The following is a 72,089-nucleotide window of genomic DNA, read 5'->3' on the forward strand; positions in this document are numbered from 1 at the left end:
TTTCATTTCCTTAGTGAAAGTTGAAATATCACAAATTTTACCAAATAGTGAAGACACATTATTGCAAGAGGTGTCTAGTGAGCTTAGAATAGTAGATAATTCTACATAATGGATAGCAATTAGCTAAGCAATATGTTCCAAAACTTTATTCTCAAATTTCTTCTCAGCTCTCTGCAACAATTGGTCTTGACCATTCATATCTTTATTAAAATTTTGAACTACCTCTACTAGCTGAATCAAAATTGGTTCAGAAGTGTCAACCTCTATATTTAGAGCCTCGACAAGGATATTCTTTGCATCTTCTATTATTTAAAATTCCTTGTTTCTCTCTTCTTTAAGCCTCTATTGCTTTGCTTTCTTCTAAAGAATTTCTCCAAAAGTATGCATTCGATCAAGATTGATATTTGAGATGTCCCAATTAGGAATAACAATCTCCTCATCAAGATCAATATCTTCTTCCATTTCTTTTCCTTTGCCCAATAATTTTGTGCTTAGTTGAGGATTGGTCTCAACTATCCTTGCACTTATTAATTTCTTTCCAGGAATAGAAATAGTTGTGGAAATAGCAAGATTTTCTGAAAATGTAGATATTGTACTCATTACCAAAATACCAATAGTAGAAATTCCTAGAGTTTCCAAAACTGATGTAGAGGGAAGTGTTTTCTACTCAATAGATAAAGTTCTTATCACTTTAGTCAATGAAGTATTAAGCTGGAAAGGTGCAAAGATTGATTGAGCACTTGTGCTAATTGTATTTGTCATAATCAATCCTACTAAAGCTTTCTTTGGACTTGATGTTGTCACTACTTGGCTCAAAGAATGAGGAAGTGAGGCTATGACCACTATAGCAATTTTCTCTGGTTTGGTCACCTTAGTATCATGAACATCTAAAAATTCCTCCTCAATAGCTTCCTATCCATGTTCTTCCTCTTCATCATCTACATTGTCAAAATGAGTAATTTTGTCATCATCAATTTCCTCATTTTTTTCTTGTTCTTCATCCTCCTTACCACTAACATGAACTAAAACATCACTCAACTTGTGAAGAAAATCAATGTTCTTCCAAGTGTTTGTAGTATTCTTTACTATAAGTTTAATGGCATTCAACAACACAAGACAAGTTTCGAATCTCAGAGTAAGATTTTCTTCATTTTCCTTCAGAGATTCCTTTACCTCCTTGTCATTCAAACTCAGCATGAGTTGCCTTAGGGTTTCCTCATAGATGTCTTTTGTAGTCTTCATGGCATTCCTCTATCTTGGCTTAATTTTCTCCATTAAAACATTAGGAATTTGATGAGCAAGCTGATCTTGGGAATATTTTCATTTTCCCATTTTAGATATCACCAAGTCTTCTATTTTCTTCTACTCCTCTTCAGTCCTAGTTTCATACTTCAGTGCCTTGAAGTTTGTTATCCCAGCTCCTAATTCTTATTGTTTGATACTTTCATTGAAGGTGGGTGGAGGCCTCTAAAATATTATAGCTCCTCCTTTATCTTCCTTCTTCCTAGATGATCATCTTGTAAGTACAGTAGTGGATGTCTTGGAAGGCTTGATAATAATTACCTTGCCTTTCTTCTTCAATGGCTCTTTATCCTCTAATTTCTCTTCACCTTCATCTATATCTTCACCTTTACCTTCCATCAATAGAATAGTAGAACTAGTTTTTAGCTTGGTAATTCTCTTCTTTCCTTCGTTGACTACCTAAGGGAGTTTGATTTTGAGTTCAATTCTAGCCTTTGCCTCATTATAAGTACCAAAATATGTAGCTTTAGGGTCTACACACTCATTATCAATGCATCAATTATATCCTTGATTTCATCTATGTTTAGCTCATAACCAAGAGGTTTTACCCATCTTATCCTCAATCTAACTACTTAAATATACACTTTGTCACTATCAACCATAAAACAAACATCATCTTTCTAATCATCAACTAATTTTTTGGGAATCTTGAATCTATTATTCATCATTTCTTTGAATGCATCAAAGTAGTTTTCCATAATGCTTGCATACTTCTCTCCCATTTTAGCCATATAGTCATTAACTTGATAAAGAATAGGTACATCCTTTTTCCATACTACTATACCCTAAAATGGGAAAAACTTTGTACATAGAAAAATAGACAAGTCAAAAGTGAACTAAACTTAAATGGATTATTCATGGAAGTTCTTATACTCTCCATGTTCTTTTTGAATTGATTCAATATTAACTTAGTAAGGTCAAGTGACATATTATTCTTGACAATTTATATACTAAATCTACTACTTCAGATGACATGTTGTTTAGTCTACTCAAGCTGTAAATCTTGTGAGCGACAACATGTATCCAAAACTTAAGTTCCATATCTATGACATAGCTAATCTTCATTCATCTTCCATCCTACTTAGTAAGGGTTTTCTTCTCCAATTTGACCCAACTTAGGGTTTTGGTCATTTTTTCTTTTGCCAACATAAGAAGATTAGTGATCATGTGGATCTTCTTCTTGGTTATCAAAATAGGTTGATCCAACTACAGTTGACCATTGTGCACTTGACTAAGGATATGTATTATCCATTTTATTTGAAATTCCTATGGGATGTACAAAATGTGAGTTAAACCTTTTGTTTCAAGATGTTGATTTTCTGGTTTTAACACACCATTTACACATAACTTTTCAAGGGTTTCATCCATTTCTAATGTCTGATATCTTGAGTAGTACACTTAAAATGTGAATGGATATCATTGATTAATAGTACCTTTGGTGGAATTTGTGACTAAGCTCCACTCAAATCTAGGGTTTCAGCAATGGCAAGACACAACTTAAAATTTGTTTCCTTCCACTCCATGCCTCAAACTAACATGTTTGAACCTTTCTTTGATTTGTTGTTGGTGGATGCCATCTTCACTTAGTAAGGTTTTCAATGACACAAAAACCTTCAATAATTCGGTCAAATTTTTGGGATGCTCTAAATATTGTCTTGCATAGATATCTCTCAAAAATTCATAGTGAGAAATGACTTTGTTTTCATCTTTGTTATCAAAATTTTCCATAAATACTCTAGTACAATTGTTCTCTCAAATGATTAATTTGCATCCACTTTTCTTGCATTGAATGCTTAGTAGAGTAATTCATGACTTGAAAACCATGTAGAGCTTAGTTTCTTCCAACCTTTCGATTGGGTCTTACAAGTTGACCTCACTCGGTAAGGCCTATAGCATACTCAGTAATGGTGATCCCTTTGCATCTTGAATGTTGATTTGGATCTTCCATTCTACTAACTAGAACTAATGTGAGATATCATCAGAATCCTAGTTCTAGTTCTTGTATGAGAGATCAAGTGGAAAAGGTGGAGTCACCGAATTCTTGAGTGACTTGTTCATCATTTCTCATACTTGCATTCTCAAAAGATTTTGGACCATTGTTGTCTCATTTTTTTCCTAATGTTATCAGCCTTTTCCTTCTTTTCATCTTCAATTCTTATAGTATTCATACAATTCTTGGCAAGATGACCAAGTTCTATACAAATGAAACATCTTCTGGTAGTGTCTCCTGTCCTCATGTGATGTTTCACACAACTTATTCCAATGTGTCCAAATTCTCCATAGTAATGACATCTATACCAAGTGTTATAGTCCTAGCCAAATATAGATTTTACAACCTATTTTACTGGGTTCAATATCTTAATTTTTCATTATGAGGATTTGTACCCATGCTTCTTACATTTGTGACATTTTCCTTCAGCCTTAGATTTTTCTTTGCATTCATTAGCCTTATGACCATTCTAGCTGCAATTGAATCACTTTCCATTAAAAAAAATTTCCCATTGCTGCAATAGTTTTTTGATGTATGACCTATCTTGCCACAATGACTTCAAGTAGGTCTTTAATTCTTTTGAGCTCCTTGGTTGGATGATTCACCTTATTTTGTACGTCCAATTCCTATTTTACCCTTATTTCTAAAGTAATTTTTCTCATTCAATTGGTTCATGTCTGCTTGATATTTCATCATCCTTTCATTGGTTTGCCTTTTAGTGTTTAGATCATTTTAAAAACTTTCATTTTGTGATCTTAGATTCATGATCTCTCCATTTGTATTTGTGAGTTGATTAATGTAGTCAGCTTGCTAAAGGTATAAATGTTGAATCTTAGTATTCTTTCCTTATATTCCTTCTCTTATCTTGTTTTTCTCTTCCATAACTTCACACAGTCTTACTGAATGAATTTCTTGCTCTCTTCTTATTTTTCTTCCTTCTTCTTGAAGTGAACCATTCTTTTCTAATAATTATTTGAATTCTTCACTAGATTCATTTGGACTACTTGTTGAATGTATGTCTTCAATTATTTCTTCAATGTAGAGATGGTTATTCATTTGGATTGCAAGATCATTTCTTCTTTCAAGGATTGAGAGAGTTGTTACTTTGCTTTCTTAAGTTGTGCAATAACCATTTCCAAATATAGCTTCTCATTATCAATAGCCCTATAAAGTCTAAATATTTCCATAACCTTTGATCTTTTCTCAAGTTGTTAAAATTTTCTTTGAGAACCACTAAATCTCTAATACCAATTGTTGGAAATATTATGATAGGCTAAGTTAGTAAGAGGAGAGGGGTGAATTAGTAACTCACAAAATTTAATCCTTAATTATCAATCTATATTCTAGCCTAATTTCATGTATGAGAAATTGAAAACATTAAAGCACACATAACATTTTTGACACATAATTTGGTGACCCAAAATAATTCCAAATAGAAAGTAAAACTAGGTTGGGGATGATACTCACAAGATTTAGTATTGCAATATAAATTTGGCCTGTTAAGGCTTATAATGATCACTTTTGATGATCTGCCCTATTCAGAGCAATAAGGACTACTCGGTCTACCTTGCTAAAGGATTTACAAACATACAATGAAGTAAGCACTTGGTAGAGAGATTTACATAAGACTATGAGGTCTACCATGTTAAAGGATTTGACTAATCGACATGTTAGGATGAAATAGTAGTTGATCTTTGATCTACAACTTGGTTTTCTCAATGAGATACCTTTGAGTGTAAAATCACCTTGTTGTGATAGATAAACGTTTGTTGCTCCTTATACTGCTTGTGGCCTTGTACTTCACTTTTATGCTCTTCTCCACTTTTTATCTCACTTTTATTCATTCTTAATTTTTTTAATTCATTCATTCTAACTTTTTTTGGATGTGATACAATGCATAAAATATATACCAATCCAATTAACAATTACAAAGTTGGCCACAATAATAGTCTACAAAAAATGCACAAAGTTGACCCATGCTGCAAGAACTCAGATTATGAAGATTGGCTTAGTGAGGTTCTAATACTGGACATCCACTATCAATGCTTGGCATCATCATGCACTTAGTAGACATAGAGGCTTGGTTCATACTGATCACTTCCAAGTAGTCTTGAACTCGGTCTACATTGGTGACTCAATGAATATTATGAAACTTGACATATAAACTGAATCACTTAATTAGCACTGAGTGACTCAGTCAACATTGGATTCTCACTATTGTAACAGGGAACTTGGTAAGTATTTCATGACTCAATTTATATTGACAAACTTGGCATACATTGAGATGCTCAGTTTATATTGCTAATCATTACCATAGTAGTAATTGCTCGGTGCAGACTAAAAACTATCCCTTGGACCTAGTAGCAACTATAGAGCTCAATAAATGTTGAAATGCTTGGTTAACACTTTTAACTATATAATATGCTCGATAGATGCTTACATTATGAATAAGTGTATGTCACTAATAAAAAACATGACTTTAATGTCAATAGTTGGAAAATGATTGAATAAATCATCAAGGTAATGTCTAGTTTGTGGTGGTCCTAAGTTTGAAATTTATATGTTGATATATTCTTTTATTTGGTAATGATGTAAATCATGCTCTTGAATATCGTCAAGGCATAAGGCATCAATGACCAACTTCTTAGAGGAATACAAATTTATCCTAGTTAATTTAGTAGGTTACCATACTACAAGGATATTCCAATTGTCTATTTATTTGATTTTATGCCTATTAGAAAGAATTTAATAGACATACTATAGAAAATATTGGATGGAAGGCACGATAGAGAAAAAGTTGCCAATGTTTTTCATGACATTCATGAATCCAATCATGCGCTGAAATATTTCATTGAATTAAATAGCAATGGAGACCACATTAATACGACTACCTTTCCTTGGTTATTAATTGAAGCAACAAAGTAATGTATTAAAAGAAGTCATAAAAAAAAATTCCATAGGAATTATTGCAAATATAAGTAGTTTTGTATCAAAGAAAGGTGATTTCAGGCCAAGGTTGAAAACACATGATTGACATACCTTTGTTAAGGTAATTCATATTCTCTATTTATAATATATTTTTAAAATTGCATGTACTACCTATTGTATTATTTCATAATATATTGAAAAGATTATTTTTTTATGATTGCAGTCCATCCTACCTCTATCGCTCCCATACCAGTTTGAAAAAAGTATTAATAAAGTTATATGTGATCTTGGAAAATGCATGAGGTTAAAAGTGGTATTTTTTAGATTTTTTGTACATATATTATATGTATGACTTGTGTGTTGAATCTCTTTTAGGTGGTTATCATCTAAAGAAATTGATTAAAAAGATATAAAAATTAGAAGAGAAAAATTTCACAGCTTGTGTGTGAAATGTAAAAGTATTTACCTTCATATTTTTTCAATGTTTAATAACACTACCTCATACATCAAGTTGAGGAGATTGAATTGTGTACATCTATACAAATTAGGTCAATGTGGATGGTTTAGAGGCTTAAAATTTATCAAGGGCTTCGTTCAATAAAGAGCACACCCTATATGGTATACTAGACCATGGTGTACATTAATGAATATCTTTCCAAGTTTTTATCAAAGATCCATGTAAATCACATTTGGGATCCCAAATCCATTAATAGTTTTGAACGGGGGTACATGATGGGGAAAGGTAGATTGAGGAAAGTGCGAGGTAATTAAAAGATGTTATTGTAGTTAATTAATTTTTATCCGTCATCAATATAAATTATTTCTAATTTGTCTAGTTTTTTTCTTTATAGTTGATCATGAGTGGGATGAACTACATATATATATATTGTAAATAATCTTGATTGGATGACGGTATGGATTCAAGACATTCAAGAAAATGGTCACTCATTAAGATGTGATGGTGTTGCATCATTTGTTAAAGAATCTCATTGTAATGGAGATCTTAATGTTATGCCAATAGCACTTGATCTAGCATATGGCTTAAAAGATAGAAAGGTACATAGAACATTACTAATCATAATCCATAAGTTTAATATCAACTCATAGGTTAATGAAAATAATCTTGACATGTTTGAATAATTGCAGGGAAAACACTACAAAGCTATGTACTACCATGGCCATCAATTTTTCATTAAAAAAATTAGATAAAGTGAAGAAAACTTGTGATTCTGGGATAAGTGCAGTCTTTGAGGTCACCAATATTTCATCTAGAAATGACATACATCTTCAATAGTCTGAAGATTGATACTATGTCATTTTGGATGATATTGATACTATGTCATTTTGGATGATATACTTGAGAGAAACTTTAATTCTTTCAAATTAGTTCTATTTTTCATCTAATGGTACAAGCTATGGATGAATTGAAATAATCCTGATAGGACTTGTATTGAACATGATATTGAAATTACAATGATCAATACAAGGTCATTTGAGCTAGTTGGAGATAAGCCACATGTTCTTTCAACCCAATTTGAAAAAGTGTTTTACTTTGGTGTTCCACATAAACTGGGTTGGTCATTTGTTGTTAGACATGATCCAAGAGGAAGGTCAATAAAGTATAATGCAATGGAAGAAGAGAATACTAAAGAATAAGAAGATGAAGTAGATGGTGATCACAAATGAATGTTACACAATGATGATGAAGAAGAAAAAGATGATGATTCTAGTGATGTTGGTGATGATGTTGATGATGATGGTTATGATGATGGTGATGAAGATCATGATCATGATCATGCTGATGAAGACAGTAATAATCAAGATGATGATGGTCATGATAATGGTAATGAAGATAATGATGATGGTGATGAAAATGGTGGTGGTGATGACGATGATCAAAGTGACAAGTATGATGATGGTGATGATGATTATGACATGGATGAAGATAATGATCAATGACATGAACAATAAAATATGTGTCAATGTATGATCAATGTCAAGTACGATGGGGTCATGATTTATTTATATAAATTTATTTAAGTTATATGTTTTTATAATTAAGTTATTATTTGTTGAACTCTACTATCATGGAGTATACACGATTATATTGCATAGCTACCATACATAAAGTAGAGGTAAGGAATTAAAAAATATACAATGATTTTGATGAATAAATCATGTAATTTTTATCTTCTACATAATTTGTTAGTATATCAAGCATTGTAAGCAGACAACTTTTCATTGATTATAATATGGGTGAATTTGAGCGAGGTGACCAAATCTTTCTTTCAAAATCATATGTGCATCTATATAAACATTAAGTACAACATGTCCAATATTTTAAAGATATACACATTAATTAGAATAAATTTTTGGCTAACTTAAGATAAATGATTTACATATGCAAGATATTCAATGCCTTTGACCATGATCTTCCATAGTTACATGAATCAACATGTATAAGACAATAGACACTGTAGATTCAATTTTTTTTCGTATATCTTCTTTTTACCATCAACATTAATATAATGTCCCATTTGAGGACATTTTCTTATTTGTATTTAATTTGTATCCATTTCATAATATATTTATCTCATATTCTTTTCATTATTTTGTAGCCTATATTTATATGCATATCTCCAAGAGTCATTCCCTATCATTAATATTAATTATATTTATAAGATAATTATATTATATATTATTATATTAAATATGATTATATTATTATATTTAACCATATTCCTTGTTATTAATAATACTATTTTAATAAGTAATTAAGATGTAATTGTCAATAGTTGATATATGTGTATATATATTAATTGATATAATATTTTAATATCTAATATATATAAGTATATATATATTGTATAAATATATAGTTATATGATATATCTATATATATATATATATAAATTTATATAAATTATTAAACATTTTAATATTATATAATACTTATATTATACTTACCTATTATTAAATTATATATGTCAAAATGGAGATATCATAGTCCTCCCCTCTTGAATTTTCTTGTACAAAAGCAAAATCATTCATATACAAGCTCCTCAAGATATAAAATATTTTTGCATACAAAAGGTCCAAAAAATTTATGAGATATACATATTTAATGAACAAAAAAAAAAACTAGACACAATGTAGTCACATGAATGCATGAAAGCATGAATCATACATGATGTAGAAAGATGAAAACATGAAGCAAACATGATGTAGATAGATGAAGAGATGATGCAGACATATGAAGACACAAAGAAAACATGATGTAGACATATGAAGACACACATTATGTACATCCTTGATTGTGAACTTGCAACAACAAAAATTCATTAGTACACATTTATATATAAATTTCCCCTTTTAGGATTTCCTTATTTCAATCCCCTAACAAGGTACTCATAGTCTCAATTTAGAAAAATTTGATCTTACAATGACTTGTCAATCAAAAGTATAGTTCATTAATTCATCGTTTCCTGAGTATGGAAGGAGAAACTATAATAGGGTATCCTATTACCCAATCATGGGCCTCACCATTCTCCCTCATTATTGTTATCTCTCTCTAATCATCATCTCCAAGATAGTACCTTTGTATGATGTAACCTAGGGTATTTTCTCCACTATAGGCCTTACCTAGTACCCTTGGATGATGCAGCCCAATGCCCATCTCACTGCAGGCCCTACCTAGTACCTTTAAATTTTGTCACCCAACCCATTCCACTGCAAGCCTTATCATATCTTGGAAGATGATGACCAACATTATAATTTATTAAACCTTCAAATCATATTATTAAGCAATTTCTAGTCAATCAAGATTTATACTTAATTGATTAGTAATAATATTTGTAATAATCATTTACTTGGTTCCATGTATCATGTCTTTTTCTCTTCCCTTATTATCTCTTTTTATTTCTTTTTTTATGGTCTTATACTAAGGAGGGATAGATATATTGTTACCTTATTAAAAATGCAAGTTCTTATTTCAATGTATTGCATCTTGCTAACGTGACCTTCTTTTTGGTACCTTTTCCCATCTAATTGTTGAACGTGCATTTTCTCCCTTTAATATTAAATTGGTTCTTAATTTTGGGTTCAAAATTTTTTGTAGTAATAGACATGATGCCATATATTTTTTAAAAAAAATCATTATAGCCAAATCATAATGGGCCTAAAATGGTCTTGTATATATTCAAAAGTATATCCCCTTTTGTGAATTCTTAGAATTGCATATAAATCTTTAAATTGTAAGATTCTTCTTTTTTCTTTTTTTATGTCAATAAGCCAAACAACATATATCTAAAATAATTATTTAAGGTCATACATTTAGAATTATCTTGACCTGCCAAATCAATTATATAAATAATGGTATCCATGCAATTTTAGCAAAAAGATAATAGTTTGCAACCATAGTAGATATACAGATTGGACTTGTTTATTATTATTATTATATTCCTCTTCTATTAGGTTACTACAATTTCCAGTTCTAGAAGACAAATAAAAAGGAATGTGCAGTTGTTACTATCTCTATATAATATTGTCTTTTATATATGTCTGATAACTAATATTACATATATCATTGCATGCTGTCCATAGTTGAAATTTTTTTTTTTTTAAGTTAGTCTCATCCTTTATCATTGTCACTAATTATTCTTGTCAAAATATTTATTTGTTTCACTTTATTTACCACTAGTCATTTATATTATACCCTCAACAAATGACTAAAATGAACCAATAATTGTTCTTATTTGTTTTATAGATGGACTATGTTGAAAACTGTGTATGCATTGATGTTTCTAAAGATTTCATATTTATGGTATTGCCCTAATGATCACTAGATTGATGTTGTGATTTTCTACTTGTTTGATAGTGGATTAGGTGAATTCATCATATTTTTATTATATCTAATCATTTATTTTTTCTTTAGTATTTGTGAGAAATATATTAAATTCAATTTAACACTTACAAATCTAAACCTAAAATCTTTGCTTGGCACATGAAGAAGTTGAGTGCCAGTTTTGCTTGGCACTTGATGGTGCCGAGTGATAGGTTGCTCGACACTTGAGGGTGTCGAGTGACAGGAAACAGGTGCCGAGTTGGTTCGGCACAAGAAGAGCTTGACACACAAAGGATAGGTGACGAGGTAGCTTGGCACTCAAAGAACAGAATGGATGCCGAGTAAGGTTGGCTCCAACTAATAAAATTTATAACTAGGAAAAAATCTAACGTGAATGCTTTTACGATTAAAACTAGAGAGCTGAGCTTTAACCTTTCAACAAAGTTTCTCAAATATAATAAATAGAAGAGGAAGAACAACAGGTTCAAGTATGCCTAATTTATTTTCTATTCAACTGAGATTTAAACTATTACAAAATCTAGGAGCATTCAGCTTCAACCAAAAAACCCTAAATTGATAATACTTCAAACTTCAATAAACCTTTAAACTTGTAGCTCTAATGGCTGCATACAATGGTGTCTGGAGCAATCACTGCTTCAACGGGATGAATCTAACAATAAAAAACTTACAGAGTGAATAGGGAAGCATGTGGAACTACAGGCACAAACTTCTTTCCTTCTTCCTTCTCTGCTCAGCTCTGCAACTTCTCTTTGATCTGCTTGATTTGCTTGAACTCTACTGAATGAATGTAGAAACATTCCTTTTTGTCACATTCTTCCTTTCCCTCTCAATGTTCAAATTTCAAAACTTACCTACCAAAAATAAATGCCTACCGACCATGGATGCCTACGAGAAGCAAACTGATAGGGTAGATGGGTGTGGGGTCGAGGAAAGCCTGCAAGTGTTGATGTTAAATTTCCAATACTCCCCCTTTGTCTTGAGCCAAACAAGTAAGGATCACAACTGATCCAAATCAACTACACCAAGACTCTCTCTTAAGCATACAAAAGTTCTAATGCCTAATAGCTTGGTGAAAATATCTACTAGCTATTGCTTTGACTTGTAGAATTCCATCTTGATATCCCCATTCTCCACCAACTCTCTGATGAAGTGATATTTGATCTCAATATGCTTGCTCTTCTCATGGAAGACTGGATTCTTGGACAATGTAATTTATTAGATGTTGTCACAATAAATTTTGGTTCTATCCTCTTGCCTTCCATTCAAATATGTCAAGATCCTCCTTAGCCAAATTGCTTGACATGTTCTTGCAGTTGCTGCTATGTATTCAACCTTTTCTGTGGATGCCCATGAAATTGCACCTGATCCCATATGAAACATGTATCCAAAAGTGCTCTTCCTATCATCTAAACTTCCAGCCCAATCATTATCAGTGTAACCAACCAACTTGAAATCATCATTTGCAGTACATAAAATCTCAAATCCCTTGGTACCATTCACATACCTTAGGATCCTTTTTCCCGCTTGCCAATGGGAATCTTTTGGGGTTTCTATAAATCTAGAAATCAGACTTATTGCATGCATTAGGTCTGGCCAAGTTGCAGTCAAATACATTAAACTTCCAACCATACGCTTATATAGTGTTGGATCCACTCTCTTGCTAGAGTCTTCCTTGCTCAACTTTAGACCTATTGCTATTGGTGTGGGGTCTGCCTTACTATTTTGCATTTTAAATCTCTCCAAGATCTGCCCTGCATATTTTTCTTGAGAGATGAATATGCCATCATGCATTTGTTTTACTTCTATGCCTAGAAAGTATTTCAAGAGACTTAAGTCTATCATTTCAAATTCACTTTTCATGGCCTCTTTAAACTCACCAATTAGAGCGTTGTCATTACTAGTAAAAATCAAGTCATCTACATACAAGACAACAATCAATACATTACCATCTGTTGCCTTGATGTAAAGATTGGGCTCACCATTGCTTTTGCTAAAGCCACTGCTCATCAAATATGAGTCAATCCTACTATACCATGCCCATGGAGCTTGCTTGAGCCCATAAAGAGCTCTCTTCAACCTATATACTTTTTTCTCTTCACCCGCAACTTCATAACTAGGTGGCTACTCTACATATACTTCTTCTTTCAATACACCATTTAAGGATGTGGACTTTACATCCATTTGAAATACCTTCCACTTGTGCCGAGCTGCAATTGCTATGATAGCACACATGGTTTCCATTCTTTCAACTAGGGCATAGGTCTCATCATAATCTCTTCTGTACTGGTGTTTGTAGCCCTTGACTACTAGCCTTGCCTTATGCCTATCAATCTTGGCTTCAGCATTGCATTTAGTCTTATAGACCCATTTCACTCCAATCACTTGCTTCTTTGGAGGCAATTTAGTTAGCTCCCATGTCTCATTTCTTTCTATGGCATCTATTTCCTCATCTATGGCATTACACCATTTGTTCTCCTTAATAGCTTCCTCAAAATATATTGGATCACTATGCAAAAATAATGCAAAATTAATACTCTCATCATAATCTTCATACCTTTCATCTTGGTATATCTCCCTAAGACTCTTGGTCTTTCTTGGTAATAGGGAGGAGAGTGTAGGATTAGAATCTTCACTACTGCTGCATTGCTGACTAGCTTGATCTTCGCTAGTACTCAGCACTAACACTCAGTCATGCCTAGAGGATCTCGACAGTGACTGAACCTACTTGCCTTTTATTCTATTTTATCCTTCTTCTTGCTATTCATCAACATCTTCTTCACTCATAATTGGCACTTTACTTGATGTGCTTGGTGACTCATCAGTTGAACCATACCAAGACTGATTTTCAAGAAATTTCACATCTCTTGAAAGAGTCATCTTGTTGTTCAATGGGTCATACAATCTATATGCCTTTGATTCTGAGTTGTACCCTATGAAGATGCACTTCACACCTTTGTCATCTAATTTTTTCCTTTTCTCTTTAGGCACATGTGCATATGTAACACATCCAAACACCCTTAGATGTTCAACTGTCCATCTTCTTTGTGACCATGCTTCCATTGGAATTCTGTCACAGACTGCCTTTGTAGGACACCTATTAGTTAGGTAAACTACTATTGCCATAGCCTCTCCCCAAAATTCAGTTGGAAGACCTTTCTCTTTCATCATACTCCTTGCCATTTTAACAATATTCCTGTTCTTTCTTTTAGCCACTCCATTCTGCTATGGTGTATAGCTAGCTGTGAGCTATTTCTTAATGCCATGTTTCCTGCAAAAAATTACAAAAGAATTGGAGTTAGACTCCCCTCCTCTATCTGATCTTAGGACCTTGATATAGTGTCCACATTCTCTTTCAGCCTAGGCTTTAAATCCTACAAATTTTTCAAATGCTTCAGATTTATTCTTTAAGAAATACACCCGTGTCCTACGACTGAAATCATCAATGAATGTCATGAAATAAGTACTCCCCCCAATGGAAGTAACTTGCATAAGACTGACTAGGTCAGTATGCACTAACTCTAATATATTTCTAGCCCTCCTAAAATTTCTAGAATTAAAGGGAAGCCTATGTTTCTTACCTTGAATACAAGCCTCACACTTGTCACATGAATTTCCTATGCGTGGTAAACCTTCTACCATTCTTTTATTTGACAATAAATTTAAACCAGCATAACCGAGATGACCATACCTGAGATGCCAAAACTATGAAGGGTCTTCAATCACACTCCTTAGAGCTGATTGTGTGTGAGGTGCAGCACAAACTTCAGATGAGAAAGATGTCTCTATCCTCAAGGGAAACATTCTGTTCTTTGTCATTTGAACTGCTGCAAGTAAGTTCTTGCTCCCATCTTTTTCATGAATGACACACATGTCATTCTCCATCAGCACTTTGTATCCATTTTGAATGAGCTGACCAATGCTCATCAAATTGTGCTTCATACTAGGGGTGAAATACACATTTTGTATTTCCCTTTTCTCACCTTTCTTGGTGTGGACCATTATAGATCCTTTGCCCACAACTGGTAGGTTTCCATTGTTACCCATCTTAATTTTTGATTTGAAACTCTTGTCAATGAATGAAAACAAGGTTTCATTGCCACTCATTTAGTTGCTACATCCACTATCAAGGTACCAAACCTTAGGGCTTCCATCTTCACCAACATTACACATGATGAAGGCAGCAACATTGGGTCCACTTCTCATGTTCACATTAGCCACATTTTCTTGTCATGACTGATCATTCTACTTCTCTCAGCATTCATTTGCATAATGCCCATATTTTTTTATAGTAGTAGCATTATACATTACTCTTATTTTAGTTTTAGTTTTTCTTACCTCCTCTTGAAGTATTTTGTGAGCTACTTGCCCCATCTTCTCTTCCTGAGCTTTCTACTGCAGTACTTCTTTGTCCTCCATTTCCTCGACCTCTACCTCTGGAGTTCCTGCTTGAGCCATTTTTTCCTCTCCCCCTTCATCTTGGATTTGATTGAGCCTTGAATGCTTTCTCTTGGGAAGTAGAAGATGTAGATCTATTGATCCTATGCTCATGGGTTTGAAGAGAAAACATCAACTCATCCATTGTCAAAACTATGAGGTCTTTTGCCTCTTCTATGGTCATGACCAAATTGTCATATTTATGAGGCAAACTCCTCAATATCTTCTCCACTATCCTTTGCTCTTGATAGTCTTCTCCATTTGAATTTAGTTGATTAATTACATTGGAGGTCCTTGAACTGAAGTCTACAACTGATTCATTTTCCTTCATCTGAAAGTTCTCAAATTCCCTCCTTATATTCTGTAGCTTTACTGTATAGACCTTATCAATCCCCTTGAAGTTTGTCTCAAGGATATCCCAAGCTTCCTTTTCATAATTTGCTATTGCAATCTTTGGGAATACTATCTCTGTCATTGCTGCTTCAATAAGACTTAATGCCTTTGCATCTTTCCTCCTTCACTCTTTCAAATGAGTCTTTTGTGCATTTGTAAGGGCAGCATACTGAGTTGGATCAGTCACATCATTGAATCCATTGACCAAAAACTCCCACAAATCATTTGCAACTAGTATGGTTTTCATCTTCTTTGCCCATGTATTATAATTTTTCCCATTAAAGGATGGTGACTACTGCCATATCTTTCCCTACCATGTCAAATATCCTAAGAAAACAGATTCCCTAACTCACTATGGATGTGGGGCCTCAAAGCTCTGATACCATTTGAGAAATATATTAAATTCAATTTAACACTCACAACTCTAAACCTAAAATCTTTGCTTGGCACTTTAAAAACTACTCGGCACATGAAGGTGCCGAGTACCAGTTTTGCTCAGCACTTGATTGTGCTGAGTGATAGGTTGCTCAGCACTTGAGGGTGCCAAGTGATAGGCAACAGGTGCCAAGTCGATTCAATGCAATAAGAGCTTGACACACAAAGGATAGGTGTCAAGTTAGCTCGACACTCAAAGAAGACAATGGATGCTGAGTAAGGTCGACTCCAACTAATAAAATTTATAACTAGGAAACAATCTAATGTGAATGCTTTCATGATTAAAACTAGAGAGCTGAGCTTTAACCTTTCAAAAAAAATTCTATTATAAAATGAATAGAAGAGGAAGAACAATAGATTCAAGTATTCCTACTTTATTTTCTATTGAACTAAGATTTAAACTATTACAAAATCTAGGAGCATTCGGCTTCAACTAGAAAAACCTAAAATAACCCTAAATTGATAATACTTCAAACTTCAATAAACTTTTAAACTTATAGCTCTAATGGTTGCATACAATGGTGCCTGGAGCAATCACTACTTCAATAGGACAAAGCTAACAATGAAAAACTTATAGAGTGAATAGGGAAGCACGTGCAACTGCAGGCACAAACTTCTTTCCTTCTTCCTTCTCTGCTCAACTCTGCAACTTCTCTCTGATCTGCTTGATCTGCTTGAACTCTACTTAATGAATGTAGAAACATTCCTTTTTGTCACATTCTTTCTTTCCCTCTCAATGTTCAAATTTCAAAACTTACCTACCAAAAATAAATGCCTGTTGATGATGGATGCCTCCAGGAAGCAAACTGACAGGGTAGATGGGCATGGGGCTCGAGGACAACCTGCAGGCGTTGACGCTAAATTTCCAACAGTATTCACCTCTCATGATTCTAAGGATAATCGATGTGCTCAAAACATATTATTGCATGTTCATCCATTTATGCTGGAGTTTTTTGAATTAGATCTTTTAGTGTTGTCTCAAGTCAATAATGTTCCAAGCATTCCTTAGTGTGGAATATCCATTAATATCATTTGGTTGTGAACAATGCTTTGCACTCTTTTTGTCCACATAAGCTTTTATGATGGCATCGATATGTTATAAATTGATGTGTTATTTGGATTTATTTTCTATCCTCTTTTCAAACTCAACTTTTGGTCATATCCTTTTTCATTGATGAATCTATATTTTCCTATTCTTACTATTTGTTCTTCTTGATGTCTATCATCAGTTGTATCCTTCATTATTTGTCCAACTGATCTGACTGGAATAAACATAGGATAATTTATTAACTCCTTAATATCTAGATTTATCCCTTCAATGTGATGTTGGATTCACTTTCTAAATCTCTAAGAATGATGTATCTGCAACTCCTTTAGCAAACAACTTCCCACTACTAGCTGCATTGGGAATTTATGACTGGGAATGCTCAGTCACTATGTTATATGTTAACCTGTATCTCCCTTGATGTTGGAAAACACCATTATGTCTTGTACTTTGTAGTGCACTCACAATATAGGCATCTTCTTTCAAGTTTGATTTACATTTTTATACATCAATGACTCTATTCATTAAATTAATTTTGAATTTTAATAATTTATATAACGATGGCCTTATGTTATAATAGAGACTAAATTTTGAAGTGCATATATTTATTATATCTAGTTACTGGAAACTTTGAGTTGTTGATTATGATTTTGTTTTATTTTTTATTTTTTTAGGATGGTAGGATTAGGCTCTAATACCACTTGTAATTCCCTATTTTAGGAAATTTGCTTATTTGTCTTTTATTTGTATCCATTTCATAATACTTTTACCCCATGTCCTTTTCATTATTTTTTATCTTATATTTATATGCATATCTCCAAGAGTCATGCCCTTTCGTTAATATTAATTATATTAATAAGATAATTATATTATATATTATTATATTAAATATGACTATATATTATCTTTTTATCGTATTACTTATTATTAAAAATACTATTTTAATAAGTAATTAAGATGTAATTGTAAACAATTGATATATATATAGTTATATGATATATATATATATATATATATGTGTGTGTATGTATGTATATGTATGTATGTATGTATGTATGTATGTATGTATATGTATATATATTTTTTTTTTTTAAGTTGTATACATTATTAACCATTTTAATATTATATAATACTTATATTATACTTATCTATTATTAAATTATATGTCAAAATGAGGATATCACAATTAACTTTAGTCTGAGTAAGTATCTCATTTTATGGATTGCAAGTATCACCAAATAGGTATTTGTTTGATATATCTTCCTCGAGTGAGAAAAATGCAAGAAAAGAAGACAAAAGTGAGACATCTAGTAGGTCTAAAATAGGGAGATCAAATAGAGTTCAAAATATTAGAACAAATTCAATAAACAAATGCAATTTTTTTTTGTTGAGGGGGACTCATATTCTTATGATAATGAGATTGAAGTCAATAGGAAGGTTCCCTTAAGGTACATACATCTTCAAAAAGAATGGGTACCCAAGGAACTACCTCAAGTTAACAATAATTTTTCTATTAACAAAAGGATATACCACATAGCTCCATCTTCATTACATGGATTCAGCCTATTTTCCATGGATGGAATAAAGGTTAGTTACAATAAATTTGTTAAATTGATGGAGTATGTAGGACCTTGTTACAATTACAACCATTGGATGTGGATTGTACAATACAAGAAAAGTATGCATAGGTATGCATTGTCACCAAATTATATATAATACAAAGAAAATGATCAAAGTAAAAGGTTCACTATGTATATTGATGGAAGGCCAAAAGCAATAGGAAATATTGGAGGATTAATAAATACTTCTTGACCTGTGTCTACTAATAACTGGTTGAATTGTATATTTGAGGCATGTGAGAAAAATCATGTTTTTTTTTCATGCAATAAAATCAATAAGTATAGTGGAAGAGCTTTTTATAGATTGCAATTTGAATCATGTAGATACAACAAAGTTCCCTATCATGGGACTGGTAAGTATAACATTTAAACCAATTGCCTCCAATTAAAATTGACTCTAATATACAATCCACTATTTTATTAATATTTTTTTAAGTCTATTACTTTACTTTCATTGTTGATTTCTAAGAATTACTAATCTTTTTCACAAGATGACATAGATACACCACAATGCATACGCAGGGATGTACTAGCTCACACACCTTCTTTAGTGAAGGTAAAACTTAATTATTATAATTGTACAAACTATATAGATTAAAATGTCATATTATTATGTTCTTGGAGTTAATCTGATGTAATTTTACTAATATCAATGTCACAAATTGATACTTATTGATAGGGAAAAGAAAAAATGATCGCAAATCAAATATGATCTAAAACATAGGCATCATTTCTAAATGACATCGTACATAGTGGTGATCCCATATTCATGGCCCATAAAATCATACAAAAATATAGTGATGAAATTTTTAACATTATCCTTGAGATAAACATAATTGAGGAGACAATGGAATTGAAAGAAGAATTGATACTTAGAGCCAATTTTTTGAATTTAAGCAGTAATTAATATTAAACAATAATAAAAGTTCAATAGATGTTTATATTTTATAGTATCTTATGGATCACGATCTAAAATATCATGTGTTCTTCTATAGGATTTTGTGACACCTGCAAAATGATGTGGTCAATATGGTGAGGCTGGTGAGGGTTGTAGTACACAATATTCATGTAAGTAACACTTTCTCTTTACAACATTATAACATTTAACTTTGATCTTTATCCATTTCAAATGAAAAACAACATTGCAAATGTCTTTGCTAACAATGTGGCTTGCTCCTTTGGATGTCCTTGAAAAAAATGATTTGATTTATGCTCCTTAGTCCATAAAACAACTCCTAAGAGAAGAAAGAATGTAGCATTTGTACACATTGTGAAACAATATGAGCAATAACAATAGATTGTGGCCCTAGTAGTGCAACATTGTTTGTTTTCATCAACATTATAACACTTAACTTTTATTTTTGGATGCTTCTAGCTAGGATCTCATTTGATCTTTACCCATTGAAAATACCTTTGCTAACAATGTATTCTTCATCTCATGATGAAATGTGGATGCCCCCTTCAATTATCACTCTAATATTGTTAAGTGCATTGTCAGTAATAGGGAGCTTGCAAACATCTTCAACTTTGCCAAGTATAATTGGTAGAACCTTGTTTTTTAATATTTTGTAATATGTTAATCATGCATTTTTTTTTTTTTGGGTGTATTTTATAGTCATGTACCTATTTTGTGCACTGATAGATAGACCTTCAATTAGTAGAACAATAGAGACCAGTACTATTGAAGCTAAACCATTTTCTGGAGTAGCCTTTGTGACTAGTACTAGTTCATTTGCAAGGACATTGTTGCTAAACAAAAAAAATATGTTTATATTAAAATTATGAAAGCTTCCAGGTGGTTTAAAATTGTTATTCTTTACACTATAATTATATTTTACTTATACATAACTTATTTTGGACTGATAATCTCATGATGTATTTGTAGGAAATGATTTTTTCTTTGACCATATTTTTGATATGGCATTGAAGCTATTTGGACCCACCATATGTAAAAGGTACATAGTTTCATATCATTGCTACAATATTTTTCTTTCTTGAATTTGTCATATTATATTAAAGTTATTGATGTAAAAATTTTTATTTTTATTTTAAAGGTGGAATGAATAGGGTCCTGAATTAAAAATCAGCTCATTACATCTTTTGAGGACCTTTTTGGAAAAAACATTTTTGACACTACCCTACTTCTCAAAATAGCATCCAAATATATAAAGACTATAAGGGACCAATATAGAAGGGGTCTGAAGGATAACCCAAAGCATGATTGTCCTCCTATGATTGCATTGATGGAGTGGAATGAAATAATAGAAGAAGAAAAAGAGATAAGGCTATGTGATAAACAAAATGAGCTAGAAAAGGGGAAAAGAAGGTGTGTCATGATAGTATTAAGTCCAATGTAATCATGACTAATTAGTGATCTTTGTAAGTATATAATCTAACATGTTTCAAACTTTTCATAAAATGAAAAACATATGAAAGGCTAAGAAAGTAAGACTACAAAAGGTTGGCCAACACAAACTTGGCTCTAGTGGCTACATGATTCTTTAGTCTTGACTTGTAAGTAGTAGCACTGGAATTTTAAATTAAAAAAATTATATAATGTCGCAAAAACTTTTTCTAATCAAAGAATACATGTAAAAATAACAATATTAAGAAAACAAAAATCACGGTGCAAAATTCAATGTAGAGGTCATGGATGAAGATTAAAAAAAATGTCTTGAAGGAAGGCTATAAAGTCATGGTTGCAGGCCTACACCAAGAATCTGAAAACCATACCCAAGAATCTTGTGCACCAAATGAGACACAAGTAAATTGGTCAAATGATAATTAAATCAAATTGAATAGTTAAGAATATTCCTTTTTGGTGTTAGTCTCCAACATAAATTGACTACATAACAATGCACATAACATTTCACTATAGCCTTCATATCCTATCAAAGAACCTGTGTGTAATGAAAGCCATGATGTGCATCATAGTAGTGGAAGTATTATTTTTCTATTGAAAATTAATTATTCAATTATGAATACAATTTAACATCTTCAATTGCAATTTGACATGTAACATTTTTTTAAATATTTCAGAGCATGTTCCAAACGTTCAGCATTTTGAGGTAGCACCATATCAAAATGTTATTGTACATGATGTGGCATTGTCAAGTAAGAAAAATGCATGTTATGTTCTACTGATTAATTAAATACTTGTAATAGATTAAAAAAAATAAAAAGAGTGTGCCAATTTAACTCATTTACTTGTTATTGCAACAGAGCACCCTTTAGTGCAGCAACCACCTGCTCCTCAAAATAGGAGGAGGGGTCATAATTTGACATTACATCTGCCACAAGAGGAGGAGAATGAGGAAGATATTGATGCTCCTATCAATATTTACCTTAATAAAGCTAATAAAAACAAAAAGAATAAATGATTTTTTTAAATGCTCTTTGATAAATTGTGTTTGATCAGCTTTGTTGGATAATGAAATAACATTGTTTTAAGTAATTATCTATGAATGCTGTCTATTAATATTTATTTTTATGTCATGTTAATGAATATTTTATGTTTTAATGATTTTTTTATTATTATTGTGTATTAATAAATTTTATATCATATTAATAAGTGTCATATGGTTGTATTGATTGAATGTTATAGTTCATAAATTGATGAATGAATGAATGAATAATGTAATTGGATGTCAACGAGGAATTTAGATTGATTTTAGGGGGATGGGTTTGAGGCCATATGAGCTTCCATCTTCACATTTTTTCCTTTTTAAGTTGATAATATTAAATTATTCTTGAAACGAAGTGAATTCAAAACTAACATACCTTCATTACTTAATGATGGGATGATACTCTATGGTATAGGTTTCAATATGTAAAGGAATATTAGTTAAAATTATGGTCTTTGTAGGGATTTTGGAGTAGAGGTTAGAGTATTGGACTTAATTTACCAACTATGTTTTCCAATTTGGCTTAGAAACCCACAGTTTTCTGAAAGCTGGACAATGGCTTTATAAGACTCCACCCAACCAAGACTATTCACAATGAAAACTAATGAAAATTTTTAAGTGTTTCATGTATATAAGGATGGAATAAGGTGGTTTTGAGGTTTCTAAACATAATTTCCACTCACAATAGCAAAAGTCACTAAATAGTCGTAGAGGCCTAAAAAAATTAACATTTAGCCCTTTTTGTCTTCAAACACAAAACTTTCCAAAAGGATGGAACAAATAAATGGTATATTTGGACACCCTTTTTCCCCCAACACAACATACTACAATATCTCCATAGAATATTTTGCACCAAGTATGATTGTCCTCACTATGTGACCCCAAAATGCATCAAAATAGGGTGAATTAAGAAAGAAAAACCTAGTTATTTGTACTCCCAAGACTCCAAACTTTCAAAAGTGTCTCAATATGTTACCAAAACCATAATTACAAGAGGAAATAGACCCTAACTTCTTGGAACATCAAATTCCCCAAAATAGTGCCTTTAAACCCTTGATTGAGGGTTTCTCCAATCACCCTTCTCCACATACTTCCAGACCTATTTGGTGATTGATTCACCATTAGTAAACTGAAATAAGATCATTAAAATCATAAAAATTCCATGCTATGAAGCTTGATCTCTCACTGCTGCTCCCTAGCCACCAAATTCCTTAAGGAACACAATGTTCCAACTAGTGATTACTTACCTCTTCAAAATATCTGCAAATATAATCATTAGTAATTATGATACATGGTTATTAATTATGAGAACTTCTCTAATTATATAATTAGATGCTGTATATATATCTACAAATTTAACCTTTTATTTACAATGCCATTTCAACTTTGTATTGCTAAAAAAAATTCTCAAACCTTGAACCCTTGAGGGATTAAATCTCATCTTCTTGACTATCCAACTTAAAATTGTTGATACTTTCAATAACAGTCATATATATTCTTAATGCAGCACCCTCCATTATCACCCTAAGTAGGCCTAACTCAACTTGAGGATTCAACAAGTAAATTGGAATCAACCCAAGGAATTAGTCCTAATCAAATATCAAACGGAGTTAGCCAAATTTGGAAGTCACTCCCACAACCATTCTACACAAGTTCATCTTCTCACTTCTTTTTCTTAATCTCTTATTGCACCAACTACATTCTAGGACACCTAGTGTATCTAGTCCCTTCAACACACCAAAACTCAAACCAAACTTCACACCTGCATCCTAACAACTTAGATCATCTTAACATTGTACATTTTCCATATTACAACTCCCCATTCACTTCTACCCACGCATATTTCACCATTCTTCGACTATAGCCCTTCTAGGCTAGCCTACTAGCCCTTCCAACATTGAAATCAACATTTTTCTCCCAAATTATTTTTTTGTGTTTCATTCTGTAATACCATAGCTCATAGTTGTGATGTTTGATCTAGATTTCCTTATTCACCTAAATACTAAAATGGTGGGAATCTATATCTCTGCATTACTATGTTATGGTATTCCATGGTTATCTCTTGATCTAAGAATAGGGGATCAATAGGAATCATTAAAATATTATTGCAGCCAGGGCCTGCATCACTATGTTATGGTATTCCATGGCTATCTCTTGATCCAAGAATAGGGAGATGGATAGAAATCATTACTACATTTTTGCATGTCCCTAGTTGCCATTATCCTCTGTTTGTTGACCACTATTAAATTTTTTTGGCTTGCCATATAATACACAAACACTTAGTAGATATCATAAGATTGCCCTCTAAAACACAGATGCTAATGTAGAATTGTTGTGATGTGCATGAAATATAATGCATAATTTCTAGCTAGGTTATTTTACCTTTCTATTACTTGTTTTTTTTCTTTCTATATCTAACATGGTATTGTTTTAAAATAGTATTCTCAGACAGTGGTCTTACCATGTGCCTCAATACTTGCTACTGAAGTGGAGTGACTAATGTAAGACCCCAAAATTGGCACATTTCCATATTGACAAACTTTGGTTTATTCACTTACTCATAAGTCCTATTTTACTAAGAAATTCTAATGTTGATAATTGCTACTTGACCTAGGTGTCAAAATGCAGAAAACCCTAATCTGCATTAATCACATTATGTATTTAATTCCTAAGTATCAACTCAAATTAGCTACATAAGCTTATTGATTTAATTTAATTTAATTATAATTGTTCTACTTTAATTAAATTAAAAATACTTTTTTAAATTAAATGTAAAAAAAACCTATTGATTTAATCTAATTTAATTACAAGTGTTCTACTTTAATTAAATTAAAATTACCTCTTAAGCTAATGTACAAAGGAATTAAATACATTTAATTTAATAAGATATCTCCTCTTCTTTATTATTGAGTTTAATTATTCAATTAATTAAAGTTATCTATTTGTGAGGATATTTTAATTTTATTAAATTAAATATTCTAAAAAAGGGATTAGCTCCTTTTATCACTTAAACGATGATTGATTAACTCCTTTTGTCACTCAAAAGGTAGTCAGTCAGCTCCTTTTATCACTCAACAGACAGTCAATCAACTGCTTTTATCACTCAAAGGCAACCAGTTAATTCCCTTTTCATGTGGAAGTTACCTTTATGACTAGCTCTCCTCTTCAATTTTGATCATCCATTTTTGTTAATCTTGACCATTGATCATTTCTTAGATTCTATAAAAGAAGACTCCATTCCTCATTATGGAGGATGAATTTTTGAATATGCATCGAACTTAGGCTGGAATTCTTCCTCACTTTGCTCACATTTGCATAGCTTTATTTCTTACATTTCAATCTCATATTAGCTTAAATATGCATCCATTTAGAAAAATATGTTTCTTTAGTTCTTAGATTAATCATGCATTCTTATCTAGATTAATCTTGCATCCCTCATATAGCTTAATATCCTTCATTCTAGAGGTCTAGTTGTCTGCTTCTCATTCTGAGAGCAAAAGGCATAACTCTTCTAGTTAGAAGGCAATGGGTTGCTTTGTTAGACTTTTTAGATAAATAATACAATGTTTATTTCAAGATAATCTTGAAGGTAATGACTTTGTTAAAGTATGTGTGAAGATCTGAGGTCCACATTTCACATATCCATCTCTGGCTTCCACTGTGGGGCTTGAAAAAATCAATTGTTCTAGCCTCATTTTCTTTATTTTCTGTATTTTTTTAAATTCTGTCACATTTGTCCATAAAATTTTCCAGATTTTTTCACGAGAAATCTCATTGTTGCACAAAGATTTGGAATTTTCATGTTTTCCTCTACATTTACTCGTGCCAAAAAGTGCATAAGCCCACATTTTGTCGCATGGTGTGCTTTATTTCTTCATGTGGCTTTGTGCAATATTTTGCGTGAAATTCTACAATGACATGTTTTCCCAAATTATGGTTTTTATGATGTTTGACTGACAGTTTTTCCTCAGAAGCATATCTTTTGGATTTCTATTTTTCTATAACATAACAGTGGTTTGCAAGATTCTTGATGAGGACAACTTATCTAAACATTTCAAACATATACTAACTATGTGAATGTAAGATTCTTGTCAAAGACATGTATGATGAAGACTTATCTCAAACCTACATAAATGTTGTGTCTTATTTTATTTCTTTCCACACATAGTATAAATAGGGCTTGTGAACTTTGTAGGGTGCAAGACAGGGGAATAGGGGAGTATGCTCTTTACCACTTGGATGTCATGACCAAGGGTAAATTAGAAACCTAGATGCCTCAAAAAGATGGCATTTGAGGGAGGAAAGCAATTTAGTGGTTCTCCCAAACAAATCCTTTAATGAAGAGATGATTTCTTTATAGGGGATCAAAGTCTTGGAATAGGCCAACGTGGGATTGATTAAGCTAACTCGGTGATTAACATCTCTTTCTTTTTTGGGTGAGGTACTAAGGTATAGGAGTATGCTCTTTCCCCTTGAGTGAAATTAGAAATTTTGATCGTTAGATCCAAACCACCAGTTCGAGTCAACTTTTAGAGGGACTATCAGAGCAATCCAACCTCTAGGGATGACCCAAGTGAGCACACTCCTTTCACCAGAGATTCCATCTCACTCTAATAAATAAGATTTTTTGAGCAAAAGACTCCAAAGCCATATTAATTTCCTCTTATTCATTCTGATATCGCATATCAAGAAAAGGCTCTGTAAACTACATTGGTTAGCACTGACCCCAATCTTGCTAGTCAAGTGTGTTCACTTATACATGTTGGTGTGGGTTGTTGGCCTCAACTTCACTTGCAAAGCCATTGGGTATTAGTATGAATGAAAGCCAAGTAAAAAGTTCTTAGATAATTGCTACTCAGTTCACCTCCAAAAGGAGGCATAATCTTTTTGCAAGGAGGGGAAGAATCTCTCCTATATAACTCACCATAGGCATGTAACTGGGTGTTGGAAGGTGGTATATGCACTTGACCCCTACTACAAGGGTGTTCATTCAGCATATATGTTATTGAGCCCTTTGAATACACCAAAAAAAGAGGCACCCTCTAGGGGGTGACGCAACTGTGTGAGGTGCATGCATGTGCATAAGTTTTACAACAAAGATTTTTCCTTCTCTACCACTTTTTATGTTTTAAAAATAAAAGCATGTTTGTTCTTGAGTCCTAAACTTGTCCAAATCCATCAAAACAAAAAAAAAGTCAAGATTCCCCCACCCCTTCTAGTTGCTTTGCCCTTAGTTGGGTTATTTGAGACTATTGCTTGCTTCCTGTGTTTATTTGAAAAATCAACTATTTTGTTCAAAACAATCAAAATGTTGTCCAAAACTTGAAAATAGTCTTATTACTTGTCCAAAATTCAAAAAGATAAACAAAAATCTATCCAAAATAGTCTAAAACTTGCAAAAATCTCCTCGAAATTTGGTATCTTGTCAGTCTAGTTCTTTGTTTTTGCGCCTAGTTTTCAAAATTCTGCACGAGAACATTTCCTTCTATATTGCTTCGCACAGCCCTATCTAGGTCTTTGCACACCTCTGTGAGAATATCTATGTCAGATCTTGCACAATGTCCTATTGTCAGAACCTTTTATTTATTAGTTGAAAAAGTCCTCAACTGGAAATGTGCTACAAAATCTATTGTTTTTAATCTTCATCTGCCTCTCTGTGTCTATTTATGTGACTCCTAGGGAATATTTGCATGGGATATTTCTTGTAAATTATCACATTTTCCTTTTAGAGTGGTTTTTATCCTAAATCTCATCTATTATCTGCAACATTTTTCCATTTTCCTATCTACAAATAGTGTCAAACATCAACTTCTCGCTTAACTAATGACTTGCAACCTACACACAAACTAGTCTTGTCATGTATTTACTTTATACTTGGTCTTGTATGCTTTTCATACTCCATGTTATGATAGTCTTACTCTTTGGCTATTCTAGCCATTACTCAGACAACTTGTACCTTAGTATGTAGCACCCTTATCTTGCTTTTTGAAACTACATTCTAGTGTGGTCCTTGTTTAAAGATTTTTCTTTTTGTCCTTGTCTATGACTATGGCAACAAGAAATGGAAATTTATTTTATCCCCAAAGACCTAGACAAGGTAGAGCTAAGGGTACTAATCATAGTAGAGGTTTCTCTTCAGTTCATACATGGCCTATATTTAGTTCATCTAGTTAGGAATCTTCATGATCCCCCTCACCTATTGATTCATCTCACATTTGGAGATCATTCTTTATAAATTTACAACAAACTAGAAACCCCTTTTATCAAGAGGATCATAAAACTAGCAAAGGTCAAAACATCTTCAAACAACACAACTGAATCTTTGTTGAGACAACCTTTTCAACCAAAGTAAATTGAAACTTATCACATTCCTATAATGGCTAATAAAGAAACTAAACATGGAGAACAAAGTAGAAACCAAGATCAAGATAGGGATGAACCACATAAGGAACCTCTCTTTATTGACAAGTATGATGAAGAGGTAGAAATACACCCTAAATTTTTTGAGAAATATCGTAAAGACAAAAGCTTCCACAAGGTCATGGAAATCTTGCTTAATGAAGAGAAAGAGAAATACTTTCTCAAACTTTCCCAAGAGTGAGCCATGCTACCTCATCACTTTAACATTGAAACTATTGTTAAAAATGAAGAATAAACTGAGACTTCCAAATCATAAAAACAATAGAAAATTGTGCAAGAAAAGTAATCCTTGATGATGCATGATAAAGAAAAACCTACAAAAACATACACCTTAGATTCTCTTTGCCCATTCCATTTTGAAAAGAGTATATACATGCCTCCTTTTCCAAGAGCAGTTGAGTTACCTAAGTACGACAAATACTTTGGAACCACTAGTTCCTAAGATCATTTGTGGTAATTTGGTGCCTTGTCTAGGGAATTTATGAATAATTAGACATATCTCATGCATTTATTTTTGAGAAGTCTAGGTGATCAGGTTATGCATTGGTTCTCACATTTTCCTATTGGTATCAAAATATTTAGCTTAAATTACTAGCTTGTTTGTCCAACATTACTCTCACAACATACAACACTTGCTTAATATTTGAGACTTGTGTAACCTTAATTAGAGAGTTGAGGAACCCTTCCTCATAGTCATTTAGAGATGGAGACAACTTTACACCAAAAAGTCATGCAAGATCCCTAAAATAGAAAAACTTGGTATTCTTATCGATAACCTCCTACCTAATTTTGGGTATAGAGTACAACTTCAAGGTCCACATACATTCAAAGACATGGTCATACAAGCTATCTAGATAGAAGAATTCATGGTCAAAAAGAGTGAAATAACCCTTCAAAAAGATGCTAAACAAGGATCAACCTCTAATAAAGACAAGTCTAGATATGCAAACAAAAACCAAGAGGTTCTGCATGATGGAGTTGTTGACAATGTTACTCCTAAACTAGCTAAGGCAATGTTTAATCTTATAGGAAATCTCAAGCATCCAATAATGTTGAGAAACCTCCTCCTAACAATAAGACATCTAAAAACAAACCAAGGAACTCATTGGCTACACACCCCATACAAGACTTTACACCTCTTGGTGAACCTTTGAATATGGTTTACAAGACCTTATTATAAAAAAAACTCATTTCTCCATTAGAAAAATCTCATCCTTATGATCCACAACAATGGCCACCATGGTGGAATGAGACTTCATTTTGCAAATACCACCAAAAAAAGGGTCATAAAACTAGTAACTATATCACTTGCATCACAAAGTCCATGATTTAATCAATGACAGTGACATTTTGGTGGATGAACATAACAAGAACTTGGATCACAAGGCTTTCAAAGAGCCATTCCCTCATGAAAAAGGATAAAACTTGAAACTAAAACCTAACAACAAGGTCATACTCTAACAATGATGATGAGATAGTCTATATGGTTGAACCAGTAAGTGTGGAGTATTCTAACATTATCACCATCAAGGGTAAACAAGATGAAATCAAACTTAAGACACTATTTGTCTTAAGGGGTCCCACTTCCAATGCATCTAACAATGGGTCATCAAAAACTTATGTAAACCTCCACTTCCAGTTAAGCGCGCTCAGGCTGGAGTAGTACTGGGATGGGTGACCTCCCATTTCCACTTTCAGTTAAGTCCCATTTCCATTTCCAGTTAAGCGCGCTCAGGCTAGAGTAGTACTGGGATGGGTGACCTCCCGGGAAGTCCCGGTGCTTCACCCCTGTGAGCATCACCTAGATCCAATGAGTGCTAAGTGTTCCATTTATTATCATGAGAGATGGATTCATGTTGAATCACTACTCATGAAACATGGGTCATCGAGTTTGACTCAAAAATCACACAGTTAAATCCTGATATTCACATCACAATTTGACTAGTTGTGGAAATCATCTCCTACTTATCAATTGATGAGCTTAAGGGGCTTTCTAATGAATGGTTCATAAGGCACAACACTTGGTGAAGGTTTTGCAAATGGGGTTGCAAGCTTTGGGTTTAACTGTGGAGGAAACTCCGTAGTTAAGCGCGCTCAGGCTGGAGTAGTACTGGGATGGGTGACCTCCCGGGAAGTCCCAGTGCTTCACCCCTGTGAGCATCACCTAGATCCAATGAGTGCTAAGTGTTCCATTTATTATCATGAGAGATGGATTCATGTTGAATCACTACTCATGAAACATGGGTCATCGAGTTTGACTCAAAAATCACACAGTTAAATCCTGATATTCACATCACAATTATGTAAACATTTTTATGCATTTTGGAACCAAGATAGTAAACAAAGGCCCTGCACCTTCTACTCTTGAGATGGAATAAAACAAAGATAAACCTCTTACTAGTTCATCTGACAAAGGAACAAAACTTGCTAGTTATAGTATAGTTACAATGAACAAATGCTCAAATCATGATCTTTGAACTATCAAAATCTCACTTGTTCATAGGAATTTTTTTGACAAAGTCCTCATTGTGGTAAGCATCCTTCAAGATCTTCATATTGAGAGGTTCTAATATATGGTAGGTCATCTAATTTCACCTTACTATATGAATTTTTTTGAGGAAGACAACAATTCACTTAATCACCTACATAATCAACCTCTACACATTGAGGTTATGATACACTAGAAATGTGTCTAACATGTGCTTACTAATAATGGAGCTGGTTTGAGCATTGTCTTTGCTACTTTTCTTAGACAATTAGAATATTCTGAAGAGTCTGTTAACCATTGATACAAGATAACTATCAAAGTGTATGACGAAGTCTAGCAGAATTCTTTGGGTCTTGTTGTGTTACCTCTTTGGTTTGGTCCTATCAAAAGGGATGTCACTTGTCAAGTTCTAGATATTTCCTTATCTTACAATATTCTACTAGGAAGGCCATGGATACATGAGATGCAAGTTGTACCTTCCACTTATCATCAATTCGTAAAATTCCCATTTCATGGCTCTAAAGTCACTATACCTACAAGCACTAGCTATACCTATACCATGTTGAAATTTTCTACAAACTTTGTATCTAACAATAGAGAGTCTACAGATTATCATGATAACAAGCTAAAGTAAATCGAGCAGTCACTAAAGCTGAAATAAACTAGATTGGGTGAATATCTAATGGAACTCATTCTATCATTGACATCTCTTCTTGAATCTCCCCATCATTATGGGAGACCCTCTGAAGTGAAGATACCTTTTGTGTTGAAACCTCAAACCAAGTATAATGGTAAATTTGTCAAGGTTATTGTCCCTCTTGAGGAGGAAACTAAAAATAAAGCTATTGTTGCATGGATCTACAAAGAGGAAATTCTAGCTGACCTCATAGAATAGTCTCATGGGATTACTCAAGAGACGTGTTTGAAATGATTGAAATGATCATAAAAAAATTTGTTGGAATAATATATGGAATTGGTAAAGAATGTCCTCAATTATTGTTTTGTCATTGATGTCAAACTTGCTACTTGCAGGAATGACAATTTCTTTAGTGATCCAAATACTATCAATTAGTTGATTGTAAAGGAGGAGGCAATCAATAAGATGTAACTAGAACACCTAGAGAAAGGTTGAAGTTATGATGTTGTAATGAAGTACAAGGATCAGCTAAGCCATTGATGAAAAAGTGTATTTGATGACATACTATAAGATACAAAGAATGGGCACACTGAAACATATCAAGGATTTAAGGTTTTAGCTAAGTCTTTTGTAAAGTTCAACTAAGTTCATTAGAGAGAAGGAGCTGAGCAAGCTAGTAAGAGCTGAGAAAATTCCTAGTTAAAGCTGAGTAAACTTTAGATGCCGAGTAAACCTCAGATGCTAAGCAAGTTCAGATGTCGAGTAAACTTTAGATGCCAAGCAAGTTCAGATGCCGAGTAAACTTTAGATGCTGAGTAAACCTTAGATGTCGAGCAAGTTCAAATGCTGAGTGACACAGAGTTCATCAAGTGTCAAGTAGGTATAGGTGTCGAGTAACACAGAGGTGTCGAGCACTAGTAACTCAATGATGCCGAGTTGCTACATTATTTTAGAAATCAAAGATTCATCAGATCTAAGCCAACAAGGTTGTTATCTAGGAATTTGTAAATTAAAAGGAAGATAAGAATGATGAGCTGGTGGCATAGAACACCATGTAGAACAATTTTAAGGATACAAATGGAAAATTTTCTAGAAGAGAACAAGATATGGGGTAGATACATTGTATACTACCTAATCCATTTTGAAACCCTAAAATTGGAGAGGGAGAATTAAGCGGCAAAGGAAAATCAAATTTCTATTTAAGAAGACATAAGTTAATGAAAAGAGAGAGAGAGAGAGAGAGAGAGAGAGAGGTGGTCAAACATAAAAGCATGAAGTATTGAAGAAGGTGCTAAGGAGAAGAAAGCACAAGAATTTTGTTTAGATAGATGACCACAAGGATGATTGAACTGGAAGAATGAGTAAGAAGACTCAAGGAGATGAAGCTTGAGAGGAAGACAAGCAATCAGAGCTGGAGTGATTGAAGCCAAGCATAAGGATTGAACTGAAAGTTTGATCTGAAATCTGCAAAGTATGTTGTAAGTTATATCAGATCAAAAGACCATTATCATTAGTTCCTAGCAATTGTAACAATAAGTTTAAATCCTATGGACTTAGGTTGGTTTAATAGCCATAAGATAAATCCTTTAACAGAGTGACATTCCAAGTGAATGTTATAAAGACCTTTAACCAGGCCCATTCCTAACAGTTTGGTGAAATCCTCTAATAGGGTCACATTTAACAGTGTGTTGTAAGCCTTTAACAGGGTAAGCTTTTAATAGGGCATCACTTTAGAAGAGTGAGAATCAAGTAGCGTGTTACTGGTGGTTTTTCCCAAATTGGGTTTCCACATAAATTATTGTGTCATCTGTTGATCTCTGATGTTTTATCTCTGCATGTTGATTTATTGTAACTTGCTAATATGGTTGAATTTAAAGTTTGGATGGATAAAAAGTGTATGGATTCATTAAAATTAGTAAAAAGGTATTAATAGGGCATTTGGACCTTGGATAACTGATTCATTCCCCCCCCCCTCTCTCTCAGTTATTCTAAAGAATTCTAACAATTGGTATCAGAGCCTGACTGCTAATTCAGTTTAAAGGGACTACAAGCAAAAAAGATCAAAATGCCAAAGAGAGAAGTTCCCAAGCTCAACAAAGACAACTTTTTTGCATGGCAAAGTTTGATGAAGCTACATCTTGGATCCATAGGAGATTATGCCCAAAATTCAATTGTCACTGAACATGTAGATCCAACAGGTGCTCCTACTGTAGAAGACATGAAAAACAAGCAAGAACACAATCAGACAATGCTGGAAATTGCCTCTGTACTCAGCTATGTTGAATTTGATGATATCAAAGGATGTGACACTACATTTAAAATGTGGAAAGCCCTATCAGACATCTATGGAGGAGATCAGAATGTACAAAGAGCAAAAAGAGAAAGTCTCAGAGGAAAGTTTGATGACATGAAAATGGACAAAAATGAGAATGCTACTCAGTATGGTGCAAGAATAAAGGAAGTGGTAAGTGCAATAAGATGCTTGAGTGGTCAACTGGATGAAGATACTATTAATAGTAAGTTCTTAAGAACCTTGCTCCCTATCTATGCTATTAGAGTATCAGCAATACAAGAGCTAAGATGTATACCTGGAAATAATCTAAGTTTTGAAGGTATAATAGGTAGACTCACTGCATTTGAGTTATCTAACTTTGACAACTACAGACCTAAAAATGTTGAATCTGCTTTTAAGGCCAAGTTATCACTGAAAGATGCTGAACAGGTGAAATCAAAGAAAGAAAGAAAAATGAAGTATGTATCGAGTGACAGTGGCATTGATGAGGAAGATGTGGAATAATTGGAAGCATTGCTCGCTAGAAGATTTCATAGGGGCAAAGGAAAATTCAAATGTAAGATGCCTATCATTTGTTTCAATTGTAATGAAGTAGGTCATATTTCTACAAGGTGTCCACAGAAAAAGGATTCCAAGGAAGGCAACAAATACAAGTATAGAAGGATGATGACAAGAGAGATTACAAAGAAAAAGGTAAGAAGTGTTATATTGTTGAAGAAAATAATGATGACAATGATGATGAAGTTTTTTATGTAGCCATGAAGGACCAATCTGATGAAGAAGAGCCCACAACATTGGTAACATGTATAAACAAGAATGATAGATGGATCATAGATAGTGGATGCTCACATCACATGACAGGAGACAAAAGTAAGTTTGTTAACTTTACTTAGTATGATGGAAATAGTGTTAGATTTGGTAATGATGCTCCATGTCAAATCAAAGGAAAAGGTTCTATTAAGCTCACAGAACAAATTTCATGTGATAATGCATACTATGTTGAAGGATTAAACTACAATTTACTGAGTGTCTCACAGTTAGGCAATATAAGTTGCAAAGTGGAATTTTGAAACAAAACTGCAAAAATCTATGATACTGATTGTAAACTGATAGGAAAAGGAGATCAAACAAAGAGTAATTTTTTTTACCTTGATATGGATGATGTTTCTTATTTATTTGCAAAATATGATGATGAATGGTTATGGCATAGAAGATTATGTCATGTCAACTTTGACAATCTAGTCAACATCAGTAAAATGAAGAAAGTTAGAGGTTTACAAAAATTGAAGAAGCCTGATAATATCATGTGCAAACAATGTCTGCTAGGAAAGATGACAAAGTCAAGTTTCAAAAGAAAAAGCTATATATCTAAAGAGATACTTGAGTTATTTCACACTGACTTATGTGGTCCAATGGAAATACAAAGCTATAAAGGAGATAAATACATAATGCTATTTGTTGATGACTATTCTAGGATGATGACTATTATGTTCTTAAAACAAAAATCTGATGCTTTTCAAATGTTTAAGTGGTATGTGGCTAGAGTTGAAAAAGAAACTAGAAAAAGCTTGAAATGCCTAAGATCAGATAGAGATGGTGAATTTACATCAAATGAATTTGAGATATTTTGTAATGATAAAGGAATTAAAATACAAACGTCGGCTCCTAGAACTCCCCCACAAAATGGAATTACTGAGAGAAGAAATAGATCTATGATTGACTGAGCCAGAACATTAATGATGGAAAAGATTGTTGCTCTAAAATACTGGAGAGAAGTGGTAAGTATAGCTATTCATACACTGAATCGAGTACAAGTCAAGAAAGGTAAAAATACAACACCTTTTGAATTATGGTATGGTTACTCACCCAATGTAAAACATTTCAAAGTGTTTGGTTGTAAATGCTTTATCCTTAAAGATGCTAGAAATAGAAAATTTGATGCAAAAAGTGATGAAGGTATATTTCTTGGTTACTCCACTATAAGTAAGGCATATAAGTGTTTGAATATTAACACTAACAAAATTGTGGAAAGTGCAAATGTAAATTTTGATGAGCACACAAAAGTTCAAGATGAAGTACCAAAGAAAATGGAAGAGTACAGAACCTTTGTGTATTCTTATGAAGGAATGACTATTGATGAGGATGATGTCAATCAAATTGAAACTCAACAAAAAACTTCAGTCCCATCTGAGTCTTAACCAGTGAATGTCGAGTTGCATTCAAAAGTCGAGTTGCAGAATGAAGAAAATGCACAATCTGATTCTGAAGACAGTACACATAATGAAGAACAACCTGACAATGAAGTGCATAGTGATCCTGAATCTGAAATATCAAACATGGAAACAAGGATAGAGCCAAGGTTATCCAAATATGTAAAAAAACATCACCCTACCGAACAGATAATTGGTGACAAAGATTCAAGACCAATGACAAGGAATAGACTAAGACATGAATCATGTCTGATCAGAAAATCTGAACCCAAGATTGTATATGGTGCATTACAAGATGATGACTGGTATAAAGCTATGGAAGAAGAAATTGATCAAATAAAAAAAAACAAAACCTGGAGTTTGGTTCCCAGACCAACTAACAAGAATGTGATTGGCACCAAGTGGGTATTCAAAAACAAGCTAGATAAGAATGGTGAGATTAATAAAAATAAAGCAAGACTAGTATGCAAGGGTTATGCTCAAGAAGAAGGAATAGACTATGGGGAAACATTTTCCCTTGTTGCTAGAATGGAAGGAGTAAGAACTTTACTTGCATATGCTGCTTACAAAGATTTTAAAGTCTATCAGATGGACGTAAAATCTGCCTTCTTAAATGGTATACTAAAAGAAGAAGTCTACATTGAACAACCAGAAGGATTTGTTGATGAAAACAACAGGGATATGGTGTGTAAGCTACATAAAGCACTCTATGGTTTGAAACAAGCACCTAGAGCATGGTATGAGAGACTTCACAAGTATCTAGTGCAAATTAGATTTGAAAGAATTGATGATAACAACAACATGTACATCAAAGCAAAAGAAGGTAAAGACATTATTGTATCTGAAATCATTGTGTATGACATAGTGTTTGGTGGTAAGGAAGTACTTTGCAAAGGTTTTGTTGACAAAATGAAACATGAATTTGAGATGTCTATGTTTGGAGAAATCAAATTTTTTGTTGGGTTGAAAGTACATCAACTCAAACATGAAATATTTGTTACACAATCAAAATATATCAAAAAAATTCTTAAAATATTTGGATTGGAGGAATCCAAACTAGTCAGCATACTGATGGAAACAAGAAATAAGCTGTCCAAAAATGATGAGTCAGCTAAAGTCAATCAAATAATGTACAGATCCATGATTAGAAAACTACAATATGTTGTACATAATAGACAAGACATAGCATTAGCAGTTGGAATAGTGGCTAGGTTCTCTGCTAATCCTAAAGAAAATCATTTCATAGTAGTAAAAAGAATAATGAGATATCTTAAAGGAACTGATAACTTTGGTCTATACTACAAAAAGAATGGAAAATTTGAGCTCAATGCATATACAGATGTAGACTGGGGAGGAAACATTGATGATAGAAAAAGCACAAGTGGAGGTGCATTATTTCTAGGAAAAAGGTTGGTCACCTGGACTAGCAAGAAACAAACATGTACATCCCAGTCCACTACAAAGTCAGAATATGTGGCAGCTGCAGTCAATTGCACAAACATTGTATGGCTCACACATCTATTGGAAGGAATGAAAGAAGAGGTAACAAAACTTGTGATATTGTATTGTGATAATACAAGTGCTATAAACATATCCAAAAATCTAGTGATGCATGCAAAAACCAAGCATATTGCAATCAAGTATCATTATGTCAGAGAATTGGTAGAAGACAAACAAGTAAAGTTGGAATACATTCACACAAAGGAACAAACTGCAAATATCTTCACCAAACCATTGCCCAAGGATGCCTATGAATATATTAGAGGCAAGTTGGGGGTAATAGCCCTAACTCAAGCAATTTAAGACAACAAGGAAGCTACCCTACATCAACATGAATAAATCATTGAAATATTAATAGGTTGATGCAAACAATGACAGCAGGAGCAGAAACTCCAAATCAGTCACAATCATGGTGATAGAGGGAGAAAATCAACAAGAAGCCAAAGCTTATATTCTAGATGATAAAGATGCTACATCTTTGGAATTTATGTCAAAGAGGGAGAAATATGCAAAAATCTGATCAATACAAAGAAAGAGGGAGATATATGAGATCGGCATAGCAAGACAATGTATACAATCTTGGTGGTAACTAAGTTGATTAATTGATCAGTTTGGTTTGCCATCAATGCCAAAGAGGGAGATTGTTGGAAATGATTGAAATGATCATAAGAAAAGTTGTTGGAATAATATATGGAACTGGTAAAGAATGTCCTCAATCATTGTTTTGCCATTGATGTCAAACTTGCTACTTGTAGGAATGACAATTTCTTTAGTGATCCAAATACTATCAATTAGTTAATTGTCAAGGAGGAGGCAATCAATAAGATGTAACTAGAACACCTAGAGAAAGGTTGAAGTTATGATGTTTTAATGAAGTACAAGGATCAACTAAGCCATTGATGAAAAAGTGTATTTGATGACATACTATAAGATACAAAGAATGGGCACATTGAAACATATCAAAGATTTAAGGTTTTAGCTAAGTCTTTTGTAAAGCTCAACTAAGTTCATTAGAGAGAAGGAGCCAAGCAAACTAGTAAGAGCCGAGTAAATTCCTAGTTAATGCCAAGTAAACTTCAGATGTCGAGTAAACCTCAAATGCCGAGCAAGTTTAGATGTTGAGTAAACTTCAGATGCTGAGCAAGTTCAGATGCCAAGTAAACTTCAGATGCTGAGTAAACCTCAGATGCCGAGCAAGTTCAGATGTCGAGTGACACAGAGTTCATCAAGTGCTGAGTAGAACTAAGTGTCGAGCAAAACCAAATGCCAAGCAGGTATAGGTGCCGAGTAACACAGAGGTACCGAGCACAGTAACTCAATGATGCCGAGTTGCTGCATTATTTTGGAAATCGAAGATTTTCCGGATCTAACCCGAGAAGGTTGTTATCTAAAAATTTGTAAATTAAAAGGAAGATAAGAATGATGAGCTGGGGGCACAGAACACCATGTAGAACATTTTTAAGGATACAACTGGCAAAGTTTCTAGAAGAGAACAAGATATGGGGTAGATACATTGTATCCTACCTAATCCATTTTGAAACCCTAAAATTGGAGAGGGAGAATTGAGCGGCAAAGGCAAATTAGATTTCTATTTAAGAAGACATAAGTTAATGAAGAGAGAGAGAGAGAGAGAGAGAGAGAGAGAGAGAGAGAGAGAGAGAGGTGGTCAAGCATAAAAGCATGAAGTACTAAAGAAGGTGCTAAGGAGAAGAAAGCACAAAAATTCTGTTTGGATAGATGACCACAACGATGATTGCATTAGCAGAATGAGTAAGAAGACTCAAGGAGACAAAGCTTGAGAGGAAGACAAGCAATCAGAGCTGAAGTGATTAAAGCCAAGCATAAGGATTGAACTGAAAGTGTGATCTAAAATCTGCAAAGTATGTTGTAAGTTATATCAGATCAAAAGACCATTATCATTACTTTCTAGCAATTGTAACAGTAAGTTGAAATCCTATGGACTGAGATTGGTTTAATAGCCATAAGATAAATCCTTTAACAGGGTGACATTCCAAGTGAATGTTCTAAAGACCTTTGACCAGGCCCATTCCTAATAGTTTGGTGAAATCCTCTAACAGGGTCACATTTAATAGCGTGTTGTAAGCCTTTAACAGGGCATCACTTCAGAACAATGAGAATCAAGTAGCATGTTACTAGTGGTTTTTTCCAAATTGGGTTTCCACGTAAATCATTGTGTCATGTGTTGATCTCTGATGTTTTATCTTTGCATGTTGATTTACTATAACTTGCTAATATGGTTGAATTTAAAGTTTGGATGGATGAAAAGTGTATGGATTCATTAAAAGTAGTAAAAAGGTATTAATAGGGCATTTGGACCTTGAATAACTGCTTAACCCCCCCCGTCTCAGTTATTCTAAAGAATTCTAACAAAAAATAAAGTTATTGTTGCATGGATCTACAAAGAGGAAATTCTAGCTGACCTCATAGAATAGTCTCATGAGATTACTCAAGAGAAGTATGGTCAAGGTCTTAAACTCATGAAACACTTTGGATAAAAGGGAACTAGTCCTATTGGATGCAATAAAAATGGTCTAATTGATTCGATCAAAGTGATAGCCAGGATGAACCAAGATACATCTAGTTTAGGGTTCAAGAAGATTCCTTTCCATCTAGGGATCAACAAATTTGTGCTAAAACCTAAAAATTCATTTGAAGATGAGCCACAAGCTATGTCTGATGACAATGAAGAAGATGATGATGATGATGAGGATCCTTATACTTATCCCATTCCTGATGATCTTGCTAAATTCTTTACTGAACTTGATGATTTTGTACCATGTGTCAGCACAATGGATGGTGATAGTATTTCTTCTGATAACTTTGTTGATTCACATTATACCCAACAAGAAAAAGAAGAGTCTAGTCATGCTTTACATATTGATTATCTTTGTAAAAATCTAGATGATGAAGGAGAGTTTTTCCCTATCACTATCAAGGAACTCTACAGTTTGTCACCATGTAGCACAGATTCTAAGGAATATGAATTTGACTCTCTGAGGCAACTACAGACAAAGATATAGATCAAGTTCATGTTTATGAAAACCTCCTCAAAATAGGTGAAGCATCTAGAGTTAGGTCAGATGGGTCCTACCTGACTAGTTTCATTGAGTCTTCGATTAATGACATTAGAACTTAGAGATATTCAAACACACTTATGGACGAAACCACTCTAGGTCTTGAATTACTTGTCTAAGCACTTGATGATTATACTATAAATGTTATTGAACCCATCACTTCTCTTTCACTTTCCTATTCTGAGATCAAAGACTAGAATTCTAATGCATCTAGCAAAGTCCCAACATTCTAGAATGACTATGCTCTTTCCTATTACCTTAACATTGTTGGACCTATAACATCTTCCTCAAGCTAAAAAAGTGTAAACATGACTGAAGCTGACAATAAATATATTGGTCATACAATCAAAAAGAAAAGAAATTAAAGGTTTGATGGTGAAAACCACATTTTATTAGTGTTGGAACCTAAAAAAGTAAAAATAAAATATGTATTCAAGGGTGAAAACCTCTCTGAGGCACCTGCAGATGAGATATTTGATGCACTTCCTAGACATTTCTAGGAAAGATCATCAGTGTTCATAGAACCAATTTAGTTAGTCATTTTGGGAACAGAAGAACATCCTCACATGATATATCTTGTATAGTCACTATCTACAGAAGAAATGGAGGAGTTTATTGCCTTCTTCCAAGACAAAAAGTTAAACTTTGAGTGGACATTTTCAGACATGTCAGGATTAGATCCTGATCTCATAATGCATCACTTGTCCATTACACTAGAAGTTAAACCAATTAAACAAAAACATAGAAAAATGCATCCTCATGTTGCATTGCTTGTAAAAGTTGAACTGGAAAAGCTTTTGAAAGTTGGTTTTATCCAAGCTATTGTTTATGCTGAATGAATATCAAACATCATTCCAGTTTTGAAGCATGATAAATCTATCAGAGTCTATACAAATTTTTGAGATCTAAACTTAGCCTATCCAAAGGATGAGTGATAGTGGATATGATGGCAGGATATGAAACATACTTACTCATTGACATGTTTTCTTGTTATAATCAGATCAAAATTGCACTAGAAGGTCAGGAAATGATTGCCTTCCCTTGTGCATGGGGAACTTTCTATTGAAATGTTATGCCATTTGTCTTGAAAAATGTTGGTGCTACATATCAAAGGGTTGTTACTATAGTTTTTCATAACATGATACATAAAAAAATGTAGGATTATGTTGATGATACCCTATTTAAGAGTGCAAAATGCAATACTCATCTTCAAGATTTAGGACCTATTCTGGATCACATGGAGAAATGTAGTCTAAGAATTAACCCCAAGAAGTGTGAATTTAGTGTGACATCTGGGAAACTAATTGGCTACATTGTTTTTGTGAAAGGAATTAAGGTTGATCCAGAGAAAGTTCAAGCAATCATGGACATGCCTTCACCTCATAATATCAATCAGATGAGGGGATTACAAGGAAGACTCCAATCCATCCGCAGGTTCATCTCACAACTACCAAATAGGTCACAACCTTTTACCAAGATGCTACATAAAAATGTGAAGTACAACTAGAGTCAAGATTATGACCAAATCTTAACATAGATAAAGCAATACCTTGCTAATCCACAGATCTTGATGCCTCCTATTCATGGGAAGCCTCTTATCTTGTATATTTTAGCAATAAAATCATCTTTAGGTATCTTGCTAGCACAAGAATACAATGATAACAAGGAGAGAGCTATCTACTATTTGAGTTTCATGCTAATTTCTTATGAAATTAATTATAGCATCATTGAGAAAGCTTTCCTAGCATTTTTCTTTGCTTCTCAAAAGTTGAGACACTACATGCTTGCTCATACTATGTGACTTTTTGCTAAAATTGATCCACTAAAGTACTTTTTCAGAAAGGCAGCTCTAACAGGGAGATTGGCTAAGTGGATCATAATACTAGGTGAGTTTGACATTTAGTATGTCGAATGGAAGGCTATCAAAGGACAAGTAATTGTTGATGAATTAGAAAAAGCACCAATTGAAAGCACTCTTCCACTCAACATTGACTTTCTTGATGAATCAATTCTAACACTTACACATCAAACTTGGATGATGTTCTTTAATGGTTCATTCACACAATAGGGATCAAGTGTTGGACTCTTGTTTATCACACCATAAAAATATTCATTGCCTAAGTTGTACAAGTTTTTTTTTCCTTTTACAAATAATATTGTAGAGTATAAAGCTCTCATTAATGGCATGAAGATTATAGTTGAGTGGAGAGTGGATGAATTAAATATCTTTGGTTATTCATAGCTTATAATCAACTAGGTCAATGATGTATATCAGAAAAAATATGAGAAATTGATCCCTTATAAATACATGGTGGATGACTTGACAAAACACTTTGCTCACATCACTTTTCAATAGATTCCTTAGGCGGACGAAAAAGAAATTGATGTTGTGGCTACTCTTGCTTCTTTGTTATAGATGCCAGAAAATGATCTCCAATATGAGTTCCTAGTCGAAACATTACTCTACCCTACCTATGAATCTCCCAAATCTAGGATGATTTGTTCTATCATAGGACATGACTCATCTCACTACCACCATATTTACTCCTATTTATGTGACCAAAACATCTCGAACAATCTACACTGGAATGAAAAATGTCACCTTATCTATAATGCTTCACAATATGTTATTATCATTGATGACTTGTTTAGGAGAGGTCTTGATGAAACACTCCTTCAATTTCTAGAACTCGATAAGTCCAAATGCACATAAATAGATGTATAGAAAGGCATTTGTAGATCTCATTCAAATGGCTTGACACTAGCTCATAAACTTATTAGAGCTGGTTACTCTTGGCCGAATATGGAACAAGAGGTGATAAAATATGTTAAATCATGTAAGAAATGTCAGATCCATAGGAATCTAATTCATACTATAGCTAGAGATCTAATTTCATTTGTTACACTATGGCCATTTCAACAATGGTCCTTTGATCTCATGGGTCAAATTCACCCATCATCTTCAAATGGACATAATTTTATCATTACCACTATAGACTACTTCACTAAGTGGCTAGAGGTAGTCCCTCCATCCATAGCAAATGGTAGAAGTCTAGCTTTTTTCATTATGAATTACATCATATGTAGGTATGGTGCACCTTCCTCCATTATTACTAACAATGGAGGGTAGTTTAAAAATAAGGATCTTAAGGAGCTATGCAAAAGGTTTAGAATCGCACAATATTGGTCTTCTATTTATTACCCCTAGGGTAATGGTCAAGCAGATATATCCAACAAGGTGATCCTTAAGATCTTGCACCACATAGTTAGCAAATCTAGAAATGACTAGCACCTTCAGATTAATATGGCTTGATGGGCCTATAGAACAAGTATTAGAACTCCAATGGGTACAATGCCCTTTGCATTAGTATATGGGGTGAATGTTGTGCTTCCTATCAAGGTTGAGATTCCTACTTTGAGAATCTCCATGAAAGGCCTCATCACCAATGAAGATTATAGAATATCTCACCTTCAAGAGCTAGAACTATTAGATGAATGTCAACAAGTGGCATGTAATCATCTCTAAGCTTATCAATAGCATATGTCTAGAAGTTACAACAAGAAAGTTAAACCACATAAATTCAAACTAGGTGATCTCATTTTGAGAGAAAACCCTAAGAGTCAACAATAAAGAATACAAAAGGGGAAGTTCAAACCTAATTGGCTTGGTCCATACATAGTCATTGTAGTTTGTGTATCTAGTGCTTACCAACTTTCTACATCTAAGGAGGTGCTCAAGGAGCCCATCAACACTCTCTACTTGAAGCATTTCTACAACTAATTTGATCTTAGAAGCTCTTTATGTATACTTAAATATCTTGAAAAAAATATAAAAATTGCAAAAATTCCTTTAAAAAATCATTATCCTAGTGAAAACCTAGCAATAGGTGCCTTGGTAATATAATTTTTTTTGAAAGATTCAAAAATACAAAAAAAATTCAAAACAAGAAAAGTTCCATTGGTGAAAACCTAGAAATAGGCATCATGGTAGAAAAAATAAATAAAAATTCTACCAAGAAGTTGAAAATTTGGTAAATAGGTGCCTCTTATTCATAATGCTATATTTCACTGTGCATTTTCTAGCTCTTGTACAGTTGCTTTTCTACTTTCATTTGTTGCTTTTGCTCATGTGTCCATGGATTGAATCTTGTCATAAACTTGGAGTTTTCACCCCTACAGTGTCGCAGGAATCTCTCACATCAGTCACCAGTTGTTCTAACTATGTCTATCTACTATCACTAGTGTCACTTAGAGATTCTTCTCATGGAGGATATCTCTTGCATTAGCCCCTAGTTGTTCTTGTTGTGTCTATCTATTGTCACTTAGTTTACTATCAAGGTTCTTCTTATTGAAGATTCCTCTTGACTTCAATCACTAGTCATTCTAACTACATCTGTCTACTGCTATCCTTCTAGTAAAGAGATTTCTTTCAAATATGTTCTAAACATAAACACTTGACATCAATTCTATCACATGAAAAACTGAACTAAAAAAGATGAATTTCTTTTGGATGTATTGATCTTTTCTTTATCATGTCTTCTCAAGAAACTCAATGATGTCATTTTCAACTAAAGAAGCAAGAACTGGGGGCATGATCTTTTCTTTTCTTTCTATTTGCAGTTTAGTTTCAATGATCTGAAGCATACATATAAATGGGGTGTCCACTATAAGAGCCTCCATCTCGTATTTGATGGCCATGTGTACCTCAACTCCTTTTATATGGATAATTTAGTGAGGTTGGTTCTTCTCCTTGCTTTTTGGAGTGAACTCTTTATGTTATAGTAAATACCGATACTTGTCCTACTAAGTGAACAAATGGGTCACTGCAAGTATATCTAGCACACTTTTGTCTTAGGTTATGGATGCAAGGGTCATATAAGAAAAAATGCTTATCGATTACTTAACATAAGTGGGACCTCTCATGTGTCTAGTGTGTTTGCATGCAAGAAACATTCTTGTAATCCTATTTTTTATGCTTTAATGTTAATGTTAACTTGTTACATTAAAATTGACACATGTTCTATTCATTCTAGCTTCCTATGCCTCAAATGCTTACATTTAGTCTCGAAAAAACTAGAACATATGTCCTATTCATATTTCATTGATTGCAAGACATATGGGATTTTTGCTATATGCTTAGTGATGAAATTTTTTGAAGCTTGGTAACTAGACCTAGGGTTGTATCTAATTTAAGATTGCATCTAGCATAGGGTTGCATTGCATATTATGCTCACATAAGTTTTATTATTGATTTACTTACATCCTACATGATGAGAAATGGTCAGTTTCTTTAATGTATCATGTTTCTTCATGGCTGCACAAGCGCTCGATGCTTGGTTTGTCCTATTAATCTTCAAGGGATACCTATCACTTGCAACCAAATAGAACACTACATGAGATGTTAGTACATTCACATTTTTCATTTCGTACATGATTTCATAGTCCATCTCATCTACAATACATTCATATTAAATCAAGTTTTCATTTATACATCACATCATAAGCATCTCATGTATGATAAAATATAAAAAAATAGAAAGTGACATATGTGTGGTTCTCAAATCAAAATCTTATAGATATATGCATGCATGTGTGTGTGTGTCGAAAGTGTACATCTGGGGCAAAAATGGATGTTGCTTGAGCTTGTCAATAAAAAATGATACAAAATAGTTCTAGCACACCAATCAATAGCCAAATCAAAAACTCAAAGAAAAAATGGTCTAATTCTCTCCTGTTCACTCTCTTTTGGAGGAGGAGGTGGTAGTAGAGGCATATTGTGTCTTGCTGCAAGGTACACATCTCCAAACTCTCACACATATTGAGAAAATCTAGGCACTTGCTCTACCTCATTTGGCACTATTTCCAAATACTTAGAAAAATAATATGTAGCCCTCACTACCTGTAGTTAGATCTCATCCTACTACTGCTCTGCCCTTTGGTCTGCTTTCTAAAATACTAGCTTCAACTGTCCTTGTAGGCCACGGATCTCTTGATCCTGCTCTGCTAGCTATGTATCTCTGACAATCACTTGGATCTATAGCTCTCCTAACTATCGAAAGGCATATCATATACACTCCTTGGCTATTCTCAGTGTCTCCTATGTTTGAGCTATAAGATCAACTCCCACAACATGCTGGTCTATCATATCCACATTGGCATGCTTTGCTAGCTGCTACTCCTTTATTGCTTATCATCTCTGCCACCTCTCACCAGTCCCACAAAATTTGGCACCTAGATTATTCCTCATCTATTGAGGAGGAATCTCTACCTATTGGACCCTGTGCCTTACCAATTGAGGTACCTATTGAGGTGCCTGTTGTTGTGGTCCTTATGGCCCAAGTGTTGTCATCCCAACCAAATCTATAAAATGAGAAAAGGGATGGCTAACAAAGTACACCTGATAAGTTGGCATCATCCATGTATCTATCACTAATAGTAGGTAATCCCACTATGTTACAACCAATTTACACACATTGATTATAGATCTCCCTAGGTCCAACCTTGATAACCATCCATGGCTCAAATCCCTCCCCAAATGCACATAAAAGTAGTACTCAAGTGATATATCCTATGGCCACCCATGCTAATGACACACACATGTAATAGGGAATCTCTCAATAATCTATGTCAAGTGACCTATCAATAACTATGATGAAAAAATGTGACTCAGCTCCAAGGCTACATCATCCCAGTCCTTATTCTCTCTTTAGGGTTGTCATATGATGAATACCAGGTCATCAAGATGTGCCCTCCATTTCTTAGTCTTCTCGAGAGCTGTCTAGGTAAGCTAACCTCTATATTTGAAAATATATGGCTTTGTGGGTTGTCTCTCATCCTCAAAAATAGGCCATGTCATTGGAAGATGCTCCCATGCCCAGATCTATAATACATATACCCTGGTGACCATACTCTTCTGCTCATGGTATACAATCGCATGCATCTTGTGGAACATGTGCATGGGCATGAACTGACTCTATCTGAATCTTCCTAGTGCATATAGCATCCTTCAAAGCATCTAACCCCACCCACACTCCAATTTGTGCTATCCTCTATTAAGCACCATGAAACAACTAATGAAAATAGCCAAAATTGAAGCCAATCTATGAGTGGGACCATATGTATGGACCAACTCATCCCATGTGACCACTCACCCTATGGTCAAGTCTTACTGGAAGATGGCTTATAGTGCCTCTATACCCACTCTTGCTATTGTGTTATAGACCACCCTTAGTGTGTGGAAGGGTATGTAGAGGATATTGTATATATCCTTAGGAGTCACAATCATCTCTCCCTAGGGTAGGTGGAAGGTGTTCATTTCTAAATGCAAATGCTCCACCAATGCAATTAGTAAGCCATGATTCACCAGCACTGCTAAGATCTAGCATAAATGTGATAGCGCAATTTTGTCTATATGTTCCATGTCAACATCACCAAGGCTCCATAATAGAGCTCCATATGGTGGATAGTAGCACCTGAATCTGATGTCATCAAATGTAACCTACACACATGACCAATGACAATAGGAAAATGATCAATTTTTGCTCAAAAAGTAAAAAAAAACACCGAAAAATTGAACTTTAAATTTTGCAAAAGGCACTAGTTTTTAACACGAGAAAGCACTTTCTCACACAAAATTTCACATCTTAATGTGAGAAAACAAATCTTCTCGTGAGGAGCGCTCAAGCAATAAGCAAAGTGCACCCAAAAATTTGAACTCTTCATGTAAAAGGTGGGTATCTCCCTCATGAGAAATGTCACCATCGTGCACAAAGAAACACTAGAGTGGTGAATCTTAGTGTGAAGATACATCACCCTCACGTGAAGAACAAGATCCCTACATAAGGACTAACTGAGAAAAATTTTAAAAACCTTAAAATGTGCTAAAAATGCCTCAAAATCCCTTAAAAAGTAAACACAGGGCAATGTTATCAACTAGCCATTGGAGGTCCATAGTCTGTCTGCTAGATGTGTCATCGAGAGCGCTCAAACTGATATAGACGCATCAAGATCACCATCTTCACCTCAGAGCTCTCTTCTTCACTAAAAGTAAAAATGATTTGAAAATGACCCTTTGGGCCCTTATATAGGTTTTGACCTAATTTTTAAAAGTGCTTTGATTTGCGCAAAAATCACCCCTAGCTAATTTGGCTACTCTAAATCCATTTTTGGCATCAAATTCAAAATCTGACAGACTTAAATAGCTCAAAATCACATTTTAAAATTTTGGGACTGATGCGATCAAATGCATATGCAGTCCATTTTTTTGATACTTGGTGAATCTTGGAATCTTTTCTAATCACACTCTCTTCAAAATTTTGAACAAATTTTGCAAAATAATCAACTTTGATCAACTTTTGGTCAAACATGGTCTTCTGGATCTCAAAATCACTTCAAATTAGCTTCAAAGTTTCTTTTGATCATTCTATTCCTTTCTATATTCTTCTAAATCTCAAATTTCTTTAGTATTTCTTATGATACTATGTTACAACCTATTTCTGGTATGTCATTTTTTGATTTCATTCCTAAGGAGGCATGATGATTGTATCAATGAATTTGTGAATTCTAACTCAATATGAATCTTTTTTCCTCATCACTTGAGGCATATTGTCACTCAAGGCATCTTGATCCATGCTATCTGACATCTATGTCACCTTTTGATCAATTGATCAAATCTTATAACATTTTTTGTCAAAGTTTGATGAATAGGTATCAGGATGATCTAAATCCTACATGATAAAAATCAACTCTCATCTTGGAGATGATTCTATGACTCATGATTGGATCTTACTATCTTTTATGGACAAGTATTTAGATGTTCTATCTAGAGTTGGGGGGTTAAGTTCCATTGTAGAAATAATTCCAAATTCTTTCTAAAGATTAAGCTTCAATCTGGAGAAAATCCTAACTCTTGTTGAGAATTAAGCCTCATTCTAGGGATAATTCTGTAAATCATCTTTAATCTTGTCATCTTGTAAATGGATGGGTATCCAAACAGTCTAAACCCCAACTCCTAAGAGTTGAGTCTCATCCTCGGAACAATTCTATGAAATTTGACAATCTTTGTGCTATCAAATTTGGTATCTAGACATTCTATTTGGATCCTCTAAGGTTAAGCTTCATTCTAGAGATAACCTTTAAAATCTTATCGATAGGTCTTTGTATCATCAAATTCAAAACCAATCTTATTTCTTAATCTACACTTCTAAATTTCTTTAAATTAAATATGTTTCTCACATATTCATTCAAAGAGGGGAAAATGTAAGACCCCAAAATTGGCACATCATCATATTAACCAACCTTGGTTTATTCACTTACTCATAAGTCCTATTTTACTAGGTAATTCTAATGCTGATAATCACTACTTGACCTAGGTGTCAAAATGTAGAAAATCGTAATCTGCATTAATCACATTATTTATTTAATTCCTAAGTATCAACTCAAATTAGCTACATAAGCTTATTGTTTTATATTAATCTAATTATAAGTGTTCTACTTTAATTAAATTAAAAATACTTCTTTAAGCTAAATGTACAAAACCTATTGATTTAATTTAATTACAAGTGTTCTACTTTAATTAAACTAAAATTACCTCTTAAGCTAATGTACAAAGGAATTAAATACATTTAATTTAATACGATATCTCCCCTTCTTAATTATTGATTTTAATTATTCAATTAATTAATGTTATCTATTTGGGAGAATATATTCTATTTTATTAAATTAAATATTCTCAAAAAGGGATCAGCTCCTTTTATCACTCAAAAGGCAATTAGTCAGCTCCTTTTATCACTCAAAAGGCAGTCAATTAGCTCCTTTTATCATTCAAAGGCAATCAATTAACTCCCTTTTCATGAGGAAGTTACCTTTATGACTAGCTCTCCTCTTCAATCTTGATCATCCATTTCACTTAATCTCAACCATTAATCATTTCTTAGATTCTATAAAAGCAACTCTCCACTCCTCATTACGGAGGGTGAATTTTGGAATTTGTGTTGAACTTATGCTGGGATTCTTACTCACTTTGTTCACATTTGGATAGTTTTATTTCTTACATTGCAATCTCATATTAGCTTAAAGATGCATCCATTTAGCATAATATGTTTCTTTATTTTTCAAATTAATCATGCATTCTCATCTAGATTAATCTTGCATCTCTCATATAGATTAAAATCCTTCATTCTAGAGGTCTAGTTGCTCACTTCTCATTCTAAGAACAAAAGGAATAATCCTTCTAGTTAGAAGGCAATAGGTCACTCTATTAGACTTTTGGATAAACAATACAATGTTTATACCAGGATGATCTTGCAGGTAATGACCATGTTAAAGTGTGTGTGAGGATCTGAGGTCAGCATTTCACGTATGCAACTAAAGCCAATAAAGGCTGATTTGGTGTTGAGTATGCAAAGATTTTATGCTTAATTTTAAATTTCTTTATCTATTTAAATCACCAAATTCCCAATTTGAATTTGTGTATGCCATTTTATCCTTATCTCATATTTATCAAGCATCAATTACTCTTGCAACTTTCTTAAATTCATGTAAAGGACTGTCATGCATGAGCATTTTTAGTTGTAGATTTTATTTTCATTTTTTCATGATTTCATTGAATAATAACTTATAAGGTGTAGATGTTTAACATGAATCTGTGGAGAAGATATAATTTGTAACCAACTGAATGTCATGTTTCTTGTAAAATAGGTGTTAGATGGTGTATCTGTGGTATGTCAAGCAGTAGCAGATGCTAGAATTCCATCTATTTGTGTGACCAACTTTATGTGATTGTATCTATTCAATTACTATCTTGTTTCTTATTTTGTTAGCTTTACATGATTATCAAGCTAATATTAAATAGTTTTTATTTGATAAACATATAGATAAATGAACATATATAATTGATTTTCTTGGTTATTAAGCCTGGTAATGACCCTTATACTGACCAAATTTATTTTGGAGCATTATATGGAGGTTATATATGGCAAGTAATCCAATTGTATGGACAAAAAATCGAATGGTATGGATTGTAGTCAAATTTTAAAGAGAAAACTCTCTATCTTGGGAATATTTATGAGTTTTGTTCATTTTTTTTGGTGTGTCTAAAAGAAACTTGACTTTGCATGAAGAGAGGACATTTATATTTTATTTAATGTTTCATTTCATGCTTTGATTAAATTTTTTTAGTAGTATTTCCTTTCATTATTGCTGACTATCATAGTATTGTCTAGATTTTGTAGGCAGTTTTGACAATTTTGTTGAAGAATGGTCATTCAATGGATCTAGGACCCTAATTCTCATGGAATGAGTTTTATTTTGAAAATTATAATAACAAAAAAACCATTTGATATGCATTTTTGAGGGAGAAGTAAAGTATTGTTGTGATCACCATACTAATTTCAAGGTTTTTGCATGACACTTATTGGGTTAGTTATAATAGTGACACATTGGCCTTAAGGAGGGGTCAATTTCATCTTGGATTGTGTTTATATAGGTTGAGAAAAAAAATTTCCATCCACCAGTGGCTGGAAAAAGTGTTGGGAAAGCATAGATTGAAGAAGCCCTAGTTTTAAGGGTTTTTGAAGCACAATTTGGGGCTTTTATACTTGCAAGGTCACTATGCTCAAATTTACTGAGGATTCCTTTAATTCAACCCACTTAATGAGACTTTAGAGAGTCCTAGAGTTTGTGAGTAATAATTTCTTGTAGTTTCTTTGCAAATCCATCACCTAGGAGGCCTCATTTGCTAGGAAAAGTGCTAAAATGGAGACAGTTTCCTAAAGTGACCCTACCTACTCTTTTTAGTCTTCAATAATAATTGATGTTATAGAGGCATTAGGGTCATTTCCTTTTATTGAAACCTTTAGATTTTTAAACTTTCCTTACTCTTACTAATTGGACCTCCATCCCACTACACCCCCTTTGCATCAATACCAGTCTAAAATGACTGTTACCAACTAAAAAAAAGTAATTTGTTGTCAAGTTGACAAAAAAAGTTGTCAACTCTAAAACACACCATTCCAAGACATCTAAAAAAAATTCTAAAAGGTTTAAGAACAACCTTTAAAACCAAACTTACTGATAAACCCTTACTACAAACCCCTACTAACTCTAATTAAGTATTTTTAGGCTCATATGGCCAATATTGGAATTTTACAACTTATTGCACTCATATTGATTTTAAAACCAATTAGAGGCTTCAATAACATTATTACATCATTTAAAACCATTATTTATGATTTCCCAATCACCTAACCTAGGATCAAACCATAATCCTTTCCTAGTAACCCCTAGGTACCTTAGCATTGCCAATACACTTACATTTAGGATTGTGATTATAGTAAGATCAATTTATGATCAAAGCAATATTATGACCATGAACATTCTCATTAAAAATTTTAATGACCTTAGAAGGCCTTTTTTTAAAAATTCCATCTAAGGATCCATCAATGATCTTGGTGCTCTTCCTTATTTGAATAAAATATAATACTTTTTGCTAGATTAATATATATAAACAACCAATTCTATATTTTTTAAAAATAAAAATCTATCCCTACATTCTACATTAATTTTATTAATGTAATCATCATTTCATAATGTTTGGATCTCTCAATATTTTCATTTTGGATGGACGGGATCTTGGTCGATGCATTGCCACCATGATGTACATATAACTTGGGGATTGGCGAATTTTTTTCCTTTAGAGAATGGAGAAATCAAATTGACAAGCATAGAACCTCCTCCTCCAAATTTTCCCAAATATTGATATGATTCTAAATAATCTCCACTTTGAGTCATATATATTCCTCTCCTTTTTCCTTGTTTCACTTTTTTTCTCTTCATTGTTCTGGATGACTTGCTTTGGTTGGAGTAGTATAGTTAAGGTTTTCATTGTTATTTTAAGAAACTAATTCAAACATCCATTATTTATCCTACCCAAATATTACAATGGATTCTTCATCATTCCATAAATGAAAGCATTCCCCCAAACACCATGCATCTTATGCATAAGCCTCTATCACATTTCTTGAGTGTTGATTTACTGTATTTTCCATGGAGTAGTAGATACTCATTAGTTCTTGGTCCATTCCTTTATAGGAATCAAGGTTATGATGTAGACCCATGATAGGGAAATCTCACACAATAAAAAAAACCTCTAAACCTTCCCTAATCTTTACACAATGAAAACATGCAACCAATGTGGTACAACACTCTGAAAGTGTACAACATTTACTATCTAAAATAATAGGTAGTTAGGTCTTTGTAATAGCCCAATGATACTAGGAACATGTTTAGCATCATCATTAGTTATATATTATATTACACTATATAGGAATCTTATGAATCATTACATCCATGAAATAAAGAAGAAGATACTAGGAATACAGTCAAATACTAGTACACAAATAGATTTCACAGAAACAAATTATTTTTTATTATACAAAACCACACACCATACCTTAACCTTTCTTCTACACTTCTCATTCTCTATCTTCTACATGAGATTATGTTTTTTATGTAATAGCACGACCTTTCACATCCCCAAAGAGCTCATCCAAGATGGTTGACCTTTCATCTTCCAAAAACTTGTCATGTTACAACATATTGTCAGCAAATTTTTTGACAACATAGCAACATTTTACTCTTTTCTTTTGCATTTTTGCATTTTATGCTCCTACATGCCTACTTGACACCTTAAATAGGTCCAAAGTCTTATAATTACATTTTAACACTGCATTTTACTCTATATATGGCCTTGCATGGCATTTTCCACTTTTATGGTCTTTGACTCACTTTGACCAAGATTGACTGAAACATAACCTTGGTCGACATGAACTTAATTGAGCATCTAATTACATGAATTGAAATAACTATTTCACTAACCTATTGTGACTCCAGGACATACTAACTATGATCCAAAATTCCATGGGAATAGTCAGGGTGCTCCTGCACCAATGTATTATGCCAAGAACATTACACACAGATAAAGAGAGAACCAAAATTCAATTAAACTTTGTTCATACATATTATGTTGAGTCTCGTGCATAACACATAATATTTTTATAGTAACAAGTGAATCAACATATACAAAGTCAGTATGTTATGCTTTCTACTTTTAATTTCTTCCCATGACCTATTATTTCAAAATTTATACCTTTAACATTTATTCAATTAATTCTAACTTGAAATCCAAAATTTATGATAGTATGACACAAATAGAAATAACCATGTGCAACATAAATGAGTATCAACTTGGAGAATTTTGTGTCAGTGAGTGTTATCATTATGCATCCATAAATCCCTTACAATGATTTGTTTGTCTATGAGAGTCAAGAGTGACCAGATTATGTGGGGAGTAGTGTAAAGAGAATAAATAGTTATGAAGAGAGCTAATACTAATCAAATTTAGTCTAATTCTCATTCAATCCCTTAAATTTGTCAGAAAAGTGATCTTGTTGAGGGGATGCTAACCCACTCGAAGAAGGGAGATTTGAATGCAACTTAATGAATGTTGTCTTTTTTAGATTATATATGTTCAAAATTTATAGATATATGTATTGAGTATGCCTATGCCAGTGATATTCTTTTTTATTAATTTTTTTTATAGATTCATGGATAAGGGAGCATGCCAATGGTTTATTCTACTCATTTTCATATGTTATCTGATGTGATTCATAGTAAATTGGATTCATGTAGTTGAATCCTGAGAAAAAATACTATGAAAAAATTGAGATCTTTTAATTTGATTTAAATAACTAGTGCATATCATAAATGATATTGGGATGATGAAGATTGATAAAATCTTACAAATATTTTATGGTTGGTTTCACTATATAATGTTTTGTAATCGCATTTGTAGGATGACATGAATTGTGCAAAAGATTATGTGAAATTCCTTTGTCACTAGTTTCTTGATAATTTCTTTGATGATATGAAATTCATAAACCAAAGAATCAAACATACTAACATAGATTGCCTTCACAAATTACTTTAAACACCATTTTAATGTATTACCTATATAGATGTTGTTCAACTATTAGAGAAGGTTATACTTATTTTTCAAGTAGTTATAGCCATATATTATTATTTACATTTCTTGACTTATCAAACTTTTAAGACAATAAGGACTTGAGAATTTTGTATCTATTTGCAAATAAGTAGGTCCCAAATAAGAAATTTGAGAACAAGGTAGAATGGGGCATTAATTTAGCATCAGAGCATAAAATGTATGAAAAGCATAATATTCCATTTTTTTTTGGAATATGCTAGAATCATTGACAAAAAAATATGATTATACATGCACTATCCACTTTCATGAGAGCTTTGCATCCAGATTTTGGGGAAATTTATGATATTTTTAGTACCCAATTGATGCAGGTATTCAACTAAGGTGATATTTAAAAAGCCATTTATTATGTACAACTATCCAAAAATGATCAAGGCATTTTACATGCAACTCAATGAGGATGATAGGACTATTGCTGCCATGGATGTACTTTTACCAAAAGTAGGTTCATCATCTCCTGATATGTTTAGGTAGTGAGCCTAGATGAAAGAAATAAAATGCACATTAACCATGATGTAATTCTCTAGGATTAAGCTGAACCCAATGATATGTGCACTACTTCACATATTGGGGAGCTAATATGTGGGAGCAAAAGGGAGGAGCAATTGGAAGTTATTGACAAAATGTATGTGGTACAATGGGTTGTATTTTTTTTTTCTTTGTAAATAAATTCATTTGAAAAATACTTTTTTTCTACATAACTTTTTTTTGATGTATAGTTGTAGCATTGTTGTAGAGCCACCTTAAGTTAGCAATCATTGACATTATCTTAAATTGAGATCACTAAATTTACTTGGTTATTAGAAGAAAAATAATCATATTATGTAAAACCAATGGAAGATGAGATTTGGACTTCTTTTTCAATCTATATGATACTTTTATAAAGATAATTACATAGACTTTACTATGGACTAGGTCATTACAAGAATAAATATTTCATTATCATCTCTAATTGTGACTTGGTCTAAAACTTTTCACTTGTTATAAGAATTAATATCTTGTTATAGTATATTGTATAATTTGAGTTGTATGATGTGAGAATCTTGATTTTCAAAGATATATAGGTTGATAGATAAATTAATTTGAAAATATGGAATTTGTTCAATTATCTTCCAATACTAATGATGCTTAGATGTCTGAACATGCCCATGGAAATTTTTTTATTGGTATGATTATATAAGAGTTGTAATCGAATGTACTTTCAATAGCATTCACAAAGCAAAATAGAAGTTTGAGATGGAGCTAACAATGACATGGCCTCTTATTATGGCAGGAGTTGCTACAATTTATGTTTCTCTTTTTCTACTGTAAAGCCTTGAAAGTTCTAATAACAAGAACCATCTTCCTCCAGACCCAAGTGGTCTTCCTCTAATTGGGCACTTTCATATTCTTCTTGACATTAAAAGGTTAATTCATCATATCTTATCTTATCTTGCTAAAAGCTATGGACCAATTACGTATGTCAAATTTGGCAACCACCCTATTCTTATAATAAGCTCTGCAAAGTTAGTGAGAGAGTGTTTCACAGTGAATGACAAGGCTTTGGGATCAAAGCCTCAACTTTTGTAAGGGAAGCATTTGGGATATAATTATTCAATGGTTTATTGGGCCACATATGGCCTCTTTTGGAGAATTTCTTGAAGGATTTTATTTCTTGAGCTTCTCTCTCCCAAGAGAATCAAGTCTTTTCCTCCCAAGACATCCCAACAACTTTATAAAGGAGTCACTTCTCTGTTCAAGCAAGCTCAGCTATAGAATAGTGTTAACATGAAGAGGTTCTTCTCCATCTTGGACTACAAGATGCTCATGTCTATAATCATTCATGAGAAGTATTTTGAAGTGTAGTAGGGTGTCTTGGGGGAGATTATTTCCAAGGTGATTAAGGATTTGTTTGTGTATCATGGGTGTGTTAATATTGGGGATTATATTCCCTAGTTGAAGTGGCTTGATTTTCAAGTATATAAGAGGGAAATGATCAAGGTAAAATCACATTTAGACTTTTATATGCATGCAATATCGAAGAACCTCACCCATTTGTAGCCACTTGTAGTGGCATCAATATAGCTCTATGAAATCTCATCTCAAGGTGGTGCTAGACCCACCAAAGACCTGAAGACAAGTATTCGAACTAATCACTAACCAGGCTTCCATCAGTGATTACTTTGGATATTTATCTTCCAATAATATTTTTTTAAACAAATCATGTTGGTCGAAACTTCTATCAAAGATTTTTCAAAATTTTGATCAATGCTAGTTGTGAGTTTGGCATGTTGGTCGATCAAGGACCAGTATTGGTCAAACTTTTGACCAAACTTTGGTGGAAATTTTGACCAATTCATTGGTCATGAGTATGGCATGCTTGTCAATCAAGGGCCAACATTGGTTAAAATTTCAACCAATATTTGGTGCAAATTTTGACCAAAATTGGTCCAAATTTTGACCAATGGTCCTCACAACAAAAAAACATTTTTGACCAAATTCTTGGTCAAACTTCTAACACATACAAGATTTGGTCAAAATTTTGATGGTAAAAATAGTGACAAAGCAATTGGTTTAAAATTTGACCAACATGGATAAAAAATTAGACCATTTTTTGTCGAAAAATGAGTCAAACTATACTCGTGATTTAAGCAGGTATCTGATACATTTTTTTTGGTTATTGGATTGGAAAATTGTGAAGACAAGTGGTGGATAGACTTGCAAGGAGAATTGCAAAATTTTTGAGGTGAAAGATTGCTTTAGGAGTTGTCAAGAAGATTTGAGATAATTTGACCAGAGATCTGAATTTGAAAAGTGAGTTGTATGTTATCAAAGCAAAGTTTCTTTTTTAATTTCTAACCATTGTGGTAGTTGTAAAATCCTTTTGATAAGGTTGAACTAATAGTCATTTGTAAATACTTTAATCAAGGTGAAAATCTAATGGAATGTTCTTAAGTCCTCTAACTAGTTCACTCCTAACAAGGTGATTAAACCCTTTAACAGTTTCACACTTAACAGTGTGTTTTGTAGGTTTCTCCCAACAAAGCTCACTTCAAAAGAGTGAAAAAGTGATAGTATGTTACTAGTTATTTTTCCTAAATTGGCATTCCATAATAATTGTGGTATCAAGCATTGTCTAGATGTTTTTTATGTGTTTATGCTGCTTATTATTTTTAAGAATAGTTTATTGTTGACTATGATAAGTTTATGCAAGTCAACACATATAGAGAAATGAGCTATAATGGAAAGAATAAGTTGGATTACTGTGAACAATTTTAATCAATGATTTATTGGGTTTTTTGAAGTTTTAAGTGTTTGATTTATACATTTGGATATGGGGATAACTGATTCACACCTCTCCTCCCCCAAGTTATTCCAAATATTCTAACATGTTTTATGTGGTGATATCAATATGTTTCATGTATAAACTAAATAAGTTTCATAGATATTGAATCAACATCACCCTCCTCAGTATCACACTTTCCCTATTATTTTTCCAACAATTGGTATCAGAGTAGTGTAATCTTGGTAGAAATCTAACCACTTGGAAGTTAAAGATATTGAAGATGGAAGCCTACAAACTAGGAAAGATCATTGAGAACCAAAAGATTGATGGTCAAATTTCTTATGAAAAATTCAAGGCCACAAAAGAGACATTGAGGCAATGCTTGAAGAGAAGAAAAGATATAGAAATTTAACAAAATGACACCTAATACAAAGAAGAGACTATTGAAGAAATATTTGATGAAGGAAGTTCTAGTGAATCTAATACAAAAATAGCATATATATTGGAAATAAACAATACCTTGAATGAGGATGTTAGGGAATTGAAAAGAGAATATTAAATTCAAGCAGTAAGCCTATGTGAATTGATTGATCAAAAGAAAAAGGTTGAGTAGGATAAAACAAAGCATGAAGATGATACAACATTGGTTGATGAAGACAAGAGATAGTTGGTCACAAGACTTGATGAAAGGATCAAAGAAGAAAATAATCTGACTCATAATCAGTTTGACATGCTCAATCAATTACTAAGTGCAAATCATGAGATTGCAAGAAAAGAATAGGACATTACAAATCTGAAATTTGAGAACAATAGATTTAAAAATGAGTTGAAGGGTGAAAATGATTTTTTTGAGAGATTGGAAAAACCTAAAAAGGGTATGGTATTCCTTAATGGATAGATGAATGTGTTGAGGAGATCTCATAACACCTCTAGAATAGGCTATGTCAAGTTCTTATTAGGCATCAAGCAAGGAGAGTCATCAAAGGAAGGAGAACAAAGGAATGAAAATTCAAAGCCATAAACCAGGAATCCTTCATGCTATCACTATGGAAAATCAATTCATATAATTAAAATTTGTAGGAGAAATAATAGTAAGCTAAACCCTAAACCTAAATTCAATGATCATTTCTTTATTTGCAATAAACAAGGTCATTAAGCACAATAGTATAGATAAAAATTCAATAGGGTACCAACCACTTCTAGATTTGACGGATACTATTACACCTATTAGAAATATGGTCATAAGTCACAATATTTCAAATCTAAAGCTAAGAACAATTAAAGACCTAAAGTTCAAGGAAAACACCTAAGATAATGCCATAAGTTAGGATTATAATACTTGTGTAAATTTCCAATATTGTGGAAAGTATGGACACATTGTAGAAAATTGTGGTAGGATATATCTCAAAGAAAGATCTAAAAACTGGAGAGTTTTAGACCAGTATGTTCTAATTGTGAGAAGGTCAGTCGCCTAAGTAAGGACTATATGAACTAAGCACTAGCACCAAATTTTTAGCTAAACAATGGAATGGAAAATGTTAATGTTGAAGAAGTAAGGAATGAAATGAATCAAACATGGAGAAAAAATTCAAATAGAGGAAATAGTACAAATGGAGAAGTTTTGATCACCAAATCCAATGGATAAGGTGATTCCCTAATCTCAAACTAAATGTTAAGGTATGTATGGAACTATATTTCAAATTTCTATATCATGCATTAGTTCCTAATACTGCATGCATGCAAACTCCAAATCGGCATGCTTGAAGTTGCATAAGGATGGATGTTATTGTTTGAACTAAAGTAAATTGTAGTAATGAGTTGAAAATTGGTAGAGGCCAAGTGCAAATCAGTATGAACCAAGTCTTGATACTAACTGAGCGAAGTTGAAAGGTGTGTATGCATTGAGTTTCATTGAGTAAGATGAGACTATTATGATGCACTAAGTGTATATCTAATAATCATATGGAGCATTTATTGAAGACTCAATCCAGCTATTTGAACCTATTTAGTAGATTTTGAATCTCATTTCAATTTAACAAGTTTTTGAAGTTTACTAAGAGAATAATTCATGTGATTTTTTAGTGCAATTTATGTCAAGTTTCAAAGAGATTCAAGTGTGTGTTGTCATCATAATGAGTATGTTGTGCAAAATTATTTGAGTCAAGTTGTGAATTTATTTGGGTTTGAAACCTTGGATTGTGAAAATAACATCATCTACAATCTTGTGAGTGAGGAGGAGGAACTGAGAGATAGAAATAGAGAGATTATAATGGTGCATCCCCTCCACCAAATTTTAAAGCATATCTAGACATTGCATTAATAGGAGATTCTTCAGGGGCATTGTCTACAATTCCACCTATATTAATCATGGTGCACAATGTTAGATCAAGTTATATTTTCAAGATTAGAGAGATATGTGATTTCAAGCTAAAAAATGCCTTGACAAGTTGTGTGACAATGGGAGACTAAGAGATGAGAACAAGTCACAACCAAGAAAGGGTTAACTTCTTCCCTAGAATTTGCAAAGGTATTGAAATTTGAATGAATAAAGATTGTATTCAGCCAAATACTTGACATAAAATTATGATTGGAGAATAAACTAGTTAGAATGACAAAGGCTATTATTCATCATGTAACTTGACAACCTATTATAGATAGCTTATTCTAGATAGAGTGAAGACCATTTGATGTCAAGGTAGTGATGTTATTGAAAATGTCACAAATAAAAAATGGAATGGCCAAGGTGTGTCAATCAATTCTATTTAGGACCATGTGATCGAGTTTTAAGTTTGAATTATTCCTCATAAGTGATGACTAAATAGTTTTATCAATAATGATGACTAAATAGTATTCCATGTATAGTAGTTGACACGGGTCATAAATTGGTTAAGAAGGACCACAACTATGATTTGGCTAAGTTGAAAATTATCTAGATTACAATTTCAGTTCTCTAATTAGATGCATATTTTATATGTGCATAATTTATTTTTGACTGTTGGAGACATAGTTAGGGATAAGACCAGACAAGTGACCAAGAAAATAAATGATTACATCAATCAGATATGTGAGAACTTTGAAACCATAATGGATGGTTATTTTGAGGACCTCAAACAAAAGATGAAGAATAGATTCAGGATACCCTAAGTTTTTGATTCAGTATAATAGGTTTTACAAGGATCGTAAAACCCAAAAGTATTACAGCATAATAAGATAGAAATTGTTGATCATGGACAAATGCTATGATCACATATGTTTTCTTGTTGATACATATTATAAATATGTTCATGAATTTATTCCTAGACTGGCATGGCTAATACCTCTATAATATAAGGTAAATATTGATGAAGTATCAGCCATCATCACAAAATTATTATCTGAAGAGATTGATAAGAATGTTGAACCCTTTGACACATATAAGATTGCTAAAATCAAAATGATGATGCAACAAAGGTCCCCAAGATGGATAGAAAGAGGAAGAAGATGATCCAAGATTTGGAAGGAATACTTGGTGAGGCACCACTACAAATTACTAAAGAGAAAGGAAAATATCTCAGTAATGATGAAGGTGATGGTGAAGAAGTTTCTATCAAGCCCAAGGCAACCAAAGAAAAAGAAATCATTGTGGTTGATCCTAAAGTGAAGATAATCTTGAAGAAAGTGACCATCAATCCAACTACCATGCCAAAAATAGTGACTAGGAGAATATCTAAGGAAACAAGTCCTACAACTACCAAGCCAATGAAGAAAGGAATTGTGAAAACCACAAGGCCTATTAAGGAAAAAATTCCTAGGAAGAGGACATTAGATGCTACAGGGTCCAAGAAAGGCCTACAAAAGAAGAAACTAAGGAGAAAATTAGTTCTTAAACCTAATGATGATGAGGAAGATAAGACTGAAAGGATCGAGTCATATGACTTGAGTCACTTTCAAATTGTGCCGAGAAAAGAGCCTCAAGATATTTAAAAGGTATGTGCAAATCTTTAGAGTTCGACAAGTTTAGCAATTTTTGAATATATTAATTATGAAAATTTAGAGAAGACTAACAAAGAGAAAGTTAAACAAGTAGTTATAGATATGATGGTGAATTTTAAGTATACAACAATTGACTCAGGTTAATAATTACCAAAAGAAATGTACAATAAGATTGATGCTAAGTGTAAGTAGTCTTTAACTACTAAGAGACAGATGAGAGAGGCTACTTTAGCCCAAGGTATGCTTGATTTAGGCAAGAATCATATGTCAATAGTCATGGACTATGAAAAGAAATTTATGCCAAAGAAAAAGGAATATAAATTTTTGAGAAATAAAATCAAAGAGGTTGTACAAGACAAGAAGTAATATGGAAAAAAAAATTTGGACTTACACCTACAGATGAGAAGAAAAAATAAAAGGAAGAGAAGGATGTAGGAGAAGTGGAGCTAGATTAAGGAAGACACCCATGATGATGCCAAGCAATTAGCTGACACAGTTCATAGGATGGCTAAGGAGAGTGTGAGGCAGACATATGTTGTCACTATTGAAAATGAAACTCCAAATACAACATTTCTAGATGTGACTAATCTTGATCAAGAATAAAATAGGACTATGTTTACCAAGCTAGAAAAGAAGGAGAAAGCTCCTAAATCAATTAAGGGTCCATTTATGGATACCAAACTAGTGATTGTTTAGATCAAGAAATATCCAAATAATTGTGATCAACAACAATCTTAATAGGTAATAGTTATTCTAAGACAAGAGAGGGAAAAGATCTTGATATTATTGAGAAGCATAATGTGTCAGAAAATGAAGGAAGAGATCAGATAGATGCTACCAACAAGGGAAATAAAGAGGAGATAAAGGAGTCAAAGAGAAAAAATGATTAAGTAGAGAAATCTACTACTAGAAATGGGAGGCCAAATATCTTGAGACCTCAAATTAAGGGTGAAAAGTAGATAGTGGAGTTGAGTTCAATAGGTGAATTCAAATTGACCAAGGAACAAAGAAAATAAGAAGATCTAAAAGGCATTGAGAGCACAAAAGCAATTTTTCAAAGGCCAAGTCTAGAGCTCCAGACTCAAAGTGTACAATTAGCATTATCGAGTTCTAGCACTCCATATTCATAAGGAAATAGGATTAAGAATAAGGCTTAGTCACTTGGGAAGCTAGTGGCATTAGATAAATTTATTTGATTCATATTTGGGACACAAATAAATGAACATATGAGAAAATGATAACCTTGCAAGATTTATTAGCAAGGAAGACAAAATAAGAAGAACTAAGAAGAGGGCAGCAGCAAAAGCATGTGTTGGATGAGATCAAGGATATTTTCCTTGAAGCTTTTAATGTGGAAAACCTTAATAAAAAAACCCCCATAATAGTTCAATTAGTTTAGATTGTGGAGAAGGTAAATACCATAGACATTGATGCACATGAAAAATTGATGCAATGGTCAGCCATAAAATTTGATAAGAAAATTATAGAGAAAGTTTCTACTAAAATTGCATTAAGGAAAGTTCATCTTCCAAACCTTGTTAATGTCAATAGGCATTATACAATGGAAGAAAGGTTGGAGTGGGATGTGTGAGTGTGTTAATGTTAACATTTACTTTTTAGGCTAAATTTTACAACCATTTAAAGTCAAAATATTAATATTTATTATAAATAAAGTATTTTTTAAAAATATTTTTAAAAACAATACATAAAATATTTTATAATTTTGGAGATATTAATGTTCAATTTTTAGATACTAAAATAACAAACTTGAGTGAAAGAAAAAAATTGAGGTATAGGGAAATATTAATATTTTTAGATGTAGTATGTTTAATTTCTAATCATTTTATAATAGATATCTATTGATATTTCTTTAGATAAATTTATTTAAGATATCCATACTAGTAAATAATGTAGAAGAAGTTGTTAATAATATTCATTCTTTGTACAAAAATTTGTGTGACGATACCTATCTAACTAAGGAAAATCATGAGTTTATAGATAAGCTTCAAGTTAGTTTATAGTATCCAGAAAATAGACTGAGTATGGATGCAAGTAAAAGATCATTTAATTTCAATAAGTTAACATTTTCCCAATTAAGGTTAGTTGAGTTGATGGATGCAGATGGAAAAATATGGGCTAAGCTTATTTTTATTCATACAATGTTGATACCTTACTTGAATATTATGCACAAAAAGCTACAATCAGCAAAGGAGGTAGTGCAAAGATATCCAAATCTCTCTACTACTGATAGCTTGGTATATCTTGCTACTACACTAGAAAAAAGATTCAAATTTTGGGGTCTATACAGACAAATTTGGATCATGCTTTAGCCATGATATTGCAACTTTACAAACCATTTTTGGACAAGTGTGGTTTGACCCCTACAACCTCACAGCCATGAGTCAAAAAAATAAGAGGGAATGATGAGAATAAAATGAGAAGAAAACAAGGGGGATATGAAGATAATAAATGGCGATTCAAAGTTTTGAAGTTTTGAACATGTATATGTACTAAGTGTAGAGTTTGAACATGTATAGTATGTACCAAGTTGAGGTATGGGATATAATCTTAGGGGGAGTACTTGTATTTCAATTTTTTATTGAACAACTTTGAAAGTTCATGACGGAGTGTTTTTCCACTAATGTCAAAGGGTGAGAAAGTTGATCCCTAATTCATGTTCTCTATTAGTTGCAAACACTTAGTCATTCATAAGGAATGATAATTTGTTCATCATTGTGATTGAGTCATCCTATATGGACTAAACAAAGAAGTGGAGACTTGTACATATTCCAAGTCATATGCCAAGAAATAGTTACCATGGATCAACCTAATTATTTTTGAGCTTATCATAGATAATAGTATATGTAGGGTCTATCAAATATATCAGTGGACATCAAGTGATATAGAGGTTGAGTTACTTAGTTCATGTCAAGGATAGTTAAGGCCAAGGGACAACATGAAGAAATATTTTATGTCACGTGTTAGTGTGATGCAAGTGTTGAGTAACATGGTTTGCAATATTTGTTTGGAATGACACAAAATATTATGTTAACCATTTCTATCAACCTAGAAGTGTGTTTTAAAGATCAAGGAGTTAATCAAGGAGGTGATTACATGTTCAAAGGAAGATCATAAATCCATAGGTAAGGAAATCCACCAATCAGCTAAATGCAAGGATAAATGGAAAAAGGATTGATTATAGATTGTTGATCTAGATCTACAAAATTCACCTAAACATCTATTTAATGAGGGTCTATGACCTAGTTCTATGTAATGAGGATATGTTTGCACATATGGATGAAGAAGAAAATTTGAGAGGTTAATCAGAGGGTAGAGACCAAGCAAGGAAGTGAAGAGTTTTGAGCAAAGAAAAAGGAGATCTATCACATTAAGGTGGCATTATAGTGCATAGAGGAGATCTATTATCATATATTGAAGTGCTAACTAAAGGATCAGGTATTGGAAATTCTAATAGGTATTTTATGGTTTAAATATCTTAAGAAAGTAGCTTTAATAGGCTTATGTAAATCTCCCAAGAGATTAATCACTTCATTGTGATGTAAAAAAATCCTTTGACCAAGGTAGAACCTAGTAGTTCTTTTAGCCTTTAACAAAGAAGATCCGTCACAAGGTAGATCACCATAAGTGATCAAATCATTGTAGCCTTAACATATGCAACTTTAAATCTATGCTAGTGAAGATTTTGTTGGCTTCATGTCAACCATATCTTTATCTTCACCTTAAAGGGTTTTTGTGTTACCAAATCTATGTGTTAATGTTTTATGTGTTTATAAGTTTACATTCATGAAGTTAAAAGGTAGGTCTGGTATTATGTTAGTGTGAATGATTCCATTAATATGAGATGAATGTTTAGATGAGGTTTTTATATGGTGATATCAACATCTTTCATATATGAACTAAAGAATTTTTATAGAAACCCCCCAAACACCCCACCCCTATCAGTATCACACTTTCCCTCTTAGATTTCCAATAGAAACAAATAGTGATACAATAATGCATATATGATGTATAGTAGAACCATAATAATTGGATAGTATGGATATGTCCCCTTAATTACCAAACTAATTATAAAGAGAACTTCTCATGTCTAGGTCCTCTTAACTATCTTTCCTCAAAATTGAAACCCAAACATAAGGGCATTGGCACTTGTAGATGATACTTAATGAGATTTTCTAAGAACTTTTTTTTTTGTCATCAACATTTTTGTGTTCTTCAAATTTTAAAACCATATTTATTAACCTCTTTAAATGGAAGAAGATGGTGTTTGGGCTATATAGTGGTTTTCCTTGGTGAATCAAACTTGAACTAAAAAAAATATTATGTACTTTAAAAGTCAAGTCTATCTAAGATTGTGATGAGAGTAAGTGATAAAGGTTATTAAAAATCCTACTCAAGTGTTATAGAGTAAATCCTAAATGAGGAAATCAAAGGTGATGTATACACCAACTCAAAAATATATGATTCATGTGAATGAAGGTAAATCAATGATAAAAATTAGATCAAAAGATATACTATAGAGATTTAAGAATAGCATTAAATGATACTAAATTCCTTAGAAAGGTATACAAGACAATCTTCATTTAGTGACTCACTATCATCCTCCAAATTTATTGGATATTTCATCATATGAATAATCAATCAAAGAAGACATCAAGTTACTCACTCAATTCCCATATTTGTATACATGCAAACTCATATATTGCAAAACTTTCTCCTCGTAAGGAGTGTACCTAATTCCTTGCCAACTAAGGAAATATAACTTGATTATATATGAGTTACAAACTTAGAATTAATAAAAGTCCAATTACAATGGTCATTGTATCCCAATTTCAAGATTGGATCCAATCATATTAAGGCCAACAACTCTCATAAAATTTTGACCAAAAATGTGTCAAACTATACAGCTAATCTTTATAGTCTCAACAAAATTGGACCCAATTTTTAGGAAAGCTAGCTAATAGGGATATAATATTAAATATGGAATTCATATTAGGAATAACAACATGAAGTGTTGGATATATATGAATTGATGTTTTAAAGTAGGATAACACTTATATGCTTGTGATCAGGGTTAATTCAAGGCTAGAAATGGTCCAAAGATGGTTAAACGAATGCAAATTAGGTTCAAAATTTAAGGAGTTATATTCAAAATAATACATCAATATTCTATGTATATATTTTATATATGTACATTAATGTTGCAATAATTGAATCTAATACTAATTGTTAAGTGCTAAGTAAATCATTCATTATCATAATAAATGGGTTCTCATAAACCACCACACATGAAACACGAGTAAATGAGTTTTAACTTAAAAAATAGAGCTAAATCCTGGTAGATATATCATAAATTAAATTTTTATGGAAAATATCTCCCACTTACCAATTGATGAACTTATGAGGCTTTATAACACATGGTTCATAAAGCCTAATACTTACTAAACATTTTGCAAATGGGATTGCAAGCAAAGAAAGCTTAAACTTAGAGGAAATTTATGTGAAAATTATATTGTAGTTTCTAATTATTGATTTCCTATTTTATATAAATTATTTTGTTACCAAAAAATTATTCACAAAAAATATTGAATAATAACATAACTACAAATTTACAAATAAAAGCACATAAAGAAATATTCAATGCATTAAAAATAATATTTAGGGAAAAATTATCCCTAGAAAAAATGTAAAGGGAAAATTGGTTTTGTAGAAGATGAACTATGTTAAATAAATTAAAAGATTAATAGACTTCTTGCCTCTTTATAGTGGACCTCTAGAAACATCCTTTAAAAAATCTTCTCCCAATTCCTCCTACTAAAATTTCACCTTTCTACTATATCCAATACTATCATTGTGCCCTCACTATTACTACCAACCTATTTTCTAACACAAGAAATTATTCGCAAGTGTGTGTTCTCCAAATGCCCAATGGTCCCTTCTTATACTTCTCTCATTGGAAAACCAAAGGTTGAGATTAATTAGACTCCAACGAACCCTAGCTAATTAGTTTTATAGGTGTCTCTAAAAGAGTCATTTAAATAAATAAATAATTATCTCTATTCCAAAGAAATTGGTTAGAAAAATAATTATTTACTTATTTTTAGAAAGTGGAAAAAGATTTTTCCAAAGTAGAAAACTAAAACTCCCTCTTAGAAAAGAATTTGTTTTGCATAACACCAATCTTCTTTCTGAAGAAGATAATTATGCCTTATTCAAATGTTTTCTACCTACTACTCTGTAGGTATAAATTGTAGATGAATAATCCCGCATTGTGTAGAACCCCAAATGGAGTGATATTTGATGTCTATATGATTAGAGATATCAAGAAACATGTGATTCTTAAATAATTAAATACAACTTTGATTGTCACAATGTATCATTATAGTCTCAATTCTCTAACCAAAAAATGATACTAACATCTTCTAAATCCACATCTCTTCACACGTCACCATTTTGGATTCTATGTATTCAAATTATGTTGAACTCAGAGCTACAAAAAAATTTTTCCTACTAAAAAAGATACAACTGTTGATGTCAAAATAAAGCAACAACTTGAAGTACTTTTCTTGTCCATTGTAATTCCTTCCCAATTTGGGTTAGTATAGCCTATTAGCTTGATTCCTTCACCTTGATAATTTATAATAACATATTCAATTGTACCATGAAAATAAAGTAACACATGCTTTGTTGTTGTCCAATGCACTCTCTTTGACCCAACCATGAATTGACTAAGAGATCTTACTAGAAGAAAAATATCTAGCCTACTATTGACCAAATACATGAAAGAAAAAATAAACTACAAGTATAAGGTGGGATCAAAATCCTTCTCCATGGATTTGTCCACCTTCTTCTAACTTTCCATCATGGGACTATAAAAGTCTTTGTAATCCTCCATCTTGAACCTCTTCAATAGTTCAATGCAATATTTCCCTTGTCCAATGAAAATATCTATGTAATTTTATCACATCTCTATGCCTAGAAAGTAGTGCATAAGTTCCAAATCATTCATCTCTAACTCTATTTCAAGATCTCTCTTGGACTCCTCTATGACTCGTAGTGAAATTTTAGAAATAAGTCACCAATATAGAAGAAGAATAAGAATATCACCCTCAACCAGCAAGTAGTAGAGGTTAGCATATGCCTTACTCTTCATGAAGCTCATTCCTTAAAAGTGTGTATGAGTGTGCTCATACCATGTTCAAGGAACCTTCTTGGTCTTATACAAAGATCTCTTCAATTTGTACATGTGGGTTTCTTTGTTGTGTGCTACAAGTCCATCTTGTTGTTTTATGTATACTTAATCTTTCAACTCATCATTAATGGATGTTGGCTTGACATCCACTTGATATATTTTCCATCCAATCTATATTGAAAATGAGATATTTCTTTCTTTCTTTCAAATGAACAAATAGATTCCAAGATACTAAACTAACAATCACAAGGAATTTGTGCTACATGACACCAAACTTATCTCTAAAGAAGATAAATTTTTCCTTCCCCAATGCCTTAGTCAAAATTTCATCTACCTAGTTCTCTAATACAATGTGAAAATTTATTGCAATTGCTGATTATTAATCTCCTATCTTATTTATATTATTTTATTGTTAGAAATTAATTTTTAAAAAAATGAATAATAACACAACTATCACTTCATTGAGAGGCTTTTGAAATGAGAGCAAGTGAAGGCAACAAATGACACTCTGCTAGGGTTTCATGTGGAGATGATTCCAATGATTGAGGTGAGGGTTTTGAAAATGATATAGATGGTTGGGAGTGTGGCTTCATGTCTATTTGAATGGACTGGACTTCAGTTTGGTTGGTTAGACCCTATTGAAAGTGGTTGAAGGATGTGACCATGGTATTAGAGGTGGGATATAGTGTTGTTGTCTAGGTGTGTTGATCACCTTGGTGTATGTTTGGTGTTTCCATGGGATAGAAGAGAATTTTTCTTTTATGGTCCCTTCCTCCATTTTGGTCTATTATACCAGGGTTGGGCTCCTACCTACTATTCTATGAGGACCTTAGTTGTAGGACTCAATATGGTTGAGGATTTTTTGGTGCTTCCAAGATAGGAAGGATTGGGTTCTTTATTGCTACTATTTCTTTTATATTTGGCTCTATTTCCCTAGGTTTAGCTTAAGCCCTTCTCCCTTTTATGGGATAGGATCAATTCAGAGCTAATGATCTAGTATTCCTTTGGTTTGAATGGGATTTTGTGGTCATTTTGGAAGGATGTGGCACTTAGTTTCTTTTATGATCATGATGATCCTCATCCTTCTAGATTATTTCAAAAATATTAGATTGGAGAAGCTCACTACTTAGATTTATAAGCAATTTTTTATTTGGTGCTAGGTAGATGTTGTAAGTTTGCAAGGGCCCACATTTTCTCCTAATTTTTTTGGTTAAGTAAATTCTTTTTGTGGGGGGACTCTCCCTTTACTAGAGTTGGGTTCTATTTTTTATTTATCTACCTTGGTCAAAGGATTTTTTTACATCACAATGAAGTGATTACTCTATTGGGAAATTTACATAAGCATGTTAAAGCTTTATGTTCGGGGCTTTTTTGGTGCTTCCAAGATAGGTAGACTAGGTTCTTTCTTGCTACTACTTATTCTAGTTTTGGCTTCATTTCCAATATGTTCAGCTTGAGCCCTTCTCCCCTTTATGGGATGGGATCAATTTAGAGCTAATGATCTAGTATTCCTTTGGTTTGAATAGG

Source organism: Cupressus sempervirens, chromosome 3 (assembly GCF_028749045.1).
Source record: "Cupressus sempervirens isolate cs-2001-9-10 chromosome 3, ASM2874904v1, whole genome shotgun sequence".
In the NCBI taxonomy this organism is placed as follows: Eukaryota; Viridiplantae; Streptophyta; class Pinopsida; order Cupressales; family Cupressaceae; genus Cupressus; species Cupressus sempervirens.